The 72,089-nt window shown below is 33.1% G+C and overlaps 2 protein-coding genes across 5 annotated transcripts; both read right to left on the reverse strand.

Annotated features, from left to right (window-relative positions):
- Positions 1-24,172: 24,172 nt before the first annotated feature.
- LOC139898846 (uncharacterized oxidoreductase At4g09670-like) lies at positions 24,173-26,298 on the reverse strand. The gene is made up of 2 exons (XM_071881647.1): positions 25,758-26,298; positions 24,173-24,869 (listed from the first exon to the last, which is right to left on the reverse strand). Exons 1-2 carry the CDS (start codon positions 26,217-26,219, stop codon positions 24,252-24,254), a joined length of 1,080 nt encoding a protein of 359 aa, XP_071737748.1. The 5' UTR covers positions 26,220-26,298; the 3' UTR covers positions 24,173-24,251.
- Positions 26,299-27,399: 1,101 nt separating this feature from the next.
- Positions 27,400-35,471, reverse strand: LOC139898847 (cleavage stimulating factor 64-like). 4 transcript variants are annotated; one of them, XM_071881650.1, is made up of 10 exons: positions 35,200-35,471; positions 34,998-35,076; positions 34,012-34,186; positions 32,533-32,566; positions 32,207-32,439; positions 32,052-32,129; positions 31,842-31,877; positions 28,461-28,892; positions 28,021-28,335; positions 27,400-27,911 (listed from the first exon to the last, which is right to left on the reverse strand). In XM_071881650.1, the coding sequence occupies exons 1-10, from the start codon at positions 35,228-35,230 to the stop codon at positions 27,780-27,782; spliced, it is 1,545 nt and encodes a 514-aa protein (XP_071737751.1). In that variant the 5' UTR covers positions 35,231-35,471; the 3' UTR covers positions 27,400-27,779. The 4 variants fall into 4 exon arrangements, with proteins under 4 accessions (XP_071737751.1, XP_071737750.1, XP_071737752.1 ...); XM_071881649.1 differs by having other exon boundaries at positions 27,401-27,911; positions 28,449-28,886; XM_071881648.1 differs by having other exon boundaries at positions 27,402-27,911; positions 28,449-28,892.
- Positions 35,472-72,089: the final 36,618 nt, after the last annotated feature.

Genomic DNA, 72,089 nt, shown 5'->3' on the forward strand with positions numbered 1-72,089 from the left:
CTTATTTTAGTATGCAACAGCGGAAGCTCTTAATATTCACCTGAGATTAAACATGCTTTAAACGTCAACAAAAATGTTGGTGAGTTATAGGTTTAACCTATATATATCAAATCGTAACAATAGACCACAAGATTTCATATTTCAATACACATCCCATACATAGAGATAAAAATCATTCATATGGTGAACACCTGGTAACCGACATTAACAAGATGCATATATAAGAATATCCCCATCATTCCGGGACACCCTTCGGATATGATATAAATTTTGAAGTACTAAAGCATCCGGTACTTTGGATGGGGTTTGTTAGGTCCAATAGATCTATCTTTAGAATTCGCGTCAATTAGGGTGTCTGTTCCCTAATTCTTAGATTACCAGACTTAATAAAAAGGGGCATATTCGATTTCGATAATTCAACCATAGAATGTAGTTTCACATACTTGTGTCTATTTTGTAAATCATTTATAAAACCTGCATGTATTCTCATCCCAAAAATATTAGATTTTAAAAGTGGGACTATAACTCACTTTCACAGATATTTCCTTCCTCGGAAATAAGACTTGGCCACGGATCGATACACGAACCTATACAAATATGTACATATATATCAAAGTATGATCAAAATATAATTACAACCATTTTTATTATGTTTTAAAGATTTGAGTGTATTAAGTCAGCTGTCCTCGTTAGTAACCTACAACTAGTTGTCCATAATTAGATGTACAGAAATAAATCGATATATATTATCTTGAATCAATCCACGACCCAGTATATACAAGTCTCAGGCTAGATCACAACTCAAACTATATATATTTTTGGAATCAACCTCAACCCTGTATAGCTAACTCCAACATTACTGCATATAGAGTGTCTATGGTTGTTCCAAATAATATATATAGATGGGTAGATATGATATGTCAAAGCATTTGCATACGTGTCTATGGTATCCCAAGATTATATAATATATTAGAATACATGTATAATACAATATAAGTTAGCTAGGATATGATTTGTATAGATTTGTTAAACATTTCCCGTAGCTAAAAAATCAAAAATATCCAATCTTGTTTTACCCATAACTTCTTCATTTTAAATCCGTTTTGAGTGAATCAAATTGCTATGGTTTCATATTGAACTCTATTTTATGAATATAAATAGAAAAATTATAGGTTTATAGTCAGAAATATAAGTTACAAGTCATTTTTGTAAAGGTAGTCATTTCAGTCGAAAGAACGACGTCTAGATGACCATTTTAGAAAACATACTTCCACTTTGAGTTTAACCTTGATTTTTGGACATAGTTTCATGTTCATATGAAAAATCATTTTCCCAGAAGAACAACTTTTAAATCAAAGTTTATTATAGTTTTTAATTATCCAAACCAAAACAGCCCCCGGTTTCACTACGACGGCGTATATCCGATTTTATGGTGATCATCGTGTTTCCAGGTTTTAAATCATTAAGTTAGCATATCATATAGATATAGAACATGTGTTTAGTTGATTTTAAAAGTCAAGTTAGAAGGATTAACTTTTGTTTGCGAACAAGTTTAGAATTAACTAAACTATGTTCTAGTGATTACAAGTTTAAACCTTCGAATAAGATAGCTTTATATGTATGAATCGAATGATGTTATGAACATCATTACTACCTCAAGTTTTCTGGATAAAACCACTGGAAATGAGAAAAATGGATCTAGCTTCAAAGGATCCTTGGATGGCTTGAAAGTTCTTGAAACAAAATCATGACACGAAAACAGTTCAAGTAAGATTTTCACTCAAAATAAGATTGTTATAGTTGTAGAAATTGAATCAAAGTTTGAATATGAATATTACCTTGAATTATAAAGATAACCTACTGTAAATAACAAAGGTTCCTTGATCTTAGATGATTACTTGGAATGGATTTGAAAGCTTGGAAGTAGACTTGCAAACTTAGAAGTATTCTTGATTTTTATGAAACTATACTTATGAAATTTATGAAGAACACTTAGAACTTGAAGATAGAACTTGAGAGAGATCACTTAGATGAAGAAAATTGAAGAATGAAAGTGTTTGTAGGTGTTTTTGATCGTTGTTATATGGATTAGATATAAAGGATGTGTAATTTTGTTTTCATGTAAATAAGTCATGAATGATTACTCATATTTTTGTAATTTTATGAGATATTTCATGCTAGTTACCAAATGATGGTTCCCACATGTGTTAGGTGACTCATATGGGCTGCTAAGAGCTGATCATTGGAGTGTATATACCAATAGTACATACATCTAAAAGCTGTGTATTGTACGAGTACGAATACGGGTGCATACGAGTAGAATTGTTGATGAAACTGAACGAGGATGTAATTGTAAGTATTTTTGTTAAGTAGAAGTATTTTGATAAGTGTCTTAAAGTCTTTCAAAAGTGTATGAATACATATTAAAACACTACATGTATATACATTTTAACTGAGTCGTTAAGTCATCGTTAGTCGTTACATGTAAATGTTGTTTTGAAACCTTTAGGTTAACGATCTTGTTAAATGTTGTTAAACCATTGTTTATTATATCAAATGAGATGTTAAATTGTTACATTATCATGATATTATGATATATAATATATCTTAGTATGATATATATACAGTTAAATGTCGTTACAACGATAATCGTTACATATATGTCTCGTTTCGAAATCATTAAGTTAGTAGTCTTATTTTTACATATGTAGTTCATTGTTAATACACTTAATGATATATTTACTTATCATTTAACATAATTAACCAAGTGTATCAATATCTTAATATGATTCATATGTACTTAGTAAGACGTTGATATAACGATAATCGTTATATATAACGTTTTCGAGTTTCTTAAATTCAATAGTCTCATTTTTATGTATATAACTCATTATTAAAATACCTAATGAGATACTTACTTATCATAATATCATGTTAACTATATATATAATCATATATATGTCATCATATAGTTTTTACAAGTTTTAATGTTCGTGAATCACCGGTCAACTTGGGTGGTCAATTGTCTATATGAAACCAATTTCAATTAATCAAGTCTTAACAAGTTTGATTGCTTAACATGTTGAAAATACTTAATCATGTAAATATCAATTTCATTTAATATATATAAACATGAAAAAGTTCGGGTCACTACAGCGGTTGGGTAATGGTTCGAACAGGAAATAGAAATAGTAACGAGTAGCAGATGTTAGCTGCAAAACAGAAGCAGTGGGGGGTCTGGTTTGGGTACTGTTCGAGCGAGGATAAACAGCAACAGTAGTCCAATGTTAGTGGTCCAATAGTCCAATAGTCCAATAATTAAATATATAATCTGGTTGATCATGACGTATCGTGACCCATTGTACCGCTATTGTAGTTACACGTATTGTGTACATGTGTCCCAATTTATTCGACGATATTTAAAGTGCGTAAAATAAATAATAGTAATTAAATGACGATAAATAAAGTGCGTAAAATAAATGACGATAAATAAAATTGCCAGTATTAAAATTACGATAAATAAATTGCGATAATTAAAAATTGCGATAAATAAATTGTGATAATTAAAATTGCGATAAATAAATTGCGATAACAATAAATAAAATGTAATAATGAAATAGTCCTGACGGTTATAGGAACAGTTAGCTAGGATTTGGTTATTATAGATTTATAATTTTTACGTAGTTAATTAATCGCCACTTGTCAAATCTTGACTTGGATTTCGATCGGTCAAAATCCGAATATGAAATTGAATTTGAATGAAAATAGTTGTTCTTTGGTGAACGAATACGTATATTTGCGGATGCAAATAGGATAGTTAATGATTGTTGAATCAGAATTAAAGAATGTACAATATAACATGTTAATATGAAATCTAAATATTCCTCGGGTATTACCTACCCGCTAAAATATTTTCACCATCAACAATTTGTACAAAGAATTTTTAATTACAATCCTTATGAAAAATCTATATACATATATATTTTCTTCAGATGTAATCATGTATTTAATGAGTAGATATAATATTAAACTCATTTGATTTACCGTTAGAACTATAATACATAATCTCTAAAACATTAGAGATTACATAATCGCCATGAAAAACGAAGATAAATGATGTAGAACGATACGTAGAACGAAGATAACTGATGTAGAGAAAGATGTAGAACGAAGATTATGTTCAAGGTATAGATTGCGATGTTGAGGCGTGTGATGTTGAGGCTTGTGTTGTTGCTGGTACTGGTGCTGTCGGTGTTGATGTTGGTTGTATTGTTGGTGCCGGTGATGCTGCTGGTGCTTGTAAGTTTTGCACCATATTCTCCAAAGTCACTACTCGGGAACGAAGCTCGTTGACTTCTTCCATTACACCGGGATGATTGGTGGTTTGAACAAGTGGGTAAATAAGGTTTAGAATAGTAGATATTACGTAATCGTTGCGAGCTATTCTGGAGATGAGGGTGAAGATGGTGTTTCGGATAGGTTCGACGGTAAGTGCTTCAGGTTCTTCGCCAAGAGGTGAATTTGGTGGATGGAAAGGATCACCTTCTTCTTGTCTCTATTGATTAAGTCAACTACGAACCCATCCCCAATTCATCCAGAATTGATAATGGTTGATTGGTTGATCCATTCCGGTTACACTACCTTCGGAGCTCGAGTGGAAATCCATATTGGAATAGCTGTCGGAATTCGAGGAACTTGAACTGGTAGCGAGTTTCATCTTGCACGGCCAGATAAAGTATTTTCGATAGGAAATAGATTATAGGATTTAGTTTGGTATGCTTCAATACATAATTTACATATGTAAATACACTACCAAAATCCCATAAGTCACGGAGGAATCTTCGGAAGCTGTCAGACAAAGTTTATAGTAACAGATATGCTAAGAAATGAATTTGTCTATACATTATCTATGCACTAAATGCAGTAAGACGTGTCTAGACTTAGGAATGCTAAGCAGGTAGTATTCCACTAAGGATGATAAACAAAACTTATAATATGCAGCTAAGGTCGAAGTCCAGAATTGCTAATGCATCCTAACGACTATCTGTTAGACACACTAATGCAAGACCTGGTTTGCTAAGACCACTGCTCTGATACCAACTGTGATAGCCCGTCCTAATCCACCTGGACGAAGTCATCAACATTTGGTTCCATTGCAAGGTACTGTCCTAAGTATGCCATTAACGACTCCATGAAATATCTTTAAAATGAGCAAATGCACAGCGGAAGATTTCGTTCATACCTGAGAATAAACATGCTTTAAAGTGTCAACTAAAAGGTTGGTGAGTTCATAGGTTTATCATAAACAATCATTTTCATAATTTTAATAGACCACAAGATTTTCATTTCCATTTCTCATAAACACACATCTCATATCAGGCATTTCGCAAACTGCATAGAGATAAAAATCATTCATATGGATTGAACACCTGGTAACCTGTCATAACCCGTCCTTAACCATAAGAACGAGTTAGATAACGTATGATTTCATTGCGAGGTATTGACCTCTATATGCGACATTTTTAAAAGAACAACTGCATTTATTTTACATTACAAACCATAACTCTTATGTTAATACAAGCTTTAGACAATATAAAGATGATTATCGTTTAGCGATAATCTTAGACTTACAAACTTTACATGTGATGATAACAATACGATTTCTAGCATATTTTACATTACAATTCCTCGGATATGCAGTTTTATTTTTGACACAAATATGCATACTCAAGATCTTGCTTAAATTCAACATGTTGCAGCGGAAGCTTTTAGTTATCACCTGAGAATAGACATGTTTAAACGTCAACATAAAGTTGGTGAGATATAGGTTTAATGCCGGCAGCGATATAAATATAGACCACAAGATTTCATATGTAAATATTTTAATAAAAATATTCTAAGTGGTTGAGCACTTGGTAACCATACTTAACATTTAATCACGTCGCATATTCCCTTTATTATGAAATCTTACTACACCGTACCAAGTGTAGTCACGAAACGAAGTACTGTGCAACCGTTGAATACTGGTCGTCCAGTCCGGTTGGGGTTGTCAGGCCCGATAGATCTATCAACAGGATTCGCGTTTACAATACCGCTGTAAATATTAGTTACCAAGCTACAGGGAAGTATGCCAGTGGTACAACTCAACGTAGAATATATTTTTCAGTTACTTGTGTCCATATCGTAAAACATAAAATACATGTATTCTCATCCCGAAATATTTAGAGTTTAAAAGTGGGACTATATACTCACTTTCGTCTTGAAGATATGTAATTTTGACTTGGTCTCCGATTGATATCACGAACCTATCCATATATAATATATCAATACCTTTTCTTTTTAAACAATCGTCACATATATATACTTATAATACTTTTAATACTTTTAATAATTCCTTAGTCCGTAGTTAGCAGTCCGATGTTAGTAATTCAATTTTAAATGGTTCATTTTTAGGTGTTTAATAAACCCCCAACGAAATAAATAAAACCCCCATCGTATATGTATTGGTCGAGATTAATCTTGACCCACGGTACCGGTGTTGTCAAATGACGTGTTGCGTACATAAAGTACCGGTGTTGTCAAATGACGTGTTGCGTACAATCATGGGAATCTTATGATTAATCTTCTCGTATTGTTTACGGGTGATCCTGAACCATATAAAATTAAATTATGAGTACATATATATGAAATATCATGTTATTTTAAAAATATGTGATTTATTTAATTTTCTCCAATTATTTTCGTAGCTAAACTAGTCTTAGATATCCGATCTCGTTTTGGTCATAGTTTCTTCGTTACAACTCCGTTTTCGTTGGTTCAACTTGCCACTTCCTTGGATCGAGTCCCTCTTTAAGAATATGAACTGTAAATACCTTAGTTTGTATTCAAAATCACAGGTCATAGGTCAAACTTTAGTGAAACTTATGAAGTTAATCATTTTTGTTACAAAAATATCATTTAATGACCATTTTTCTAAAAATACTTATACTTTGAATTAAATCATGAAATTTTTATGTGTTAACATATTCATAAGAAATATCATTTTTCCAGAATATAAACCTCCAATTCAAAGTTCAAGATGGTTTTTAATTATCCAACCCAAAACAGCCCCCGGTTACACTCCGACGTCGTAAATTCAGTTTTTAAGGTGTTCTTTGAAAAACCAAGTTATACCTTGTTAAATTAGCATATATTTATGTTATATTACAGGTCTTGAAGTATTTTAAAAGTTAAGTTAGAAGGATCTATTTAGTTTGCAAACAAGTTTGAAATCATTCAAACTATGTTCTTGTTGTTAAAATTGTATACCATAAAATATGATAGCTATATATATATGAATCGAATAAGGTTATGAACAAAGTTACTACCTCAAGTTACTTGGACAAGATTGCTGTAAAATAGAAGTAAAAACCTAGAACCAAAAGAGTGATGGAGTTGGATGAAAGATTGGAAGCAACTTAAGACATAAACTTGAAATGAAAGTTGTATTTTTGTAGTGTTTTTGTTTGATCTTGTTATGGTGGTGTTTAAGGTGATTCTTGAGAGGATTTTTTCTGGAGTTCTTAGAGAGACATGAGGCTAGTAAGTGTGTGTGTTTAGCTAGAGAAATGATGATAGAAGTTGAACCAAAATGAGGTGAGAATACCCCCATTAAAAACGTGAATGGGGGGGGACATGGACAAATTTCCATGCTTGTAATCTTGTGTAATTTGTCATACTATCTTACAAAAGTAATTACCTCTACCTTAGGGCAGTAACAAGGGCTAGTTAGGTGGTGATTTTATGTGTATATACCAATAGTAAATACGTATAGAAGTTAGGTATGATACGAGTACATATACTCTAGATATACGTATAGAAATCTTGTGAAAACGGAACGAGGATTCAAATATAGTTATCTTTTGTGAATATACTTATATTGTTTTATGTATTTAAGTCCTTAAAAAGTGATTAAATACATTACATATACGATATATGTATAAACATTATAGGTTATAAGTATTTATATCAAAAAACGTTACTTAAAGTTATCGTTTTGAAAACTTAAGTTAGTAGTTTCAAAATATACTTATAACTTATTGTTATTAATACAAAATGAGATATTAAAACATCCTTAGATCATGTTAAATATGTATATATACATATATATACACAAACGTATAATTATCATATGTTATATAGTTCGTGATATCATCGGTCAAACTAGACGGTCAAACGTTGTGTAAATCTCTTTTCAAAAACATAAGTCTCAACAATTTGGGTTGCTTATCATGTTGGTAAGGTTTAATTTATGTAAATATTATTCCTATAAGTATAGAACGATCGAAAAAGTGCGGGTCATTACAGTACCTACCCGTTAAATAAATTTCGTCCCGAAATTTTAAAATTGTACCTATTTTGCGTCATCGAGAAACAAGTGTGGATACTTTTGTTTCATCTGATCCTCTCGTTCCCAAGTAAACTAGGGACCCCTTAGAGCATTCCAACGAACCTTAACGATCGGTATGTTGCTCTGCTTGAGCTGTTTAACTTCACGGTCCATGATTTCGATTGGTTCTTCGACGAATTGTAGTTTCTCGTCGACATGGATTTCTTCAAGAGGAATGGTGAAATCTTCCTTTGCAAGACACTTCTTAAGGTTTGAGACGTGAAAGGTATTATGTACTCCGGCGAGTTGTTGCGGTAACTCGAGTCGATAAGCTACCGGTCCAATGCGTTCGATGATCTTGAACGGGCCTACATATCTTGGGTTCAGTTTACCCCTTTTTCCAAAACGTATTACACCTTTCCATGGTGACACCTTTAACATAACCATGTCACCGATCTGAAACTCTAATGGTTTCCTTCGGACATCGGCGTAGCTCTTTTGGCGACTACGGGCTGTTTTCAATCTCTCCTTGATTTGTACTATCTTTTCAGTAGTTTCATGTATGATCTCGGGACCAGTTAATTGTCGATCTCCTACTTCATTCCAGCAGATAGGAGATCTACACTTCCTTCCGTACAATGCTTCGAATGGTGCAGCTTTAATGCTCGCATGATAACTATTATTATACGAGAATTCTGCTAATGGTAGATACTTATCCCATCCGTTTCCAAAATCGATCACACATGCCCTGAGCATGTCTTCAAGAGTCTGAATTGTTCTTTCACTCTGCCCGTCCGTTTGCGGATGATATGCGGTACTCATATCCAAACGAGTTCCTAGGGCCTCCTGTAGTGATTGCCAGAACTTTGATGTAAATCTACTATCACGATCGGATATAATGGAAATAGGTATTCCATGCCTTGAAACTATTTCCTTTATATATAATCGTAATAATTTCTCCATTCTATCTGTTTCCTTTATAGGCAAGAAATGTGCAGATTTGGTAAGACGATCAACAATTACCCAAATGGTGTCATATCCCCAGGCAGTCTTTGGTAACTTCGTGATGAAATCCATGGTAATACCATCCCATTTCCATTCTGGGATTTCTGGTTGTTGAAGTAACCCTGACGGCTTCTGGTGTTCCGCTTTGACCTTGGAACAAGTTAAACATTCCCCAACATATGTTGCAACGTCTGTCCTTAAATTAGGCCACCAATAATGTGTCTTAAGATCTTGATACATCTTTCCAACTCCAGGATGTATCGAGTATCTTGTCTTATGTGCCTCGTTCAATATCAACTTCCTTAATCCACCCAACTTCGGTACCCAAATACGGTTTGCAAAATATCGAATTCCGTCTTCCCGTATAACGAGTTGCTTCTCATACTTCTTCATTATTTCATTTCTTATGTTTTCTTTAGTAAGTGCTTCTCGTTGAACTTCTTTGATTTGTGAGTTGAGATTCATGCGAATTTTTATATTCATTGCTCGTACTCGAATTGGTTCTCGTTCCTTTCTGCTTAGAGCATCGGCCACCACGTTCGCCTTCCCGGGATGATAACGAATTTCACAATCATAGTCGTTTATCAGCTCGACCCACCTACGTTGCCTCATGTTCAGCTGTTTCTGATCAAAAATATGTTGAAGACTTTTATGATCAGTGAACACAGTGCATTTAACCCCATACAAGTAGTGTCTCCATATCTTCAATGCAAACACGACTGCTCCCAATTCTAGATCATGCGTCGTATAATTTCGCTCGTGAATCTTCAATTGTCGGGATGCGTATGCAATAACTTTCTTCCGTTGCATAAGAACGCAACCAAAACCTTGTCGCGAAGCGTCACAATATATTTCAAAATCATCGTTCCCTTCTGGTAACGATAAAATAGGCGCCGTAGTTAACTTCTTCTTCAGTAATTGAAATGCACTCTCCTGATCAGAGGTCCATTCATATTTCTTCCCTTTTTGCGTTAACGCTGTCAACGGCTTAGCTATTCGGGAAAAATCTTGAATAAACCTTCTATAATAACCGGCTAAACCCAAAAATTGGCGTATCTGCGTTGGTGTCTTAGGAGTCTCCCATTTTTCAATGGCTTCAATTTTTGCTGGATCAACCTTAATTCCTTTGCTACTAACAACGTGGCCAAGAAATTGCACTTCTTTCAACCAGAAAGCACATTTAGAAAATTTAGCATATAGCTGTTCTTTTCTTAACAACTCTAATATCAACCTTAAATGCTGCTCATGCTCTTGCTCACTCTTGGAATAGATAAGAATATCATCAATGAAAACGATAACAAACTTATCTAGATATGGACTACAAAATCGATTCATGAGGTCCATGAATACAGCTGGCGCATTCGTCAATCCAAACGGCATGACCAAAAATTCGTAATGACCGTAACGTGTCCGAAAAGCAGTTTTCGGTATATCTTCTTCTTTGACGCGTAATTGATGATAGCCCGATCTTAGGTCAATTTTCGAGTACACACATGATCCTTGGAGTTGATCAAATAAGTCATCAATTCTCGGTAGTGGATACCGATTTTTGATAGTTAACTTATTTAATTCACGATAATCTATACACATCCTAAAAGATCCATCTTTCTTCTTAACAAACAAAATTGGAGCTCCCCACGGTGAAGTGCTTGGTCGTATGAATCCACGGTCCAGTAATTCTTTTAACTGACTTTGAAGTTCTTTTAAATCGGACGGTGCAAGTCTATATGGAGCACAAGCCACTGGTGCAGCTCCTGGTACTAAATCTATTTGAAATTCTACAGATCTAAATGGAGGTAATCCCGGCAACTCTTCCGGAAAAACTTCAGGAAAATCTCTTGCCACAGGCACGTCGTTGATGCACTTCTCTTTTTCTTTCTTTTCGACTTTATTAACATGTGCTAGAATAGCATAACATCCCTTTTCTAAACACTTCTTGGCTTTCAAACAGCTAATGAGTTTTAGCTTTGAGTTACCCTTCTCTCCATAAATCATCACCGGCATTTTATCCTTACAAGGAATGCGAATTGCCTTCTTGGCACACACAACTTCAGCTCCTACTTTGGACATCCAGTCCATGCCGACTATTACATCAAAACTTCCTAATTCTACGGGTATCAAGTCAATTTTAAACGTTTCTCCGGCTAAATTTATTTTACAATCACGACAAATTTTATCGGCTTTAATTAGTTTACCATTAGCTAACTCAATCATGTACTTAGCATCTAGAGGTAATGATGAACAATTCAATTTAGCGTAAAAGCCTCTACTCACGTAACTTCTATCGGCACCAGTATCAAATATAATAGATGCGGATAAGTTATTAATGGTAAACGTACCCGTAACAAGCTCCGGGTCTTCACACACCTCTCTAGCATTAATAACAAATGCTCTTCCACGTGCAGATCCATTATTCTTCTCTGGATTCGGACACTGGCTCTTATAGTGACCTTGTTTTCCACACCCATAACAAGTAATGGTAGCCAAAGCAGTTCTATTTGCATTGGTGGCAGGAGTCTTGGTACCATTTGTATTTGTAACGAGGGCCCTACAATCTTCAGCAAGATGACCCTTTCGATTACATTTGTTGCATACCACATTACAGTAGCCAGAGTGATGTTTGTGGCATCGGTTACATAAAGGATTTTGTCCTTTGTAACCAAAGCTTAAACCACTACCCGCACCTTGCGTGATTTCTTGTTTCTTAAAAGATTGTTGTTGGTTACCTCGATCATAATTTCCATTCCACTTTCTTTTGTTACCTGATACCTTCACATCAGTATTGGATACTTTCTTATCCATGATGACCTGATCCATTAGCTCGTTTGCCATGGTTATAGCTTCATGAATTGTCTTAGGTTTCGATGCTGTAACATTTGCCTTGACCTTTTTGGGCAAACCATCTTTGTACATTTCAATCTTCCGTTCTTCGGTTGGAACCAATTCAGGACATAGTAAAACTAATTCCATGAATCGCTGATTGTAGTTGGTGATTTCAGTACCAACAACCTTCAGACTTCGTAATTCATCTTCCAACTTCCTAACCTCGTTCCTTGGACAATATTCGTTGATTAACATTGTTTTGAATTCTTCCCATGGAGTATCATAAGCTACATCTCCTCCTACAGCCTTCACAAAATTTTTCCACCACGTGAGTGCACTATCTTGTAAAGTGCACGATGCATACTTGGTCATGTCCTTTTCAACACAACCACTGATTTTAAACACAGTCTCCATCTTTTCTATCCACCGGGTTAAACCGATTGGTCCTTCCGTTCCACTGAATGATGAGGGCTTGCAAGCTTGAAAAGTCTTGTAGGTACATCCTACACGAGGATTTGGGTTAACTGCAGCAGCTCTTGCAGCTTCGAACCATAACATTCTGTCGTTCACTCGCTGGTTGATGAATTCCTCGACTTCTTGTTCCGTCATTCGATTCAATCGCGCCATTTCCTAATGAAAGAAAATAATTATTCACATGGAATATTATAGATGTAGTGTGTATTTATAGTACATTATAGCTTGTTAACAATATGAACCAGGTATTATTATAAAAGCCTTTTCTTCTTATTAGCATTTTATAATTATATCTAGGGTAGTACCTACCCGTTAATGTTCATACTTAATAGCTTAGTACAGAACCAATTACTACCATCTAAATAATACTTAACCATGGAAAATTATTGCATTTCATACTTCACTATTTTACATATGCTTATCTTACATCGAACATTAAGCAAACCACTCTAATAATATTATACAAAACATTATATGATCCCATGGTTTAATACGGCAGCGCATCGTTTGGTCTATTTTCTAGGACGTTTAGGTTCAAGGAATGGCCTAACGCTTATCCTAGCTGTCTGCCTATATTTTGGCGGTGGGGCTGAAGAACTGGATGCCGGGATAGAACGAATAGGTATAGCGGGAATAGGGTTGGTAGTGTCTAGTGGAGTTGGTGCCACATCATCCTTACTAAACTCGGGATTTGAATTTTCTAATTCATTAGCCTTTCGTTTCTTTCCTAGTTCGAACTTGTCTTTTGTAATTTCCTGTATTTCTTCCTCGGGTTCACTTTCCTCCTCGGGTTCACTTTCCTCCTCGGGTTCACTTTCCTCCTCGGGTTCACTTTCCGGGTTCCCTATAGTTGGTTCATCCGGAATTTGTGAGTCTTCCCCAAAGATATCATTTTCGTCATCGGATAGGTTAATGACTGAAACGCCATCTGAAGATTCTGATTCGGAGTCGCTGAATGTGATAATAAGTTTCGAGCCCGACATCTATCACATAACAACTAACCCATTAGTACTACATAATATTTACATATAAATTTTAACCAACAATGATAAGCAATGGTTTTTAAATCAGACCCGGTCAAAGTCCAGACTTACTAATGTATCCTAACGACTTCTCGGTTAGACACACTAATGCAAACCTGGTTCGCTAAGACCACCGCTCTGATACCACATGTCATAACCCGTCCTTAACCATAAGAACGAGTTAGATAACGTATGATTTCATTGCGAGGTATTGACCTCTATATGCGACATTTTTAAAAGAACAACTGCATTTATTTTACATTACAAACCATAACTCTTATGTTAATACAAGCTTTAGACAATATAAAGATGATTATCGTTTAGCGATAATCTTAGACTTACAAACTTTACATGTGATGATAACAATACGATTTCTAGCATATTTTACATTACAATTCCTCGGATATGCAGTTTTATTTTTGACACAAATATGCATACTCAAGATCTTGCTTAAATTCAACATGTTGCAGCGGAAGCTTTTAGTTATCACCTGAGAATAGACATGTTTAAAACGTCAACATAAAGTTGGTGAGATATAGGTTTAATGCCGGCAGCGATATAAATATAGACCACAAGATTTCATATGTAAATATTTTAATAAAAATATTCTAAGTGGTTGAGCACTTGGTAACCATACTTAACATTTAATCACGTCGCATATTCCCTTTATTATGAAATCTTACTACACCGTACCAAGTGTAGTCACGAAACGAAGTACTGTGCAACCGTTGAATACTGGTCGTCCAGTCCGGTTGGGGTTGTCAGGCCCGATAGATCTATCAACAGGATTCGCGTTTACAATACCGCTGTAAATATTAGTTACCAAGCTACAGGGAAGTATGCCAGTGGTACAACTCAACGTAGAATATATTTTTCAGTTACTTGTGTCCATATCGTAAAACATAAAATACATGTATTCTCATCCCGAAATATTTAGAGTTTAAAAGTGGGACTATATACTCACTTTCGTCTTGAAGATATGTAATTTTGACTTGGTCTCCGATTGATATCACGAACCTATCCATATATAATATATCAATACCTTTTCTTTTTAAACAATCGTCACATATATATACTTATAATACTTTTAATACTTTTAATAATTCCTTAGTCCGTAGTTAGCAGTCCGATGTTAGTAATTCAATTTTAAATGGTTCATTTTTAGGTGTTTAATAAACCCCCAACGAAATAAATAAAACCCCCATCGTATATGTATTGGTCGAGATTAATCTTGACACACGGTACCGGTGTTGTCAAATGACGTGTTGCGTACATAAAGTACCGGTGTTGTCAAATGACGTGTTGCGTACAATCATGAGAATCTTATGATTAATCTTCTCGTATTGTTTACGGGTGATCCTGAACCATATAAAATTAAATTATGAGTACATATATATGAAATATCATGTTATTTTAAAAATATGTGATTTATTTAATTTTCTCCAATTATTTTCATAGTTAAACTAGTCTTAGATATCCGATCTCGTTTTGGTCATAGTTTCTTCGTTACAACTCCGTTTTCGTTGGTTCAACTTGTCACTTCCTTGGATCGAGTCCCTCTTTAAGAATATGAACTGTAAATACCTAAGTTTGTATTCGAAATCACAGGTCATAGGTCAAACTTTAGTGAAACTTATGAAGTTAATCATTTTTGTTACAAAAATATCATTTAATGACCATTTTTCTAAAAATACTTATACTTTGAATTAAATCATGAAATTTTTATGTGTTAACATATTCATAAGAAATATCATTTTTCCAGAATATAAACCTCCAATTCAAAGTTCAAGATGGTTTTTAATTATCCAACCCAAAACAGCCCCCGGTTACACTCCGACGTCGTAAATTCAGTTTTTAAGGTGTTCTTTGAAAAACCAAGTTATACCTTGTTAAATTAGCATATATTTATGTTATATTACAGGTCTTGAAGTATTTTAAAAGTTAAGTTAGAAGGATCTATTTAGTTTGCAAACAAGTTTGAAATCATTCAAACTATGTTCTTGTTGTTAAAATTGTATACCATAAAATATGATAGCTATATATATATGAATCGAATAAGGTTATGAACAAAGTTACTACCTCAAGTTACTTGGACAAGATTGCTGTAAAATAGAAGTAAAAACCTAGAACCAAAAGAGTGATGGAGTTGGATGAAAGATTGGAAGCAACTTAAGACATAAACTTGAAATGAAAGTTGTATTTTTGTAGTGTTTTTGTTTGATCTTGTTATGGTGGTGTTTAAGGTGATTCTTGAGAGGATTTTTTCTGGAGTTCTTAGAGAGACATGAGGCTAGTAAGTGTGTGTGTTTAGCTAGAGAAATGATGATAGAAGTTGAACCAAAATGAGGTGAGAATACCCCCATTAAAAACGTGAATGGGGGGGGACATGGACAAATTTCCATGCTTGTAATCTTGTGTAATTAGTCATACTATCTTACAAAAGTAATTACCTCTACCTTAGGGCAGTAACAAGGGCTAGTTAGGTGGTGATTTTATGTGTATATACCAATAGTAAATACGTATAGAAGTTAGGTATGATACGAGTACATATACTCTAGATATACGTATAGAAATCTTGTGAAAACGGAACGAGGATTCAAATATAGTTATCTTTTGTGAATATACTTATATTGTTTTATGTATTTAAGTCCTTAAAAAGTGATTAAATACATTACATATACGATATATGTATAAACATTATAGGTTATAAGTATTTATATCAAAAAACGTTACTTAAAGTTATCGTTTTGAAAACTTAAGTTAGTAGTTTCAAAATATACTTATAACTTATTGTTATTAATACAAAATGAGATATTAAAACATCCTTAGATCATGTTAAATATGTATATATACATATATATACACAAACGTATAATTATCATATGTTATATAGTTCGTGATATCATCGGTCAAACTAGACGGTCAAACATTGTGTAAATCTCTTTTCAAAAACATAAGTCTCAACAATTTGGGTTGCTTATCATGTTGGTAAGGTTTAATTTATGTAAATATTATTCCTATAAGTATAGAACGATCGAAAAAGTGCGGGTCATTACATAACCGACCTTAACAAGATGCATATAGAATATCCCCATCATTCCGGGACTCCCTTCGTACATGATAAATTTGAAGTACTAAAGCATCCGGTACTTTGGATGGAGCTTGTTGGGCCCAATAGATCTATCTTTAGGATTCGCATCAATTAGGGGTCAGTTCCCTAATTCTTAGGCTACCAAGCTAAAAAGGGACACATTCGATTCGATAATCCAACCATAGAATGTAGTTTCGATTACTTATGTCTATTTCGTAAAATATTTATAAAAGCAGCGCATGTATTCTCAGTCCTAAAAATATATATTGCAAAAGCATTTAAAAAGGGAGCAAATAAAACTCACGATACGATATTTTGTAGTAAAAATATGCATACGACGGAACTGAACAATGCAAGGTTGGCCTCGGATTCACGAACCTATATCAATTGTATATTTATTAACACATATAATGGAAATTACATAATCTCATTTATTAATATATATTATTTATATATTTGTAGTTATATAGAATTTATATTAAATTCCATTTAAGAACGTATACTTATATTATATCTTACATTATATGTTATATATATTTATTTTGTATATATATTTAAAATGATTAATATCTATACATTTAGTTATATTAATATATATATATATATATATATATATATATATATATATATATATATATATATATATATATATATATATATAAAATATCATTAGTTTGCTATATGTAAGTATTTATATAAATAATGTTATTATTTTTTATATATAGTTATATGAAATATTAATATAATTCTAGTATATGTGATATGTATATTTAATGTACAAAATATTTATTTGTTAGAATGATAGTTTTGATAATATTGATTTATTAATATTAATAATAATAATAAATTTATTAATAATGATGATACTAATAACAAAATTGAAAATGATAATTTTTAATAATAATGATACTAGTAATATTATTAATAATAATAATGATAACAATCATAATAATATAATATTGATAATAATATTAATACTAATACTAATGTTAATAATAATAACAAAAATTTTATTAATCATTTTAATACAAATGATAATAATATTAATAGTAATAATAATAATTATTATTATTATTATTATTATAATAATAATAATAATAATAATAATAATAATAATAATAATAATAATAATAATAATAATAATAATAATAATGATGATGATGATGATATTACTAATACTAACAATAATGATAATAATATTAATTGTATGAATGATACTAATAATTATATTTTTAATATTTGTAATAACCTAATAATAATAATAATAATAATAATAATAATAATAATAATAATAATAATAATAATAATAATAATGAGTAATAAGTAAACTACCTCAAAGAAGTAGCCCTTAAAAAAAATGCCCAAGTCCAGGTTTGAACCCGCGGCCTCCCGCTAACCCTCAAACACACTTAACCATTAGACCATCTTTGTTTTTCTAGAATAATAACCAATCCGTATTTATTTAACCCATAAATATTCGTGTTCCATTCTCTTCTTCTTCTTTATCAATCACGATATCATCCATATTAAAATCAAATGATACTTTATCATCATCATTTAAAATGTGTTCGTGACACTATCATTATCCTCATCGTTTTAACCATCATCATAACCATCATCAATCATCTTAATCGTATGTCATTATATCATCATCGATATACTCGTATCATTATTCTAGTTTACGCGTTACAGTAACACTTTCAGCATCATAATTATAACAGATAGATTACTGGCGAATACATAAATGTATTCAAAATACCAATTGCTTATTTTATGTTTCTAGTCCAATAGTCATCCTAAGCTCAGCCCAATCTTAACTAATTAGAAGTCCACATATTTAGCCCAAGAACATTGTAGTCCAAATAAAATCTCGTGGCCTGATTGGTTTCCACAAACTGCTCGACCGAAGAAAAATAATACTACAGCAGCCCTAACAGAAGTTATATTCGGTGGCCAAAAACATTCTATAACAAGTCATCCCTATTTTCTTTTAATAATCAAGTGGGTTAGGGGTGTCGGCCATTCAATAAAAGAAAAGAAACGCACGATAAAAGTTCTAATCATTGATCTTACACATCTATCAGATGGGTTTAGAATGTATACGAAAGTAATGAGTGAGCATTAACAGTTCTGATGGAACAGAAGTACAGCTCGATGGTTTTAATGGAAGTGGTTACGGTGAGGTTCGATGGTTAAGCATAAAACTAAACAGCAATAATCATTAAGGTGATGTTTGGTTTGTAGTTGCAGCAGAAAACAAGTAAACCTGTAAGTGGTGATGTCTCTTGGTGATTTTCGAATATTAACAGGTTTGATGGAGGTGCAGCAATGGCGGTTTACAATGGTGAGTTTCGTTCGAAAGCAGAAAAATAAAAGCATTAATAGGCACGTATAGCAGCAGGTTTCATGGTGGTTGTTATGGTTTGATGTGGCGGGTTATAGTTTATTTTGGGTTGTTGATGGTCTCGGTCAGAAACAAAAGTACCCATTGATGGTCGTAGCAAGTCTTTCATGGTGGTAGATGGCGATTATTGGTGATGATCAGCTGACTAGTAACGGTAGGATGATCGGTTCAAAACAGAAACGTATGCACTGTAGCAACAGTTGTTCAAAGTTGTTTAGGTTTCGTATATCATCACAAACATGAAGGGTTTGGTCTGGTCGAATAAGAAGATGAAGTTAATGAGGTGATGGTTATGGTGGTTGAACCGGAACATTAGCTGCTGCAGTAAATAAAAGAAATTTATGTTTGGATTCGAAGTTATGATTGTGTGGTGATGATGGTTGTTTTAAGTTGGTTCTCTTGTGGTGGTTTGGGTTTCACGACAGTAGCCAAGAACAAGGGAGTGTTTTGGTTATTGGTTTTGCTCAAACAAGAACATAATCGAGCAGTAGTAGTTGGTGGGTTTGCAAGGGGGTTGATCGGGTGTTTTATTATCAATATATGTATTTATCATGTGTATATATAGATATAGTAATTAGATAGGAAGATGTAATAGAATTGATAGATAGTGATAGAAACAAACGAGTCAGTGAAGGAAATCGAAGGTGGTGAAAGATTGAGGTGATACTCATGGTTTAATGAAGAGAATGGTAGAGGTGAGGGTGATTCATTTGTTGTGTCTATTATACAGGAAAGAAAGAAATAGAAAAGGAGATGCAAGTGGTGGGGAAACGAGCAAGAATATGGTGCATGTATGTGTTTCAATTACTAACACAACTTGACAATATATAAGCGATAATATTAATTAACTAATTCGAAAGTTTAACAAACGTGGTTTTAATCAACAATATAATATAATATTATTCATAATATATTAATAAACACACAATATCAATTGATTTAGCAGCCTCAGTTTTGTAATCTATCTACCGACAGTTTTATCACTGATGGCTATATCGTGTCCATTGCTAAACAGTTAACGTATAAAAGTGTTCCTAAAAATCTCAAAATTTTAAATTAAGTCAATTTATTAATTCTGATCATTAACTGTTTGAAACCTGATTAAAAAGGTTCGTCCGTTATTTATTTTCTGTTCCAATTAATATGTACGGAGCACTAAAATTTAACTAAAAAGGTAAAAATATTTTTATCAAAACTAAAATCTTTGTAATAAATTTACAGTTCAACTTTTATTTTCAATTTTCATTTATTCATATTAGATTTATATGAATACTATCGAAATGCTAACCGAGTGTTACTGACGTTTACTAAATAGATTCGAAATCACAATATATATATTCTCTATACTTTATTTATGTATATAGATATGTTTTTAAATAATAATTATCATAATATCATATTTTTATTTTATTTTACATAATTAATATTAATATCAACAACATATAATATTTCAAATTATATTTTCAATTATATATATATATATATATATATATATATATATATATATATATATATATACACACACACACATACATACATGTATATATACACACATATCTATTTACAATCAATTGGTCGTGAATCGTTGGAAATGGTCGATGTCAAATGAATGTACGAAAATAGTTCAAAAATTTTAAGACTCAACCTAGCAAACTTTTCTTATCGTGTCAAAAATAGTAAATCGTATCGAGAGTTTGATTTAAAATTAGTCAAAATTTTCCGGGTCGTCACATAATGTTCATACTTCGAACACACGGAGCTAATCACATATCAGAACGCTTGCACTCTGATACAATGAACGAAAGTGCAAACATTATTTGATTTCAACCAAAGGAACAATTAATAACAAGATTAAGATCACACATTATGAACCAAACCCTAAGAATCAAACAGTTTGTTCTTAAAGAGATTAGAGCAAACGGAGAAGTATAAACCATAAACTCATTAATGAATAAAAGAAGAAAAAAAAGGCTTATATAGCCAAACCCTAAAAAAAATTCACAATACACCCTTAAAGAATAAAAGGGTCACTTCAAGCCCTTAAACTCCAGAGCTAACAGCTCACTACTTCAAGTTCCAAAACAGACAACATCAGTCCCTGCACAACCAAGTTTAGATAATTATAAACATGACATTTCAACAGTTTTTATATTCTTTTATACTGTACTCATTTTAGACTATATTTAAACTATTGGATATTGATGTGTTATATGTAAAGAATATAAGAAAACGCCAATGGGGCTTTGCCTCATTGGTCACCATGTTAACATGGTGTTCGAGGAGACCAGGGTTCGAGTCTCGGGGGGGGGGGATTTTCGTGAATTAACTCTAACCACTAACATTGCCTTTCAAAAAAAAAAAAAAAAAAAAAAAGAATATAAGAAAACCCACCAAGTAAATAGTACGGAGTATCAAATATTCGATAAGGAAAAATCACTTTATTAGTATCGCTTTAATCGGAAAACATTCTTACATAAATCTAAATAAGTTTTCTAACACCTTAGTCTCACGTTGAATTTTAGTTTCAAGCACTCACTCTCATAGTTGTGTGGGTGAAAAATGAGAGCATTTGATAGTATTCGATGTCGCTATTGTCGTTAAAAAAAAAATAGTTTAGTACCTATATGGTCGTTGCAAATTTGAGGTTATTGTCATTGTGTATAAGGATAATCCCTGGTTGAGTGTCCATTCTTTTAGCATTTTAAAACTATTAAACGTTTTGTTAAAAAGTATTGTATGCCATGTCATTCAAGCTTCTCTAGGCACCTCCATGTCTTTAAGGAAAATTGGCCAAGTCCCCCATCTTTCATCAGGTTGTTCTTACTTGTCGAATCCTCGTGCAAAAAGAGTAGTTTTAACACTTGTTGACCTATGAACCTACATTTCAAATACAAAGGTAAAGAATTACTCTTCCGATATTATCCTAATTACTTCCTCTTGTACTATGCTTTGTTCGCCCTCATCTCTGATAAATATAATGTTTTCCATGTTTTTTTTTTCTTTGCTCTCATACTTTAGCTATATATTCCAAAGATATCGGTTAGTTCATTCGAGTCAAGTTTCTTGTACAAACATTCTCCATCTCGAGATGAAATTAGCTTCTTGAACTGAGTCTGTCTCACGGCTACTTTAGTTTGAACCTCATCACTTAGCCACCATGACTCTCAACGTTCTATATGTGTCCGCATATCTCTCAAATGAAATTGGGTACAACATATATACGAATTCAAATAGCATATACCGTTGAATATTTCGTCTTAATTACTATACCAAACCACACAAACATGATTATATTACATACTTGACATGACTTGACCGCACTTGTCTTAGCGTGGATATTATTGCTACAAGGTTATTGCTATGGACATTATTGACGGTACATACCATAATTATTGATTATTGAGGCGCTTACACTCTTGACCTTAAGAAAAGGTCTGACTATCAATTAGCTCTCGACCTTTGGAATCAAACACGCGCCTACTCGTTGAGGACAACAGGCCGTCCCCACGAATACCACTCAGGCAATACCTCAGTGTTACGATAATTATACATTATACTTTAATTTTACACCGTTGTTTAAAAAGTGTTCTCACCACGCTTCGCTTGCGTTACTCTGATGTCATCTTCTAGAAGCCTAAGACTGGAATGTGAGCATGTTTCTCGACTTAGATCAGGAATCGGCCCAATTCATTGCATAGGTCTCAAGTAATACCTCCAATCAATTAAGACCACCGTAAATAAATTGATTTTGACACTTTGGATCCGGACCTGACCAGAAACTTTTAAGACAAACGGTTCCAACAGAAAACAAACCATTATGCTTCAGTTTGGTACGATTTAGGGTCTCTTCCGAGCCAGTTCTACTGTTACCCATTTGGTATACTACTAAAGTGAATGCAACTCATAGTTCATATACATTTGAATGGAATTCAGTGCTTACTGATGTATCTGTTTCCCTAATCTTGATGATTGAAGCTTTAATTTGTCGATGATATAGTGACAGTACACACAAAGCGTATAACTAACAAAACCGAAACAAACCAACTTAGGGCCTGTTTACTTATGACTTAATGGGCTGTATTGAGCCAACTGATTATTCGGTCAAAAATCCATGCTGTTTACTTTCAACTTTATCATTAATTTTTGCAGACCAAAATCCTTTCTGGGACAGTCCAAAAACCTCACTACTATCCATATAGCTACCTTTATTCTCTAAACTACCGCACCATCTCTTTTATACACCATATTTCTTTCATCTTCTTTCATAAAACAATGGAGTAATACGCATCTTGTGAATAAATCGGCAAACCTTACCTCCAACAATGACTCCGGCGACCACCATCACAGTTCCGACAAGCACCGCCACAGTTCTGGAGACCACCACCACAGATCTGACGACGACCACCGCTGCTGCTCGGAAAACAACCGTCTGATATATGTGACTTTATGCTAAAATTAAACTAGTAATTACCATTGTAAATATCATACAAACCTATTTTCATCTTTAATTTATTCATCACAGGTCTGTGAAATTTATTTATTCGATTTATATTGCATATTATTTTGTCATCGTATGACCTAGAACTATACCGAAGAATGTAACTGTTGACCAAAAGGAAGTTTAATAAAGAATTGATGAAGTACTGGTTTAATTTGATTTTTATTTTTATTTTTATTTTTATATAGAACGTGGATTTTATTTGTTACTTGGAAATGTATAGAACATAAATTTGTTTGTAAATTAAAAAGAAAATGATCTTTGAGCATAAGGGCAAAATAGTAATTTTTAATGATTCAGTCTTTTATCCATATGTGACTTAATGAAAAAAAAAGGGTAAACAAGCCCTTAGAGTAATTTGGTCATTTTCTTACATCTGGTTCAGTCTGGATCAAAATCTAATAAACATAAAGCATAAGACTCGATACAATTCGGGGCCAAGATACACGGATAGATAGTTTTATTCCATTATTCCGCACAACACAACTCAACACAACACAATTCACTTAATCATATTATCCATGAAATTATAAAGGTTAATTACACACTTACCATAATTAATTAACTCAATCCAAATTAACAGTCTCACCACCTTTGTCAACCGAGGTCTTGACCGCATCCAACACAAACTGAGTCATCCTACTCAGAGTCGGCCACTTTTTCTCAACCGCCAAACCTTCATTCTTGACACTTTTAACCAACCGTGAAAATTCAGTAACCATAAGCACTTCTTGTGGAACATCGGTCATGACCGTATGCTGACTTGGCAACGGGGCCCACCCGGTTACCAACTCAGTGAACCCAGACTCTGTTGAAGTCGTAAACGAACCTTTGTTCTCTTCAAAAGGGATAACAAAGTCATTTATATGCAAACTACCTTTAGTCCCAGAAGCTGTTACACTCATGGTTAAGTTTGCAAGGAACGAGCAATGAAAGGTTGCGGTTTTCCCATTTTCCCAAAGTAAGGCGGCCCCACAGGATATGATGACACCGGCTTTGTTGAAAATGGTTCCGGGTAAAGCGGTTACGGATTTGGGTAGTTGGAAATCATTAGCCCATAAGATTGCACGAACGCAGTACCATCCGGCATCTCCAAGTGCACCGAGCGCATCGAGGTCGGGCTTTACACGGATATCGTTCTCGAGGAAGTCGGGATCAGCAGCAAAGGTAAAGACAGCATGAATCTACAAAATATTTTAAATTTTCAGTGTCACAAGAGTTTATAAGATGATGTGGCAATTTATACCCATTTGTCAAAGGGTCCATCCGGAACATGCTTGATCTCAAAAAGGTTAAAAAAAAAAAAAAAAAAAAAAAAAGAAACCTTAACAGGAACAGGTCAAAAAAGTAGTGATGAGTAATTTATGGTGACAACCCAACCCAAACGCCCGGTTTGATCCGAACCATATATATTACCCTTTGACCAACTTAATTTGACCCGTTACCCAATTTGACACTTCTGCTAACTTCAAGTTCAGATGGAATGTAAAAGACATGAAACACCACATCTTATGTTTCTTACATTAACTAATCACGAGCAACAATACTAATGATCATCAACATGATCAATACTATCTGTATCTCTTAACATAGCCAAATATACACAATAAACTCAAATTAAACTCCCAAATAAGAGTCATTTAAGTGATGAGGTTTTCCTTTTACCTGGGAGAATGAGTATTTTTACTGTAATGTACGCGGCCTAATCGGATAATCGGATTAATTTTTGACCGTTTCGAACCCCAGAGGCACATACATGTATATACAAGAACGATCAATTAAAAACATGAGTCGAAAAAATCAAAAAAAAAAAAAAAAAAAAGTTTTTCTTTTATACGTTTATATGATATATGATATGATATGAATCTCAGCTGAAGTGTACTGTAAACTTTAGAATCATCATTCAATTATTAATCCAATTTAAACAGTGGGTCAAATACTCATTACTCAAACCCAATTGGTTTGACCCTATTTATAAATTAATTAATCCGTTTTAAAACCACCTAAAAACACAACATTATACCAAACAAATCCCCAATTTAGTAATAAACTCAAAATAATCAAAATATTACCGATCGCAATTCACCAAACTTGTGAGGATCCAAAATAAATTCCTTCATTTTACCAGTTCTTGGATTATGCATCCACATAGTAGAATCCATCATCTGCACACCATTCAATTCACAAGCTTCCACAATTTTATCAAATTCACCAACATTTAAAGCCACAGGTTTCTCAAGTAAGATATGTTTCTTCTTTTGAGCAGCAAGGACTGCCCATTTGATGTGAAGACTAGTAGGTAACGGAATGTAAACAGCATCAACATCAGGATCATCCAAAACGGCGTCGTAACTACCGTAGATTTTGGCAGTTTCAGGGAAGTTGTTGGAAGCTGCGTATTTGGTTGCTTTCTCAAGTGATCGGCTGCCGATGGCGTGAATGGTGGCGTTTGGTGCGAGTGTTATTGCTCGTGAGAGTTTTCTGGCGATGTCGGCGCAACCTAAGATTCCGAATTTGATTTGGGGTTCAGACATGTTTGGTTTGTGATTGAGGTTTGAGATTGAAGTGTGAGAAATGAATAATTTTTTTTTATAATGAGTGGTTGTGAAGTTTGTCTTTTTGTATATGGAATCATCAAAATTCATGTATTTTATTTGGTAATGGAAACGGTTACAAAGAGTACATGTGTCGTAAAATTCGCGTCATCTTCAAAAGAGGAAATGTTAAAATAGTATTCTATCTTTATCATGAGAGCTTATGTTATGATTATTGTTTTGATTTTACACGTTTCATCCTCCTCCTCATCGGATTATGTTCGGGCGTGTCCAACGTTATGGCCGCATTAGTTAGGTTACAGATATTGTTTTGGTTTATATGGTTTTTAGGGGTCGTCGCTACGTAAATTTTCAACCGTCTGTAGGTGGGTAATGACTGACTTACGTTTTTTGGCGGCTTAAGTGACGTCACCACCCCGTTGGTGGTGATCGCACACTATCTCCCCAGGCTATTTCTGCCGCCAGGCCCACCAAAGGAACAGGTGTTGCCACCACCTAGTTGGTGGTTGTTGCGCGTTTGTTTTGGCGGGGGCGACGGTAGTTGGTGGCGGTTTTGGTTGACGTAGTGTTTTGCTCGTTGTTGTAGTTTTGTTGCTTTGGGCTCCTAGTTTTCTGGTTGTGTCTTCTGAGTTGGTTTAGGCGATGATGTCATTGTTGTAGATCTGACATGGTTCGACGTGTTTCTTGCAGTTGGGATCCTTTCGTGAAGGCTCGGGAAGTTTTGTGTTGGTTGATTTTCTGATTTCAACGTTAATGGCCGTATTTCAGCCTTAATGGTTTTGGTCTGACCGAATTCGGATTTTAATTGTAGCTTTGGTTGTTTGTTTTGCTAGCATTGTTATACTTTGTCAACCCTCGTTAAGTTGCGTTTGGTGTAGTTTGTAATCTTGTTTTTTTGTTGACTATGCTAATTTCTATTTCTTGTATCGGTTTATAACTTGTATCCATTTATTTATGTTATTGTTTTTCCCGTAAAAAATAAAATAAATTAGTATTTATGTTATCAAGTGAAAAGGTAACAATTAAATACATTACTTAAATTACTTAAGTGAAATTATACAAGTTCATAAACTATTAATTGTTTAAAAAACTTGTACTACGATCACTTTTACTCGTATCATATAATCTAAACCAAACAAATGCATTTAAATGTAAAACGCTTGGTTAGTTTGGTACCAGTGCATTTCAAAGCTCACGGTTTGTAAACAAGACCAAACATATCAGCCATAAAGACTTCCAAAACAAAAATTCATCAAACACATAACATAACAACACCAAACGTCATTCACCCTACAAAAATACATTTAATTATGAACCAAGAATTTGAGTTCTAAAAATATCAATATAAAACTATATCATATAACTACTTTTCTTTAGAACAGCTCGATAACATAATTTGCGCCGTTACAAGTATAATTGGGTCTTCATCCCCTCAGGATTCTGAACTACTCTACATTCGTATGCCAAAAAATTTGCAGACTCCAAAAGAGAGATGAACTTTGCTGCGAAAGGACAGACTTTTTACCGTTTTGTGTTTGACTAAGTTGACTGTCGAAGCATCTGCTGAAGCTGGATAACTTGTTGCTGTTGTTCTGGAGGTAGGGAACTCAACTGCTCTGGAGTAAGAGTCAATACTTGTTGCAACAAAGCAGATTCGATACCAGCAGGAAGCTGCAGCCATAAAAAGTACAGAAATTCATTAGCAGTAGAAAAAGACAATGAAAAACAAAAACAGTTACAATTATAGAAGACAAACGTAAACGAAAGTATGGATAAATACCTCCGGGTTCGGGTTTTGAGAGTCGATGGCGCCTGCTTTTAAAATCTGATTTCCGGATAATGAAACGGCCTGAGATGACCCTGAAACAGAAGCTGAAAGATTTACACACGCTGGTGAGTAAGAGGAACCCCTTCCATCCTCCATTTTCAGTAATTTTGAAGGATGACCAATTTGATCTTTGTCATGTAACCTTGAACCTACGTTTGGATGATGATCGACTTTATAACCCCATGCAGGATTATGTATTAAATGTTGAGGGTTGTTGTGATCCTTGTTTCCATTATTTGCTATAGCAGACACAACTGAGGAGCTAGGCTGCAATTCATTGAGAACACAGTTATTTCATAAACATATCAACATCATCATAATATTAATTAACTAATTCAAGCATCAAAAGAAATTTATTTAACTATAATGAAAGTACTTACAAGTATTGGCACCTTATGATGATTGGGAATAGAAGGCTGAACTGGACCAGCTGCAACGTTCTGTCCAGGGTACTGCAACAAGGACGATGGGGTTGCTATATGGTTTTCGACTTGATTCAAAAGACCAGCATTACGTTGTGAGTGTAACAATTGAAGTCCTGATAATGTTGACTGCTGTAGAACGTGACGCTGAGCTGGCGGTGGAGTCTGAAACCGAGCTTCTGGAGGTAGTAATGGTGCAGCAGCATACTGGCTGGGACCCAACGAAGCTGGATGGCTAGAAGATGGTTGAATATGAGATTGTGGGATGGGCCCAAGTTGCACCTTGGTCTGGGCCAGAGGTGGCAGCCCAGATAACGGTTGTATTGAAGACGGTTGAGCCACGGGCCCACTTTGGACAAGTGGATTTGGACCAGTAAACTGCTGAGCATTTGGCATCTGAAACTAGAGAAAGAGTGAACAAAAGAAATTTAATGAATCTGCAACTAGAGAGAGTGAACAACAAAATGTGTTAAATGGGTAATTTTGGTATGGTCGAAACGGGTTGGCTTGATACTGAACACTTTTTGTCCAATACTTTTTACTCTTTTACAAAAACATATATAGTGTTTTCATATATGATACTCCCCAGGAGGCGACAAAGGTGATTTTTTTTTTCCAGCTTTTCTCACGCCAAATCTGATCAAGATTCTTATGTTTGATTGTTCATTTTCAATCGGCATGCTCAAGATCTAGATCTAAATAAGTGTTTCTCTTTGATTCTCATCTGAATCATGGGGAAAATTTCTGGGGGAAAGAAGAAAAAAGGAGTTGTTACTGTGACTAGGGTTCTTCGAAGTCGAACCGTAGGTGGAGAAGAGGATTCGAACTACAGTGATGATTCAAAAAATTCTGTCAACAAAGATGATGGGGCTGATCATACAATGGAGTCTCAAACTCTGGATCCAATAACAGGTTTGCAGTTTAACCTTGAAAGCAATAGGGTGAATGATCTTGATTGCTTAGGTGTCCCTACAAAAGGTGATACAGATGGTGATGTTCCAACACATCAAGTGATTAAAGAGGTAAATGATGACGAGTTCCCTACTTTAGTTTCTAAGCCAAATAAGGAAGGTACCGACTCTTCACCATTTGCAAATTCTATCAATATTGAAGAACATATGAATGCAACAACAGTGGAGGAAATGGGTTTCAATAATCATGCTGCTGATATGGGTTTAGGGACCAACTCTAGAGTTAACTCTCCTGTTAACAAAAAAAAGAGCGCGAAGAGAAAGTTGTTGATATCGGTTTACAAACTAAACAAGTTCCTAACCTTGATTCGCTTGATCAAGAAAAATCCCCAGTTCTTAATGGTTCGACGGAGGTTAAACATGATGGTGAAAAAGTTATTACACCCTCGGTTTCGTACCCTAAGGCTGTAGGGGGATCAAGTTCTCAAAACAAGAAAGTTAACTTCAGGTTCATTGAACCTTCTGCTCGTTTGGATAATGGTATAGATGTGGAGCTGCCGCTGGATTCTATTCTGGAAGTGAATGAACGTTATAATAACACTCTGTATGGGTATTTTCTAAGCAAACGAGTGGCATATCCGGTTGTTAAAAACTATGTTACAAACGTATGGAAGAAGTTCGGTTTGGAAAAAATAATGATGAATTCTAAGGGTTTCTTCTTCTTTAAGTTTGCTTCGGAAACGGGATTGAAAGGAGTGCTAGAATCTGGTCCGTGGATTATTCGTTCAATGCCTATAATTCTTAACTCCTGGTCTCCCGATGTTCCATTAACAAAGAAAGACTTAACAAGTGTCCCGGTTTGGGTGAAGATACATGATATCCCGATTGCAGGTTTTACTGAGACAGGGTTGAGCGTCATAGCATCAAACATTGGTTCTCCTATGAGGTTGGATTCATACACCAGTACAATGTGTTTAGAATCGTGGGGAGACCTAATTTTGCTCGAGCATTGATTGAGATTTCGTCTAATAGGGAGTTAAAAGAGAATATCATAATGGCGATTCCTAGTGTCGATGGAAAGACTAAATCCATATGTACTTTAAAGGTGGAATATGAATGGAAACCCCCTCGATGTTCGTGTTGTGGTATCTTTGGGCACACAGACTCGTGTTCAAAAGTTGTGACTATTACCGAAGAAAATCGATCTAAGCAACTGGCAAGAGAGTAACGAAAAAGGTGACCAAGGTTAATCACGATCAGAAGGCTGGATTTGATGTGGGAAAGCCAAAGAAAAAATTGGTCTATAGGCCAAAGAAGAATGTGGCACAAAGTGATACTAATAATCGATTGCAAAAGGTTGCTCATGATGTTAATAGAGATTCAGAAGTTGGGACAAGCAAGGGCTCTCAAGTGAAAATTCAAAATTCGTTTGGAGCACTAAATAAGGATGAATATAATCTAATTGATGAACCAAGCGATGTTGAATCTGATAACGATGAAACAGCTAAATTTATGACAGGAAAAAATGTTGCTAAGACACCAACTACGTTTGGCATGAAAAAGGGCTGGTTGTAGTTGTTTGTCCTTAGTTAGGTCGGTAGGTGTCCTTGGGTGTGCTATCCCTATTGTTTGTAGGGTTAGCATGTCTTTTTGTGGTTGTCTGAGAGACCGTGAGACTCATTTGCGGTTGTTGTTCTTATTTGTATTTTTATTATTTTTTTATAAAAATATTTACCGGGTGAAACCCTTCACCCAAAAAAATATATGATACTCCCTTCGTCCCAATTATATTGTCCACTATTCCTTTTTGGATGTCCCAAATAAATTGTCCACTTCCATAAATGGATAAGAATAATGTGATAAAGTTCTTTTATACTCCTACTTTATTAATGTAAGACAAAAAGATAGGTAAGAAGTAATGGATAAAAGTGGAAAGTTATACATGTGACAGTCACTTTTTCTTAAACTGTTTGTTTTTTGTCTTGGGACAATAGATTTGGAACGGATGGAGTATATGATTGCATATACTATGAAAGTGTGTGCGCGCGCGTGTGTGTGTTTACAAAGACACATACATGGTATATATGTAATCACATATCATATATGAAACACTATATATGTTTTTGTAAAAGAGTAAAAAATTTTACACTATATATGTAATCATATATGAAACACTATATGTATATGTGTGTGTATATATATATATATATATATATATATATATATATATATATATATATAGCAGGTTCAAACGAGACCAGAAGGTATAGAACTGCGAGAACTTTTTAATTAAGTGGTTTTTATACATTTAAATACAAGTACATATTAATGTTATTTAATGCTCATATTATTGACATACAAAAGATAGGAACCACATATTACATGTTAAATTGTAAATTATATGAAATTTTCACAAACGCATGAGGACATAATTACATACCATGTGGGGAGGAACCGTCTTCAGCATTATATGAGCCTGCAACAGATACATTAGAAACTAGTAAGACGTTGTATACTATTTCACTTCAAGCATTAAATTTTCTAATCTCACGAATACAGAAAATGCACCAATTATTTAAGAAATAGTTTAACTTGATCAACAGAAACTTTATTAGAAAGCATTGATTGAATATTACAACAACTAAACAACCTGCAAAACAGCCTTTGACAACTGTGGGTGCGCAAGTAACAGTTGTCGTGCTTGTTCCTTATTTTGAGTTGCCATCGCCTGTTATTAAGATAAGATTAATTAATGACTTATTTCAAGATAGTAAGAAGGGTAAAAAGTAAAATCATAATGGTTACCTTTACTTCAGTTAAAACCTCAATCAACTGGTTTTTGGGAATCTTAGCCAAATGAAGAGTCAAAGGATCGGTTCCCAATATCGGTTGACTTTGGAGACCATTTTGAGTTATGTTGCCACCTCCAGGTGTGCCAGCCATCACAACGGCTGCAGCCATAGCAACTTGGAGACCAATAGGCTGGTGAAGACTAGGATCGCCTTGTATTGCGGGTCCACCAATTTGCTTTTGAGGAGCTGTTCAACAGCATCAACATTGAAGCAATATTATATTAACATACAATTACATAAATAATGAGTAAAATTGAAAAGAGTGAAGCTTAGTTTTACCGGTAGTTGTAGACGGGCCAGGTCCACCACGACCCTGAATAAGGAACAAAAGAAAGGAAAAATCAGAATTTTGTGCAGAGAAGTAACATTTATATACGGGACCACCTAAGATAGGATGCATATAATCTACACTAAGTAACATAGTTTAATAGAATCCTATTATAATCTTCTCAATATTAAGTAATACACTATTTCACTAGACAGGTATGGATTGGAAACAGTCTTAAGTGCAGGGTTGTAAAAAACGCTAACCAGGAATTAATTGGCCGAAACCACGTAGGGATTAATCAGCCAAATCTTGGATTTATCAAGGATTAATCGTATTGAAATTTTTATACATTAAAATAATAATTACAAAAAGGAAACCATAAAGATGAACATCAACATAAACAAAATAAAAATTTGTCTAGAAACATAAACATAATTGTTCAAATACTCCAAAATTTCTAAATTAATTCATATCAGAATCAAGATAGTTAATCAACTTTGACCGAAAATCCGGCACTGACCAAATAAAACAGATTTTGACCCATTTGACCGATGAATTAGACAAATTTTCAAACTCTAATCGGTGCTTCTAATAGTGATTACTCGGGATTTTTACAACCATGAGTTTATGTAATTAAGAGAATAAATAGATAGCATGAATATAATAGACTATGTTGACAGTTGACTAGTCAACTGATGGAGCTGGAAAAAAGTCATGTATTGCCACTGTATACAAGAGACCTACCTATCATATATACAGAAACAATTAACAAAGTGATGTCTCGGCACTAAACTATGGTACTACATACCCAAGAGCAATAGTAGGGGTGCAATTTCGACCCATCAACTTATAAATTGGTCCATTCCGGTTACATTATACCACAAACAGTCAAAAGGGTCAACTTCAAAGATTAGCCAAAAACAGGAATATGTCAACTGGGCCATAATGGTTATAAAAAGTTGATTAGCTCCCAGTGTTCTTTTAATTTACACAAGTATGCAACTCCCAAAACTGCTTAATTTAGATATCTGGACTATTAGTGCAACAAACTAATAATATTGTGTCTAACCATATGTTTATATACTTTGCATTAATTCTTTACTGCAAAAAAAAAGTGGGCGTGTGTTTAAAGGTAAACATAACCAAACTAAAATAATAACCAATTTTGACCTGTTACACAGCCTACCAGACCAACAAGTTTATCAAAACCCCTATTCACAAATCGCAAAATCAAAGTTAAGATTCATGCATATACCTCCTTGCTAAAAAAATTAAAACATCCCGATTACCATTACACCATCAAAATTCTATCTTTATGACATTATCAGAATAACCTGGCAATACCTAACAGAATATTCAACTTCTAAGAACCAAATTTGATAGGACGAAATTTAAAAACCGTGCTGCAAATCATACTCAACAAGTATAAATACACTAGGATCATCTTCTTGTAACATAAATATGTTTAGCAAAATATGCAAATCAGTTACCTGTTCTCGGCTTTTATCGTTATTTTTATCATTTTCAGCAAAATCAACTCTTAACTGTCTTCCGTTAATATCGTAACCATGAAGATTACGCCGGGCACTTAGAGCAGTTTCTTCATCCTTGTACTCACAAAACCCATAACCCTTGGGTTTACCAGTCTCTCTATCGATAACTAATCTGGAAATAAGGAAAAGGACAATTATTAAACCTATTTCACCTACACTTAAACAGTTATCTAAACCAATTGCTAAAATAAATGTTACAACGGTTGATATCTACAAAAGTGAACTAAAAAGCTTGCAGTAGCAAAAAAAAAATGGTAATGAAGCTACCAAAATATCAATCAACTAAAAGAATTCGCATAACATAGCTCCTTCTGTTTTACAACATACATAAAAGCAAAAAAGCATGAAGGAGACTATAAAAATGAGACAAAAATACATAAAAATACAAATTTTTCTTTAAACTAATCTCAGTTTTCATACTGTCATATCGTTCATTTCACAATATGTCATTAAAGTCCCATAATTTTTTACCACCGAGGCATTGTCTAAGTGGTATAAGCTCTGGGTTGGATCTGAGTCCTATTTGGCGCAGGTTCGAATCCAGGGGGAGGTTTTCTCAAGGATTCTGTTGTGGTAAATAAAGGTGTATGCCCTAAGCCACTCGGTTTAATCCAAAGCACACCAGATATCCAATGCGGCGATGGTGTGTGAAGAGTTTCCTCCTAACGCGTGTGTGGGTGACAAATGAGAACATTCGATGTCAAAATGCCGTTCAAAAAAAAAGTCCCATACTTTTTGCTAACATTCCAAGATTTATCAGTTAACCGATATTTCGTATACACCAATCACATTTATATAAACAAACTAAACAAATCAATTGCACTTACTAACTTTTAAGTGCAAATAAAAATGTCATTCTTTCAGTGCATGTCAAGCAAAAAATTTACAGATTCAAGCAAAAATATTTTAAAAAAGTAACAAACCTGAATGATACAACAGGGCCAACCTCCTCACAAATTTGTACAAGCTGCTCTTCAGTTGCATCATATGGTATGTTTCCAACTACACACAAACAAACAAATAATAGAAGTATTTAGTGTATTATAAACATTCACTGCACTGTACACAAATAAATACGGAGTATAAATTAAACTGGTAATAAAGGAATTGAAATTGAAAACGAACCAAAAACGCAGCGATGTTGAGAATTGGCCATTAAAATTGACAAATTAAATTGACGCTAAGATTTAGCTCAATCTTCTTCTTCCTCAGCATCATGGATTAGTCAATTATTGGGATTGGTGCTAAACTGAAGCATAAGATCAATAAACTGGATTTGAAGTTAGGGTTTATGATTATTGTCGATTATAAAAAGTGGGGATTTTAAGGTGTTAGTGGAATTGGTACTCAATTGAACCCTAGAATTGGTACTCAATTGAACCCTAAAATCCCTCTAGAAAATAATACGGAGTAATAATTAATATCAATAATTTAATAATTTTTTACTCTAATTAGATTAGAAGACTAAATAAAAAAAACAAAATGTTACTTCAGGCTTATAACTGTGATGCTCCGTACAAAATTAACGTGTACGGATCATCAACAATAGGTTCATTACAAGTTTACAACACTATATGCTGTTTTAAAACAAGTTTGGATTCCAAGAACGATAACGTTTTTCAAAAGATAGCGTGCTTCTACGAGTAGAAAGCATTAACATAAGTACGTGACACGAAGGTCATTACAAAGCCACTGTTCAAATATAACATAAGTTATGAATGCAAAGTAGAAGTTTCGTAATTGATACATCTCTAAGCAATGCAGCGGAAGTCTAACACCGAGAATCTAGTACAGCGGAGGCAACAAACGTCTAAGCACCTGAGAAATAACATGCTTAAAAAGTCAACACGAATGTTGGTGAGCTATAGTTTGATTGTAACAATAATGTAATGTAGGCCACGAGATTTCGTATTCAAAACAGTATGAAAAGTATATGCTTAACCTTGGGCACTTGGTAATTAACTTAACGTATATATCACCCCCTAAAAGTACACTTGGCGAGTGCGTAAGTTTACGAAGTATTAAACACCCGTTAAATGCTAGCGCGACTAGCCCGAGTGGGGATGTCAAACCCTATGGATCAATATCTAAGATTCGCGTTCACCGGTTCAAAAACCAATGACTAAACGTTACCGAGCTAAGGGGAAATTTTATGCCGTTATATCACCCACACATATATAAAGTTTAAGTACTCGTGCCTAGTAAGTAAAACATAAAAATCGCATGTATTCTCAGTCCCAAAAATAGTTAGATAAAAAGGGAGCTATAACTCACATTGAAAGTGCGGTAAAAGTCGATACGAGATAAGTAAGCAAGTAAGTCGGTCCGAAAGGTCCTCAACCTAAGTCAAAAGTTACTAAGTCAGTAAATCGTCCCAAAGGGTTTAAAAGTACGTAATTTAAGTCTTAAGTGTCATCATCATCAACATCATACATAACAAGTAAAGTAAGTTTTCAATCAAGAATAGAGATCAAAACAAAGGCTGACTTCGCTCAGATGCTATGACCTCTATACAAACTGAAATGACGTGAGACCAGTGGGAAAGGCTCCGTATGTGAGTCCTCTAACCGCTGACCAATTTTCAGAACCTAACTCGTCTTCGTTTGACCGTGGCGACGGTTTAAGCGCGAGTAGGTCAGAAATTTCAGCACAACGTTACAAAGGCGTAGTGACTTTCGGAAGGCTATAAATCCTAAACCGTAAATCAGATTAAGAAGAGTCTTAAAAGAAAAGTCATCTACTCGAACCGAACTATCTGGAAATTAACTTTTCTAGAAGCCCAGGAGCCTGATCAGACCCTGAAAAACATAAAGCAAGTGCTCCGGTGGGTTTCTTGGTGTTTGATGTTCATCACGGTTCTCATCCTTGATGCGTATGAGCCTCAAGTGTACAACTCTTGATGTTTTAGCATCACTTTAACCAAGGTTTAACCATCAACACACAAAGTTAAGACTAAGAAATAAAACACAACTCGAGTGAGAGTTTGAGCAAGGTGATGAACCAAAGTTACATCAATTTCTTAGTTTCAACACAAGTACAATTTCTATTAAGATATAAACTTTAAATCAAACTAAATAAGCAAGACCTTAAGTTATGGAACTTAAATCTTAGCTAAGTATTAAAGACCTTAGACTAAAAAGTCTAGATCTTATGTTCTTGGTGAAACCCTAAGTCATATCATTTAGACTTTCAACTTTTACACAACCATAAGTTATGAAACTTAGATCTTGTAAAGTAAAGTGAACACAAGTTAATGAAATCTTGTTTCAACAAGTTAGATGACCATAAGTTACTTAACTTAGATCAACTTTAAATGAGTGAAAGTTATAAGCTAGGAAGCTTAAACTTTCTTGTTCTTGAACATTCAAAGTTAGACTTTGGTTACAAGATTCATGAGATCAAAGTTAACAAGTAAATATTTGACCAAGGAACTTATATAAATAGAATTTCATAAACATAAATGATAAATTTAAAGTTAAAAATAAACAAGTTCAAGTTTGGATCCTTTATATAATGAGATATCAAGTTACAAGCTTGAATCTTCATAAAATGAACTTTAAAGTGTAGTGACCCGAACTTTTCCATGATTATATATTATATGAGATTAATATTTACATGAATAAATGTTTCCAACATGTTAAGCAATCAAACTTGTTAAGACTTGATTAATTGAAACGGATTTTGTGTTAACATTTGACCACCCAATTTGTCAGATGATTCACGAACGTTATAACTTGTATATGACATGATATTATATAGATGAACATATATATATGTTTAACATGATGAAATGATAAGTAAGTATCTTATTATGTATATTAACAATGAACCTTATACATAAAACAAGACTACTAACCTAAGAAATTCAAAACGATATCTATATGTAACGATTATCGTTGTAATAACGTCTTAATATTTATATATCATATTAAGATATATTAGTACATCATGTTATCATAATAATATAATAATATAACATCTCATTAGATATAATAACAATGGGATTAATTATATTTAACGAAATCGTTAACTTATAGGTTCCGAAACAACATGTACATGTAACGACTAACGATGACTTAACGACTCAGTTAAAATGTATATACATGTAATGTATTAAGATGTATTGTTACACTTTTGAAAGACTTCATGACACATATCAAAGTACTTCTAATTAACAAAAATGCTTACAATTACATTCTCATTCATTTTCATCAACAATTCTACTCGTATGCACCCGTATTCGTACTCGTACAATACACAGCTCCTAGATGTACATACTATTGATATATACACTTCAATGATCAGCTCTTAGCAGCCCTTAATGAGTCATCAAACATGTGGGAACCATTCTTTGTAATCTAGTATGAATTATTTAGCAAGATTACAAAAATATTATTAATCATTCATGACTTATTTACAAGAAAACAAACTTACATATCCTTTATATCTAATCCATATATCACGACGTAAAACACATACAAACACCTTCATTTTTCAATTTTATTCATCTAATTGAACTCTCTCAAGTTCTATCTTCAAGTTCTAAGTGTTCTTCATAAATTCTATAAGTTCTAGTTTCATAAAATCAATAATACTTTCAAGTTTGCAAGTATACTTCCAAGCTTTCTAATCCATTCCAAGTAATCATCTAAGATCAAGAAACCTTTGTTACTTACAGTAGGTTATCATTCTAATTCAAGGTAATACTCATATTCAAACTTTGATTCAATTTCTATAACTAAAACTATCTTAATTCGAGTAAAAAATCTTACTTGAACTTGTTTTTGTGTCATGATTATACTTCAAGAACTTCCAAGCCATCCAAGATCCTTTGAAGCTCTAGATCATTTCTTGTTATTTACAGTAGGTTTACCTACTATACTTGAGGTAGTAATGATGTTCATAACATCATTCGATTCATATATATATATAACTATCTTATTCGAAGATTTAAACTTGTAATCAACATAGTTTAGTTAATTCTAAACTTGTTCGTAAATAAAGTTAATCCTTCTAACTTAACTTTAAAATCAACTAAACACATGTTCTATATCTATATGATATGTTAACTTAATGATTTAAAACCTGGAAACACGAAGAACACCGTAAAACCGGACATACGCCGTCGTAGTAAAACCGGGGGCTGTTTTGGGTTGGATAATTAAAAACTATGATAAACTTTGATTTAAAAGTTATTATTCTGGGAAAATGATTTTTCTTATGAACATGAAACTATATCCAAAAATCATGGTTAAACTCAAAGTGGAAGTATGTTTTTCAAAATCGTCATCAAGATGTCGTTTTTTCGACGGAAATGACTACCTCTTAAAAAAATAACTTGTAACCTGTATTTCTGACTATAAACTTATACTTTTTCTATTTAGTTTCATAAATTTCAGTTCATTATGAAACCATAGCAACTTGATTCACTCAAAACGGATTTAAAACGAAGAAGTTATGCGTAAAACAAAATTGGATAATTTTGCTTGTTTTAGCTACGTGAAACTTTGTAATAAATCTATACTAACCATAACTTAACTAACTTATATTGTATTATACATGTATTCTAACATATATTATGTAATCTTGATAGACTATAGACACGTATACTATGTTTTGACATATCATATCGACGTCATCTATATATATTATTTGGAACAACCGTAGACACTCTATATGCGGTAATGTTAGTGTTAGCTATACAGGGTTGAGGTTGATTCCAAAATAATATATATACTTCGAGTCTGAGACTTGTATACACTGGGTCGTGGATTGATTCGAGATAATATATATTGATTTATTTTTGTACTACTAACTGTGGACAACTAATTGTGGGCTACGAAAGTTAGACTGTTAACTTAACAAACTTAAATCGTTAAAACATAATAAAACATATTGTGAATATATTTCGATCATACTTTGATATATATGTATATATTTGTTATAGGTTCGTGAATCGACTAGTGGCCAAGTGTTATTTTTCGACGAAGTGATAATCTGTGAAAGTGAGTTATAGTCCCATTTTTACTATCGAATATTTTTGGGATGAGAATACATGCAGTTTTATAAATGATTTACAAAATAGACACAAGTACTTGAAAATTACATTCTATGATTGAATTATCTTATTGAATATCACCCTTTTGCTTGGTAACCTAAGAATTAGTGAACGCCACTAATTGACGCGAATCCTGAAGATAGATTTATGGGCCTAACGAACCCCATCCAGGTTATGGATGCTTTAGTACTTCGATTTTTATATACAGATGAGTGTACCTGTATATTTGGGGATATTCTATATGCATTTGTTAATGTCGGTTACCAGGTGTTCTTCATATGAATGATTTTTATACAGATGAGTGTTCCTGTATTATATTTTTTTGCAGATAAGTGTTCCTGCAGTTAATTATGAAAAATGAAATCTTGTGGTCTATTAATATAATTTGATATATAGGTTAAACCTATAACTCGCCAAAATTTTTGTTGACGTTTAAAGCATGTTTATTCTCAGGTGATTATTAAGAACTTCCGCTGTTGCATGCTAAATAAAGACAGGATTAGAGTCTGCATGCTTGTACAATATTGTTTAAAAACTGCATTCGAAGACATAGTTGTTGTTTAATATTATTGTAAACTATTATGTAATGGTCGTGTGAAAATACTACATTTTAGATTATCATTATTTGATAATCTTCGTAATATTTTAAACCTTTATCGCAAATATAAAGGTTATGGTTTGTTTCAAAAATCGAATGCAGTCTTTAAAAAAACGTCTCATATAGAGGTCAAAACCTCACAACGAAATCAATTAATATGAAATGTTTATAATTATTATGAACGGGACTGATAATGCTAAAAATGAACATATATTTCATAGCATTATCCCTCAAGAAAGACAAGCTTTTAGTTGCAATTGTTCTATTTACAAGTGATATTCGTTTAAATAATAAAAAGGTGAAGACAAAAGACAGATTCGACGAATTGAAGACGCAAACGACCAAAAAGCTAAAAAGTACAAAGTACAATCCAAGTGGTTCAAATTATTGATGAGAAACGTCTCAAAATTACAAAAGTACAAGTCGTAAAACGCAAAGTACAAGATATTAAACTATACGAAAGGACGTTCGAAACACCGGAACCGGGACCTGAGCCAACTATCAACGCGCGACGCAACGGAGCTAAAATTACAAATCAACTATGCACATAAATATAATATAATATATATATAATTATATAAAATTATATATATATTATATATATTAAATAAATATGTCGACAAGCTAGGAGCCAAAAAGTATGTGACCAGGAAATGACGGCCATGCGATCGCATGGCCAGAAGGCACAAAACTCATGCGACCGCATGAGTTACTGTAGCAGGCCACATTCTTTAAATACAACGAATTCTGGCCGAATTTACACTTCTTTTTCTATCCTCTCTATCTCTCACAATATATATATATATATATATATATATATATATATATTATAATTTTAATTTTAATTTTAATTTAAGATTAATAATAATAAGGGTATGTTAGCGAATGTTGTAAGTGTGTAAGTCGAAATTCTGTCCGTATAACACTACGCTATTATTAATCATTGTAAGTTATGTTCAACCTTTTTAAATTAATGTCTCGTAGCTAAATTATTATTATGCTTATTTAAATCGAAGTAATCGTGATGTTGGGCTAAATATTAAAGACGGGGTAATTGGGCTTTGGACCATAATTGGGGTTTGGATAAAAGAACGACACTTGTGGAAATTAGACTATGGGCTATTAATGGGCTTTATATTAACTAAATGATACCTCGTTAATTTAATATATAGACTTATAATTTGACGTATTTATATATAACCACATACGCTTGACTGGGTACGGTGGGCGGGATATCTATAAATACCAATAATTGTTCATTTGACCGGATACGGGGATGGATTAATAATCAATAGACTTGTTGAAACAGGAGTGAATTACATACAAGGGTAATTGGTGTAATTGTTACTAGTAACAAAGTAATAAAACCTTGGATTACACGCAGTCGATGACCTGGTGTATTCATTAAACAAAGTATTAAGACCTTGTTACAATTCGAATCCCCAATTAGTTGGAATATTTGACTTCGGGTATAAGGATAATTTGACGAAGACTCTCGCACTTTATATTTATGACTGATGGACTATTATGGACAAAACCCTATGGACATATCGAATAATCCAGGATAAAGGACAATTAACCCATGGTAATAAATTAAAATCAACACGTCAACATCATGATTACGGAAGTTTAAATAAGCATAATTCCTTTATTTCACATTTCATCGCACTTTTATTTACTGTCATTTTACTTATTGCACTTTTAATTATCGTACTTTTTAATTATCGCAATTTTATTTATCGCATTTTACTTTATCGCACTTTAATTATTGTCATTTACTTTACGCTTTAAATTAAGTTATTTTTATTTTTAATATTTTACATTAGGTTTTAACTGCGACTTAAGACATAAAATCGACAAACCGGTCATTAAACGGTAAAAACCCCCTTTTATAATAATAATAATACTACTTATATTTATATATATATTTATACAAATATAGTTTTTAAAAATATAGCGTTAAACTTGGCTAGATCCCTGTGGAACGAACCGGACTTACTAAAAACTACACTACTGTACGATTAGGTACACTGCCTATAAGTGTTGTAGCAAGGTTTAGGTATATCCACTCTTTAAATAAATAAATAACTTGTGTAAAATTGTATCGTATTTAATAGTATTTCGCAATAAAAATATAACTATTTTGTATACACCTCTGCTCACATCAAGTATTTTTGGCGCCGCTGCAGGGGAAAAACAACGCCGAAAGCGAAAAACTATAAAAAAAAGATTTTATTAAGTTTTAATTTCTTTTTGTAAAAATACGTTTTAGATATTAAAAATACAAAAATATAAAAAGAAAAACAAAAAATATATATTTTTAAGAGTTGTTCAAAATATATAAAATTATAAAGTATTTTTATTTCTATTTTAGTTTTTAAATATAAGTTTTATTTAATTTATATAAATATTTTAAATAAATTAAAAACAAAACAAAAAAATAATCGGGCCACTACACTGTAACAGCCCAATATTTGAACTGGATCCGCAGGTCATGCGACCGCATGACTTTATAACTAATACTCCATGCGATCGCATGGAGTGACTTGACAGGCCTGAAACATTGGATCCGTCGAATTAGGGTTGTAATTAATAATTATTATTATTATTAATTAAGATTAGGGTTTAATTATTTAATATTTAGTTTTAGTTTTTTAATTAATTTGTAATATTAAGTTTTATTTAGTCTTATTAATATTTAAAAATTAATACTTTTATAAAATAGTAATATAAAAATAATATTTTTATAAAATTGTAATTTTATCACTTTTTATATCTTTTTATAAAATTGTATATTTTAATCGTTTAATTCGTAAAATTGTATATTCATCGTTCGTAATTAGTTTTAAGACTTAGTATTTTGCCGTAGTTACTTTATTTCTAGATTTTTAAGCTTTGCTGTAAAATCCCTTAAGTACTTTTTCTTTAGACTAAGATTTAGGTGCTTTAGAATTTTGCGACGCTGTTTTAAGATTTTAGTGCCTTTTTAAGTTATTGCCGTTTTGGATATAGAATTCTATTTAAGCTTTAATATCTTTAGACGTAAGTTTTAATATTTAGTTTTTAGACTTTTAAGTTTCGACGCTGTATTTTATTATTTTTCGACGCTTATTTTTCGATCTTTTATTATTCGATGTTTTTCGACGCACTCTTTTTCTTTCTTATTTCTCGACGCTCTAGTTTTTAGGATATAGAATTTTCAATTTCTTCTCTAAAATTTCTTTAAATTTCAACGAAAAATTGTTTTAAGTGGTTAAATTGATAGACATCCAAAATTTTCTGGTTCGTAGTAATAGTTGGATTTGTTAGTGGCGAGTTGTGGGCTTCCGATTTAAAGGGTCCTGGCTACCTGCTGCATCTATTGGCTATTCGAAACGTGGGCAAAATCAGAAAAGTCTATTAATTTGATAGTTTATATAATTTTTATCTTTTATAACTAATAGGATATTCAGTGAATGCAACGAGCAAAACGTTCACCACCTTTCATACGTTCACCACCTGTAACTCGATCAAGACATCTAGCCAATATTGTCGCCGTTAATTTTTCTTTAGAATCGTCATCCAGTCTACCAAGTACTCCAATTCAACTTTCCGATAATCCATTTTTTGAACCCGACCTCACAATTGAGAATCCGGAGGATATTCAGGGACAATTCAGAGATCCTGAACCACTAATCATTCCTCCTGAACCACAAATCACTCATCCAGAGATTGTCGAGGAAGAAACCATTAAGTCAGATGCCTCTAGTGATTCAGATTCAACAAATTCAATCATGGAAAATCTGGAACCTCTAAGTATGGAAGACCGAATGAGAGCTAAACGCACTGGCCAAGGTCATGCAATTACTCAACCAGACATTAATGCGCCAGTTAATGTTTTCAAAGGACAAATCCTACACATGGTAACTAATCAATGTCAATTTAGTGGTGCACCGAAGGAAGATCCAAACGAACATCTTCGTACCTTTAATAGGATCTGTACTCTATTCAAAATAAGAGAAGTGGAGGATGAACAGATCTATCTCATGTTATTTCCCTGGACTTTAAAGGGAGAAGCCAAAGATTGGTTAGAATCGTTACCTGAAGGGGCGATTGATACATGGGATGTCTTAGTTGAAAAATTTCTTACACAGTTTTTTCCGGCATCTAAAGCCGTAAGACTTCAAGGAGAAATTGTTACGTTCACGCAAAAGCCAAATGAAACTCTGTATGAGGCAAGGACAAGATTTGGAAAGTTATAAGAGGATGTCCGCAACATGGTTTAGACACTTATCAAATAGTACAAATATTCTACCAAGGATGCGACATCACTACACGAAAAGATATTGATATAGCAGCTGGTGGTTCCATTATGAAGAAAACCGCAACTGAAGCTTACAAAATTATTGATAACACTGCTTCCCACTCATATGAGTGGCACCAAGAAAAAGATATCGTTAGATCATCTAACGCAGCTAGAGCCGATTCTAGCCATGACTTTGATTCCATTTTCGCAAAGATAGATGTTGTCGACAGACGAATGGAAAAAATGACTAAGGATATTCACTCAATAATAATTAGTTGTGAGCAGTGTGGAGGACCACATTTGACAAAAGATTGTCTCAGTATTGAACAAACAATGGAACAAAGAGAGAATATTTCATATATAAACCAAAGGCCTGGAAATAATTATCAAAATAATTATCAACCGCCAAGACCAATCTACAATCAAAATCAGAATTATAACCGAAATGTTCCATACAACAATCAACAAGGTCCTAGCAATCAACAAGTATCTAACAATACTTACAATCAGCAAAGACCTATTTTTCAAAACAAACCACCACAAACCTATGATAAAAAGCCAAATTTAGAAGATATGATGTCGAAGCTAGTTGAATCTCAAACTCAATTTTTCACATCTCAGAAACAAACCAATGAACAAAATACTCAAGCATTTAGAAATCAACAAGCTTCTATTCAAAATCTGGAACAAGAAGTAAGCAACCTAGCAAGGTTGATAGGTGAAAGAAAATCGGGAAGTCTACCTAGCGATACAAATGCTGACCCCCGGAATGAAACAACTAAAGCCATTACCACAAGAAGTGGTATTACACTTAAACCACCTGAAATACCTGTAATTTCTGATGACTCTATTCCTATTCCACAAGAACCACAACCTGAGCAAGATAAGGAAATAGAACCGGTAGTTGAAAAGGTTAATGAAGATAACACAGTTAAGGCTAAACCTTATGTTAAACCATACCAACCACCACTTCCTTACCCGAGTAAAATGAGAAAAGAAAGACTTGAAGCCGAGCAATCCAAATTCTTGGATATGTTTAAACAAATAAATGTAAATCTTCCTTACATTGATGTAATTTCAGGAATGCCAAGATATGCTAAATTTCAGAAAGATCTAATCACAAATAGAAAGAAAATGGAAGAACTTTCGGCTGTTACAATGAATGCTAATTGTTCTGCAGTGCTGTTGAATAAGATACCAGAAAAATTATCAGATCCAGGAAGTTTCACAATTCCATATTTTCTGGGTAGTCTTAGTTCAATAGAAGCATTGGCAGACTTAGGTGCTAGTATAAATTTAATGCCGTATTCACTATACGCTAAACTAGACCTCTGAGAATTGAAACCAACACGAATAAGTATACAACTAGCCGATCGATCAATAAAATATCCTAGAGGGATAATGGAAAACATGCTAGTTAAAGTTGGTACTTTAGTATTTCCAGTAGATTTTGTTATTCTGGACATGGAAGAAGATTCTCAAGTTCCTCTCATATTATGAAGACCATTCTTAAACACGGCTAAAGCAATAATAGACGTGTTCGGTAAGAAACTGACCCTAAGTATAGAGGACGAGAGTGTTACCTTTTCTGTTGATAGAGCCATGCAACAACCGCAATCTGCAGATGATACATGTTATTATATTCAAACTATAGATTCACATGCAGAATTGTTAGAAGAATTTCCAGAATTACAAGGAACAGGAGAATGTTCTTTAGGAGAAGGAACTGAACCAATTAATGAAGCTGAAATGTTAGCCGCACTCATGGCTAATGGATATGAACCAACAACAGAAGAAATTCAAATGCTAAAAGAAGAAGACAGATATCGATATAAATCATCGATAGAAGAACCACCACATTAGAGTTAAAGCCACTTCCAAACCATTTGGAATATGCTTATTTACAAGTTGAATCTGAATTACCTGTAATAATATCGTCTTCTCTTACTAAAAATGAAAAATCTCAACTCATTTCTGTGCTAAAAGCTCATAAACCAGCTATTGCATGGAAGATTCATGATATTAAAGGCATAAGTCATTCGTATTGCACACATAAAATCCTTATAGAAGAAGGCCATAAAACGTATGTACAACGCCAACGAAGACTAAATCCTAATATGCAAGATGTTGTTAAAAAAGAAATTATTAAACTGCTAGATGCAGGTTTAATTTATCCAATCTCTGATAGTCCATGGGTAAGCCCAGTTCAATGTGTACCTAAGAAGGGTGGCATGACTGTCATCACAAATGAAAAAAATGAGCTTATTCCTACTAGGACTGTAACAGGATGGCGTGTTTGTATTGATTATAGAAAATTAAATGACGCCACCAGAAAAGATCACTTTCCCTTACCTTTCATTGATCAAATGTTGGAAAGGTTAGCCGAAAATAGTTACTATTGTTTTCTTGATGGTTTTTTCGGATACTTTCAAATTCCAATCGCACCCGAGGACCAAGAGAAAACCACATTCACATGCCCTTATGGTACTTTTGCTTATAAACGCATGCTATTTGGACTTTGCAACGCCCCTGCAACCTTTCAAAGGTGCATGATGGCGATTTTTCACAACATGATAGAAGAATGCATGGAAGTTTTCATGGATGACTTTTCAGTCTTCGGTGATACTTTTGAATCATGTCTAGTTAATCTTGAACGAATGCTTATTAGATGGAACAATTAAATCTAGTTCTTAATTGGGAGAAATGCCATTTCATGGTTAGAGAAGGCATCGTTCTTGGTCATAAAATTTCAAAGGAAGGAATTGAAGTGGATAGAGCTAAAGTATATGTAATTGCTAAACTTCCACATCCCACCAATGTTAGAGGAGTTAGGAGTTTTCTAGGACATGCCGGTTTTTACCGACGTTTCATAAAAGATTTTTCTAAAATTGCCACTCCTATGAATAAACTCCTAGAAAAGGATGCTCCATTCATCTTTTCAGATGAATGCATCAAATCTTTTAATATTCTTAAAGAAAAACTCACTAATGCGCCGATCATGATAACTCCAAATTGGAATCTACCATTTGAACTCATGTGCGATGCAAGTGATTTTGCAATGGGAGCCGTTTTAGGACAAAGGATTGAAAAACGATTTCAACCTATTTATTATGCTAGTAAGACGTTACAAGGAGCACAAACGAATTACACAACTACTGAAAAAGAACTCCTTGCTATTGTCTTTGTTTTTGACAAATTTTGTTCATATCTCGTTCTAGCTAAAACGGTGGTCTACACCGACCATTCTGCTCTTAGATACCTATTTTCGAAACAAGATGCTAAACCACGATTAATCCGTTGGATCTTACTCTTACAAGAATTCGATATTGAAATCCGAGATAAAAAGGGAGCAAAAAATCTCGCAGCTGATCATCTTTCTCGTCTTGAAAATCCCGAATTAGAAGTTCTAAATGAATCGGCCATACAAGATAACTTTCCTGATGAATATCTATTGAAGATAGATTATAATGAAATTCCATGATTTGCAGACTATGTAAACTACTTAGTATGTGGATTCCTTGAAAAAGGGTTGTCGTACCAAAAACGAAAGAAATTCTTTAGTGATATAAAACACTATTTCTGGGAAGATCCACATTTGTTTAAAAGTTGTCCCGATGGAATAATACGCCGATGTGTATTCGGAGATGAAGCTAGTCAAATCTTAAACCATTGTCACACAGGACCAACAGGAGGACATTATGGGCCTCAACTCACAGCAAGAAAAGTTTACGATGCTGGATTCTATTGGCCTACAATTTTCAAAGACGCACACCTTCTTTGTAAATGTGAGGACCCGTCCTAATCCATCCGGACGAAGTCATCAACATTTGGTTCCTTTGCGATGATCGACTCCAAGTATTGTCCTTAACATGAGCAAATGCACAGCGGAAGACTTAATTCGTACCTGAGAATAACATGTTTTAAAACGTCAACATAAAGTTGGTGAGATATAGATTTGATGCTAGCAGCGTTATAACTATGGACCCCAAGATTTCATATACATACATAATACACTCGCAAGTGTATGGAAAAGTCGTTGAGCACTTGGTAACCATACTTAACATTTAAATCACAGCAGCATATTCTTAAATAAACCCTACACCGTACCAAGTGTAGTAACGAAACGAAGTACTGTGCAACCGTTTAAAACTGGTCGTCCAGCCCGGTTGGGGTTGTCAGGCCCGATAGATCTATCAACAGGATTCGCGTTTACGCTCCTCACGTAAATATTAGCTACCAAGTATAAAGAAATATGCCATGGTACAACTCAACGTAGATTTATTTTTGATCACTTGTGTCCATAACGTAAATCATTTATAAAACAGCGCATGTATTCTCAGCCCAAAAATATTTAGAGTTTAAAAGGGACTATATACTCACCTAATGTATTTTGTAGTAAAATACATATAACTTCATTTAACATGTGCAAGGTTGGCCTTCGATTCACGAACCTATAACATTTGAATATTTATTATAACATGTAATTTGTAACCGAACAACAAATGTGTATTAAGTATATACTATATTACTTATTTTATTTTAGTAATATAATTGTTAATTCAAATTCAAATGTTATATATATAGATTTTGAGTTATATTATTATAAATAATAACAGTTAAGAGTGTAATAGTAATAATATATTTTTATACAAATATCCTTTGTTCGCGAAAATTAATAATTGTAACAATACTAAGTTAAGGATAGTAATAATAATGATAATAATGATAAAACAAATGTTACTTTTTAATAATACTAATTTTAATAAAGAAAAAAAATAATTTTAGTAAGAATGACACTTTTAATGATATTAGTAGTTTTTATTATTAAAAGATAATTTTAACAATATCGATAATAATAATGAAAATTTTGATAATAATAATTAGTACTTAATAATAATAGTAATAATAATTTTAGCTATAATCTTAATAATAATAATAATAATAATAATAATAATAATAATAATAATAATAATAATAATAATAATAATTACTAATAACAATAATGTTAAGAATAATAGTAAATATAATTCTACCTTAAAAAGATAGCAAGTATGTCATAGTCCAGGCTCGATCCTAGGACCTCTCGATTTCTAATCCTTCCCCTAACCACCTGATCCAATATGTTTTTCTGTTTTATTCTATCCTTATATTTTTATAACCCGATTTTTAATAACTCGCTCATGTAACTATATACGGCCCAATTTGTTAAGTAAAATAACAAAACTTTTTTTTCTCTTGGATTCCTTAGTTTGAACGGCAATTAGCATGAGTTGTAAGTGGGGTTCGGTAATCAAAATAAAAAAAATATGGCACGTCCACTTTTTTTTGTTGAATATCCCACTTTTGTCTCCCATAAGTTCACATCTTGACCCACTTGTATATCTATTAGTATTTTATAGTCATGTTGTCAATATTTTTACTGGAGCATATTCGATTCATTTCATGACTTTAAATGCACGATATGATAATCATTTCCTTGCTGCATAGGACCAGAAAAAGAGCACGCAGATGCAGATGGTTTGCAGGTTGCTTGGTGGTGTTTGTTAGTTAATGGTGATCATTGGTTCCATGGTGTTTGGGCGGTGATGATGATAGTCAGGATTACGATAGTAGTGATGTACATAGTGATATAGTCTTTGCGAAAGTGATGGGATCGTGGTGGTGATAAGTGGTCATCGGTGGTTTTGCTGATGAAGAATTTAGAAAATAGAAGGATAATGGGTTTTAGGATGTAAGGTGAAGGTTGTTGGAAGTGATGGTTGTTTACGAGTAATAACAGCAAGCAGCAACAGTAACTGGCATCATTAGGTAGTCGATCAAATGAATTACTCGTGAGTGTGGAAGTCAATTAGTAGTAAAAGAAAAATGGGTTCTTGAGTGGGTTTAATCGGACAGAAACACCAAAACGATAGCAAGTGGGTGTTGTTTTTGTCGTGAGATGTGTTTGAAAGGTGGTAAAGGTGACGGTTCATAGTGGGTTGATGGTTCTCGGTTAACAACAACCATGTAGTAGCAATAAACGATTGGGTTGATAAGGGTTCTGTCGAACTGCAACTAGAACCAAAAGGAGTTCGGTTATATTGCAAGTAAAATAGTTTGAGTATAGTTAAACAGTAGTCACACGTTTGAGGGGTGATGGTTTGCGATGATGTTTGAAGATGGTGATCGGCTCAAAACCACCAGAGGTGATGAGTGATAGTCGAGCAGGAAATAAGCAATAGGGTGTTGGGTGATAATGAACGATAGTCGTGATGGTTGGTGAACTCAAGGTGTCGGTGATTCGTGAGAGATGAAGACAGTTCACAATTTGAAGAAGAGAGGGAGAGGTGTTGATTGTTCTGGTCCTTGTAGTATTATAGAAGTTGTTACAGATAAGTTCACGGGTATAACAGAAACAATGATAATAGATAATATCTGATTTTGGTTTTTAGTGGTGAGCTGTACTCGACATTTAATATACCCAAAGACAAGAGATAAAAAAAAAATCACAGCAAGTTAATAACTACATTAAACAAAATCGATCCTTTTTACCATTTTTTTAATTTAAGTAATGTATCTTTAATAATTAATAAATATATGATAATAATATTAATAATTAATAATTATAATTATATTTATAATAATCTAACTTACTAATAATAATAATAATAATATTAACAATAATTTGCAATAAAGATAATAATAATAATAATATCAATAATATTTTGTAATGATATTACAAATAATTACTTTAATAACAACTATATATATACATATATATATATATATATATATTTCTAATTATATTTTAAATTATTATTATATATTCATATATTCAAATATATATGTATTTAATTCCAATTAGTGATTCGTGAATCGTCGGAAATGGTAAAAGAATAATTGGTTACATGAATATGGATTTCAAAACTTTTGAGACTCAACATTACAAATTTTGCTTATCATGTCGGAAACATATAGAGTGTAAGGTTTAAATTTGGTCGGAAATTTCCGGGTCGTGACAGTACCTACCCGTTAAATAAATTTCGTCCCCGAAATTTGGTAGAGATTGTCATGGTTGAAAATAAGTATGTTTTCATGACGAATATGAGGAATAATGGAGTTTTATTATTATTGAAAGATATAGATAAAACGATTCGATCATGTGAAGCGTACGAGTGAAGCTATCACAAAAGATTGAAATGAGTAAATATGGAATCGTTTTTAACCGATGACGTAGTTATGATTAATTTCCGGGATTTAATGGATTTTAAGAAAATCTTACGTAATAAGATTTGGTTCTTCGGCGATCAGGATCTTCTTTGATTTAATGCGGCAATCTGTTTCGATTTCTTTGTCGGATATTTCACTATAAATCCACTCCCTTTTCTTCCTTACTTCCATACCTCACATCTTTTATTCTTCCTCCCTCAATTCATACCTTAGAGTATTCTTTAAAATGCCCATTCCGTTCTGATTCTTGTTATACTTCTAACTTTCATATCTTTTATTCTTCTCTTTCATTTACCACCAGAGGATCTTATTTACTTTAACTATTATCTTGGGGTTATAGTATTATTGATTTTCCCGTGCCTTTACGTGGCAATACGTATTGATATGCACGGTTTGTAGTTTTGGGGTTATTGTTGGGTTTTATATCTTCCCTTATATTTCGATGTCCCTACTTCTGTTTTCCACAATCATTGTCATCCACAGTTAATATTTTCTTCTATTTGCTGAGATTTATATTCCAATTTTCTATTTCGGAGCTTCATTCTTTCGGTTCCTCTTCCCGTCCTTGAATCAAATGAGCAATGGTCCGGAATTCATAGGTATAAAATTCGAAATGAATATAGTTAATGTCCTAAGAGAGAATTGGTAATGGCACGATTTTTGGTTTGTCAAATTACCAGAATATCCTGGAAAAGACCGAATCATCAAGAGATTATTTTCTTGATATGTTTAGAGATTGGATAAAATGTAAGAGCCGTATAACATGGCACATGATGATGGTACTGTGAATCATCACATTCCATTAGAAACGCAACATGACTTACTGTAATATAATGAAGTTGATCAAGTTTCATTATATTATACTAATTCACGCATCAGTTCCCAACACTGCTTCAAAACATTCATATTTTAAACTTGAAGATTTCAGAATTTAGAAACTAACACAGTTTCTTTTATGTTGTAACGCAGATATTACGGGGAGATAGATGATTGCAGATAGGAATAGTTGTGAAAATATCTTTCGAAATATGGAGAATATGTATAGCGGAAAATATGAAGATATCTTATAATATCTAAGATAAGATGATGATGAATAATATCATCTGAAAAAGTTTAGAATAAGGAGTAGGGTTCATACTGACGGTTTCAACAGACACTGAATCATTTGCATTATTTGAAGGTAGGTTCATTCCTTGTATTTGTTCTTTGTTTCCTTCACGGTTAGCTCAATCCATTTTTCAGCACTAAATTTTCTATCGAGCGTTCCTAACAGTCCCTTCTTTATCATCAAACTTTTGGCCATTTAGGCCATCTAAAATTTTACTGTTTCCTCTGCATTTAATGCAGTCATATCTGAATCGTCCATTATCAATCCGAGGTGTTTTTGGGCGAATTGTGTTTTTAGATGATTAAATGCTGATGATAACATGGCGGAGTATGAAAGGTTCCCCGGTAACGATGAGGAAAACCAATCGTATATATCAAAGTTATAATAAGACTTATTCGAATGAAAGGTCGAAGTTGTTCTGCTGAAGCTGTGACAAAATTGGCTACTTTGAAAAGGAATCGTAAGGTTGTTTTTGCTAATAAATGCTAAAGAATTCGTCGCGGTATGTGTTAACCTATGACTTTGGGTTCAAGAGTTTTTCATGTGTATAGATCTTTTCTTCTGTAAATGAAGTGCGGTCGGTTCAACTTCTCGATTGAGGTATTTTCAAGAATCCTGATAGGTTTGTACGCGAATTGTAAACATCGAGATACAAATGAGGTTTAGGATGAAATCAAGTGGCAAACTTGAAGAATTGTTTAGTTTCATATGTTATAATCAATATTTTAATTCATTTTAATTGTCCAAAGTTAGCAGTCCAATAGTCCAGTTGTCCACTAGTCCAATATATTCATATATAATTTAATATATAATATTCGAATTAATTAATACGTATCGTGACCCGTGTACCGGTCTCAGTATTGATCACAACTCAAACCATATATATATTCTGAAATCAACCTCAACCCTGTATAGCCAACTCTAACATTCACATATAGAGTGTCTATGGTTGTTCCGAAATATATATATAGATGGGTCGATATGATAGGTCGAAACCTTGTATACGTGTCCCGTTATTTAAAGTGCGTAAAATAAATAACAGAACTTAAATGACAATAAATTAATTTGCGATAAAATGTAATACGGAATTAACAGTTAGCTGGGAACAGTTAACTAGGAACAGTTAGCGTGGATTCCTAACAGAATTTCTCATAATTAATTTGTTTGTTTCTAACACTTTTTATTTTGTCCAATGTTTTCTTCATTATGCCACTTGTTGGATTCTGATAGATAAAAATCCAAATATGAAATTTGAATAAAAATGGTTATTCGGTGGTGAACAGATATGAATATCGGTGGTTGTAAGTAGAATAGCAAATGACCGTTGAATCAGATTCGAAGAATATACACTGTAACTTATTAATGTGAGATCTAAATATTCCTCGGGTACTACCTACCCGTTAAAATATTTTTATCATTAACAGTTTGTACGAAAGAATTTTTTAATTACAATCTTTATGAAAATATACTTGTATATATATTTTCTTCAGATGTAATCATAGATCTAATGAGTCAATAAGATATTAAATTTTTTTTTTTTTTTGATTTATCGTTAATACTTGATTACATGATCTCTAAAACATTAAAGATTACATAATTACCATGTCGAACGAAGATAAATGAGATAGAACGATAAGTAAAGCGAAGATAATCGATATAGAATGATATGTAAAACGAAGATCATACTCGAAGTACAGATAGTGATATTGAGGTGTGTGATGTTGATATCCGAGGTACAAATTGTGATGTTGAGGTTTACGACGCGGTTGTGGTTGAGGGTGATATGGGTACTGTCGGTGTTGATGATGGTGGTACGGATTATGCTGCTGGTGCTGCTGCTGGTGTTTGTAACCTTCGCACCATATTCTCCAAAGCCGTCACGCGAGCGCGAAGTTCGTTAACTTCTGCTAGTACACCGGGATGATTGGTGGTTGGAGTGAGCGAATGAACAAGATCTAAAATATGGGATAGTATATAATCGTGACGAGATACTCTAGAAATGAGAGTGAAAATGGTTTCTCGAACAGGTTCGCCGGTAAGTGCTTCAGGTTCATCGCCAAGAGGGCAATTTGGTGGATGGAAGGGATCACCCTCTTCATGTCTCCAGTGACTTAGTATATTACGAACCCACCCCCAATTCATCCAGAATAGATGATGGGAGATTGATTGATCCATTCCGGTGACGCTGCCTTCGGAGTTTGAATGAAAATCCATATCGGCATAGCTGTCATAATCTGAGGAATTCGAACTAGATGCGGAATCCATCTTGTATAATCGGAAAAATGAATTTTTGGTATGAAATAGATTATAGAAGTTAGATTTAGTACTCTTCAATACATACTTTACATATGTATATATAATACCAAAATCCCGTAAATTACGGAGAATCTTTGAAAAAGATGTCAACTAAAGTCCAAAGTAACAGATATGCTAAGATATGAATTTTGTCTATACACTATCGATGCACTAAATGCAGTAAGACGTGTCTAGACTTATGAATGATAAGCAGGCAATTCCCTAAGGATGATAAGCAAATAATTTACGACTAGAAATGATAAGCAAAACTTTTGACATGCAGGCACGGTCGAAGTCCAGACTCATTAATGTATCCTAACAGCTACTAGTTAGACACACTAATGCAAGACCTGGTTCACTAAGACCACCGCTCTGATACCAACTGTGAGGACCCGTCCTAATCCATCCGGACGAAGTCATCAACATTTGGTTCCTTTGCGATGATCGACTCCAAGTATTGTCCTTAACATGAGAAAATGCACAGCGGAAGACTTAATTCGTACCTGAGAATAACATGTTTTAAAACGTCAACATAAAGTTGGTGAGATATAGATTTGATGCTAGCAGCGTTATAACTATGGACCCCAAGATTTCATATACATACATAATACACTCGCAAGTGTATGGAAAAGTCATTGAGCACTTGGTAACCATACTTAACATTTAAATCACAGCAGCATATTCTTAAATAAACCCTACACCGTACCAAGTGTAGTAACGAAACGAAGTACTGTGCAACCGTTTAAAACTGGTCGTCCAGCCCGGTTGGGGTTGTCAGGCCCGATAGATCTATCAACAGGATTCGCGTTTACGCTCCTCACGTAAATATTAGCTACCAAGTATAAAGAAATATGCCATGGTACAACTCAACGTAGATTTATTTTTGATCACTTGTGTCCATAACGTAAATCATTTATAAAACAGCGCATGTATTCTCAGCCCAAAAATATTTAGAGTTTAAAAGGGACTATATACTCACCTAATGTATTTTGTAGTAAAATACATATAACTTCATTTAACATGTGCAAGGTTGGCCTTCGATTCACGAACCTATAACATTTGAATATTTATTATAACATGTAATTTGTAACCGAACAACAAATGTGTATTAAGTATATAATATATTACTTATTTTATTTTAGTAATATAATTGTTAATTCAAATTCAAATGTTATATATATAGATTTTGAGTTATATTATTATAAATAATAACAGTTAAGAGTGTAATAGTAATAATATATTTTTATACAAATATCCTTTGTTCGCGAAAATTAATAATTGTAACAATACTAAGTTAAGGATAGTAATAATAATGATAATAATGATAAAACAAATGTTACTTTTTAATAATACTAATTTTAATAAAGAAAAAAAATAATTTTAGTAAGAATGACACTTTTAATGATATTAGTAGTTTTTATTATTAAAAGATAATTTTAACAATATCGATAATAATAATGAAAATTTTGATAATAATAATTAGTACTTAATAATAATAGTAATAATAATTTTAGCTATAATCTTAATAATAATAATAATAATAATAATAATAATAATAATAATAATAATAATAATAATAATTACTAATAACAATAATGTTAAGAATAATAGTAAATATAATTCTACCTTAAAAAGATAGCAAGTATGTCACAGTCCAGGCTCGATCCTAGGACCTCTCGATTTCTAATCCTTCCCCTAACCACCTGATCCAATATGTTTTTCTGTTTTATTCTATCCTTATATTTTTATAACCCAATTTTTAATAACTCGCTCATGTAACTATATACGGCCCAATTTGTTAAGTAAAATAACAAAACTTTTTTTTTCTTCTTGGATTCCTTAGTTTGAACGGCAATTAGCATGAGTTGTAAGTGGGGTTCGGTACTCAAAATAAAAAAAATATGGCACGTCCACTTTTTTTGTTGAATATCCCACTTTTGTCTCCCATAAGTTCACATCTTGACCCACTTGTATATCTATTAGTATTTTATAGTCATGTTGTCAATATTTTTACTGGAGCATATTTGATTCATTTCATGACTTTAAATGCACGATATGATAATCATTTCCTTGCTGCATAGGACCAGAAAAAGAGCACGCAGATGCAGATGGTTTGCAGGTTGCTTGGTGGTGTTTGTTAGTTAATGGTGATCATTGGTTCCATGGTGTTTGGGCGGTGATGATGATAGTCAGGATTACGATAGTAGTGATGTACATAGTGATATAGTCTTTGCGAAAGTGATGGGATCGTGGTGGTGATAAGTGGTCACCGGTGGTTTTGCTGATCAAGAATTTAGAAAATAGAAGGATAATGGGTTTTAGGATGTAAGGTGAAGGTTGTTGGAAGTGATGGTTGTTTACGAGTAATAACAGCAAGCAGCAACAGTAACTGGCATCATTAGGTGGTCGATCAAATGAATTACTCGTGAGTGTGGAAGTCAACTAGTAGTAAAAGAAAAATGGGTTCTTGAGTGGGTTTAATCGGACAGAAACACCAAAACGATAGCAAGTGGGTGTTGTTTTTGTCGTGAGATGTGTTTGAAAGGTGGTAAAGGTGACGGTTCATAGTGGGTTGATGGTTCTCGGTTAACAACAACCATGTAGTAGCAATAAACGATTGGGTTGATAAGGGTTCTGTCGAACTGCAACTAGAACCAAAAGGAGTTCGGTTATATTGCAAGTAAAATAGTTTGAGTATAGTTAAACAGTAGTCACACGTTTGAGGGGTGATGGTTTGCGATGATGTTTGAAGATGGTGATCGGCTCAAAACCACCAGAGGTGATGAGTGATAGTCGAGCAGGAAATAAGCAATAGGGTGTTGGGTGATAATGAACGATAGTCGTGATGGTTGGTGAACTCAAGGTGTCGGTGATTCGTGAGAGATGAAGACAGTTCACAATTTGAAGAAGAGAGGGAGAGGTGTTGATTGTTCTGGTCCTTGTAGTATTATAGAAGTTGTTACAGATAAGTTCACGGGTATAACAGAAACAATGATAATAGATAATATCTGATTTTGGTTTTTAGTGGTGAGCTGTACTCGACATTTAATATACCCAAAGGCAAGAGATAAAAAAAAAATCACAGCAAGTTAATAACTACATTAAACAAAATCGATCCTTTTTACCATTTTTTTAATTTAAGTAATGTATCTTTAATAATTAATAAATATATGATAATAATATTAATAATTAATAATTATAATTATATTTATAATAATCTAACTTACTAATAATAATAATAATAATAATATTAACAATAATTTGCAATAAAGATAATAATAATAATAATATCAATAATATTTTGTAATGATATTACAAATAATTACTTTAATAACAACTATATATATACATATATATATATATATATATTTCTAATTATATTTTAAATTATTGTTATATATTCATATATTCAAATATATATGTATTTAATTCCAATTAGTGATTCGTGAATCGTCGGAAATGGTAAAAGAATAATTGGTTACATGAATATGGATTTCAAAACTTTCGAGACTCAACATTACAAATTTTGCTTATCATGTCGGAAACATATAGAGTGTAAGGTTTAAATTTGGTCGGAAATTTCCGGGTCGTGACAGTAAATCCTGTGATGCTTGTCAAAGGGCCGGAAAAATAAGTCAACGTGATGAAATGCCACAAAATGTCATTCAAGTATGTGAAGTATTTGACATTTGGGGTATTGACTTTATGGGTCCATTTCCAAAATCTCATAATAATCTCTATATTCTTGTTGCCATTGGTTATGTATCTAAATGGGCGGAAGCACAAGCTCTCCTGATTAACGATGCACGAGTTGTAGTCAACTTTTTAAAACATCTTTTTGCAAGGTTCGGGACACCGAAGCTTTAATAAGCGAGCAGGGTACTCATTTTTGTAATAATCAACTTGAGAAAGTTCTCAAAAGATATGGAGTAACTCATAAAATCTCAACCGCTTATCATCCACAAACAAGTGGACAAGTTGAAAAATACCAATCGAGCATTAAAACGTATTCTAGAGAAAACCGTAGGATCAAATCCAAAGGAATGGTCCATGAAATTGGATGATGCACTCTAGGCTTTTAGAACAGCCTACAAAACTCCAATTGGAACCACACCTTTTAGACTCATTTATGGAAAAGCATGTCACCTTCCAGTAGAAATTGAGCACAAAGCATTTTGGGCTTTGAAGACATGTAATCTTGATTTACATGAAGTCGGACGTCTACGGTTAAGTCAATTAAACGAATTAGAAGAATTAAGACATGAAGCATAAATAAATTCGTTAATCTATAAGGAAAGAACGAAGAAATGGCATGATAAAAGAATCAGAAGTTCAAAAGAATTCAAAGAAGGAGACAGAGTTCTTCTTTTCAATTCACGATTCAAGCTATTTCCTGGAAAATTGAAATCAAGATGGTCTGGACCATTCATAGTCAAAAGAGTTTTCCCATACGGAACAATAGAGTTAATAAATTCAAATGGGATTGAATTTAAAGTTAATGGTCACAGAGTTAAACACTACATACATGGTCCAATGGAAGTTGAAGATGAAGTTAATCACAATTTCGACACCACAGCTAACTAAGTGTGGGAATGTTCGAATCTTTTTAGGGTAATATATATTTCTATTAGAGTTAGATATTCTATTTTCATGTAGTTTCCGAGAATGGAATCCGAATGGTCTTTCCCTAGCAGACCCTAAAGAACTAGTCTTCTCCCTCCATTCTGAATTTTTATTTTTTTAGGTTTTACGAGATGAAGAATTCCTTTGATCTGAACCATGGTCTACTACTACACGCTATGATTACTAAACGTAATAATGACACACTTCCAAGTGAAGTGGTATCCTTCATAAGAGCCAAAATGGACGGAGTAAGAAAAGAACTCAGGAACAATCATCATAAGATACATTTTGGTAAATGAAAATCAAAATCCGCAACAAAAAGAAGAGCACGACACCTTGAAAGATGTCATAAATGCAGAAAATGGTCACACGAAGGTAAATGTTCGAACAATCAAACATATTCAAATACCGAATTTGTTACTCTATGCAGATAAGGACCGTTCATATGTTTAGAAGAAAAGATATTGAAGAATCGAGGTTACGCTTATGTAGCTATGGAAAACCAAATCACACGACTCTCCTATGAGTCGGCTAAAGCAGGTCTCTGAGAATTCTATCTCATAGGTAACTATGTACAGTTTTTATTTTTATTTTATTGCTTTTAACCTTTTGATAAGAAACGCTAAATCGTTCGCTATAAAGTATTAAATTAGTATTCAATAAAATTAGGTATGCGAAACCAAAATTATTGATATCATACAAAATTTTATTACATTACTGCGAAATTTACCGTTTATTCCTAAGGTATAAATATCTTTAATCAATCAATCCAAAATATTTCAGAAATTCGTCAGGAGTAAAACTAGGTAATGGAACCGAAATTACTTTACCGAAAAGATGGGCGTATATTTTTGATAATATTTGATTAATTAAAGTGAGATAAAAGATCAAAAAGATTTTTAATTTTAATTTTTACCTTGTTTTTAAAATTAATATATAAATATTAAATTATTAATGTAAATTTTTAAAATCAATATATTTAAGTTTTTAAATATTTTAAAAATTAATATTTTTAATATAAGTTTGTAAAATTAATGTATAAAAATATTAATTATATTTATATGAATTTTTAATTTTATGCATTTTAAATTTAAGTTTGGTGTGAATTTAAAAACAAAAATTTACTTTATTTCATTAAGTTAAAAATTTGATATTTAAAATTCGTCGTGAGTTGAAGACTATGTCGTTGAACCGAAATTGCTTTACCCGAGGGCGGGACGAGAAATTTTATTATCATTATTTTTAATCTTATTTGATTTAAAGTATGCCAAAAACATTTAAAAAAAAACTCAAAAATCTTTGCTTTTAAAACAATCGCTTTAAAAACGACAAAATTTAAATTTTGTCGAGGGACGGACTAGGTAAATATACCGAAACTACCTAAAGTAAAAGGAAACAAAATTTTAAAAAATTATTCATTTAAATTGTTTTAATAAATAAAGATTTTATAAGAAAAATAATAATAAAAATATTATTTATGTTTGTAGTTTATCTTATGTACACAACAGGGTAAACCAGCACACTTTCAAAGACTGGCATTAAGTTCAGCAAAAGCTACTAATTTTGACGATAAAACGAAAAACAAATGTGATGTAACAACAAGACGGAATGAACAAATGATGTGCACCATTTATCATTCAACAAACAAACGTCAATATGTTTGGAAACTTTGGTAAAATTTAATCATTTTTCTACGCTAATCACCCTCAATAATTTAAATTGTACTGATTTCTTGGAAATGAGGGCATTGCAAGATCTTAAGTGTGGGAAGGGGTTAAATTCTTTCGGATTTTTAAAATTTTAAATTTAAACACTTGGTTACCATTAAAAATACTAGTAACGCAGTAGTTGTATTAGAATCTAGTGCTCTCTAATAATAAAGAACAGCCCTAGTCTTATATACGGACTACCCAATTCTAGTAAAAATTTTCAAATAAATGAATTCAAAATCATGTTTATACATATTTATGAACGATAAAACTAGGTGTTAGAATTCATTTAAAATTGAATAGAGGAAAATAAAAAGGCAAAGAAAGGAAAATAAAAGCCAAGTGTGGGAAAAATTTACCAAATTATTTAGAACATATATCACATATTTTTGTACAAATAATTGAAGATACTTTTGTTTTGAACAATTTTATCAGTTTTACCTAATTTCTTATAATATATTTGAAAGAAAAGATGAATCTACACGATGAATCAATTCCATCATTAAAAGGAAGTAAAGTCTTCTGAAAAAGACACGCGCTTCTTGATTTAGGTCAGGAAGTTGTCGTCCAGACCAGTTGTAGAGTCTACGAAAAACCTTGAAAAGTTTTCTCGAAAATCAGCTGGAAATCCACGGACCTCAGCATCAAACAGGGTTGCCAAGCGGTCGGACTTATCTTAACCATGAGAGGATATGTCTCGTACAATGGGGGCACCGTGCAAATTAGCTTATAAAACTAATGAATCAGATCCCCAGAAAGGATAATCTCCTTAAAGATCAAAAATCAGCTTTTAAGCCTAATATTACTCAATCTTTGAGATTGACTTTAAAGATTGAGAATTACAAACTCATGGAATTCGATGATATCTAAACTCGAGCTTGAACGAGAAAATATTTTGATCAAAATTACAAACCGATTTGTTTTCTGAAAACCCCATTTTTAATGCGTTCATTACCATTGAACGTAAAATCCTAAGAATTCACCTGGAATTCATTAGGTCACCTGAACCAAATCGGGTGTCAACCGTAAGAACGGTGGTTGCATAGCATGGTCAAAGATAGGACCTTGTGCCAGACCGAAAAACTATAGGGTGATCTTTACTATTACTCCTACAAAGGATAGTAATTGCATCCGACACGTTATAGACCATAATCAAAAGCATGTCACGGGACATTGCCTCAATAGTTGCTTATTCAACGCTTTTCTTTACAACCGGACGGTAGTTTACCGAAAGGTAATATACGGAGCAAGTATACTGGACGTGTTGCTTTCCTAATACAAGGTTAGCAAGTGGGTGACACAAAACCGCAAGTTTTGAGCTAAAATTTTCAAATCTGAAACCCACAAAACCCACAAAAACATTTTTCAAACACCGGTGAAGGGTTATTTCAGAAAACTTATCTAGGGTAAAAGCTAGATTGAATTTTCAAAAAGATCAAATGTTTTCTTAAAGATCCAATTTCGTAATGGGTCTAAATTTTCATAGTCATGTGTGACTGTAAACTGTAGTGACCCGAACTTTTCCATGTTTATATATATTAATTGAGATTGATATTTACATGATTAAATGTTTCCAACATGTTAAGCAATCAAACTTGTTAAGACTTGATTAATTGAAATATGTTTCATATAGACAATTGACCACCCAAGTTGACCGGTGATTCACGAACGTTAAAACTTGTAAAAACTATATGATGACATATATATGGATATATATATATATAGTTAACATGATACTATGATAAGTAAACATATCATTAAGTATATTAACAATGAACTACATATGTAAAAACAAGACTACTAACTTAATGATTTTTAAACGAGACATATATGTAACGATTATCGTTGTAAAGACATTTAATGTATATATATCATATTAAGAGATATTCATACATGATAATATCATGATAATATAATAATTTAAAATCTCATTTGATATTATAAACATTGGGTTAACAATATTTAACAAGATCGTTAACCTAAAGGTTTCAAAACAACACTTACATGTAACGACTAACGATGACTTAACGACTCAGTTAAAATGTATATACATGTAGTGTTTTAATATGTATTTATACACTTTTTAAAGACTTCAATACACTTATCAAAATACTTCTACTTAACAAAAATGCTTACAATTACATCCTCGTTCAGTTTCATCAACAATTCTACTCGTATGCACCCGTATTCGTACTCGTACAATACACGGCTTTTAGATGTATGTACTATTGGTATATACACTCCAATGATCAGCTCTTAGCAGCCCATGTGAGTCACCTAACACATGTAGGAACCATCATTTGGCAACTAGCATGAAATATCTCATAAAATTACAAAAATATGAGTAATCATTCATGACTTATTTACATGAAAACAAAATTACATATCCTTTATATCTAATCCATACACCAACGACGAAAAACACCTATAAACACTTTCATTCTTCAATTTTCTTCATCTAATTGATCTCTCTCAAGTTCTATCTTCAAGTTCTAAGTGTTCTTCATATATTCTACAAGTTCTAGTTACATAAAATCAAGAATACTTTCAAGTTTGCTAGCTCACTTCCAATCTTGTAAGGTGATCATCCAACCTCAAGAAATCTTTGTTTCTTACAGTAGGTTATCATTCTAATACAAGGTAATAATCATATTCAAACTTTGGTTCAATTTCTATAACTATAACAATCTTATTTCAAGTGATGATCTTACTTGAACTTGTTTTAGTGTCATGATTCTGCTTCAAGAACTTCGAGCCATCCAAGGATCCGTTAAAGCTAGATCTATTTTTCTCTTTTGCAGTAGGTTTATCCAAGGAACTTAAGGTAGTAATGATGTTCATAACATCATTCGATTCATATATATAAAGCTATCTTATTCGAAGGTTTAAACTTGTAATCACTAGAACATAGTTTAGTTAATTCTAAACTTGTTCGCAAACAAAAGTTAATCCTTATAACTTGACTTTTAAAATCAACTAAACACATGTTCTATATCTATATGATATGCTAACTTAATTATTTAAAATCTGGAAACACGAAAAACACCGTAAAACCGGATTTACGCCGTCGTAGTAACACCGCGGGCTGTTTTGGGTTAGTTAATTAAAAACTATGATAAACTTTGATTTAAAAGTTGTTATTCTGAGAAAATGATTTTTATTATGAACATGAAACTATATCCAAAAATTATGGTTAAACTCAAAGTGGAAGTATGTTTTCTAAAATGGTCATCTAGACGTCGTTCTTTCGACTGAAATGACTACCTTTACAAAAACAACTTATAACTTATTTTTCCGACTATAAACCTATAATTTTTCTGTTTAGATTCATAAAATAGAGTTAAATATGAAACCATAGCAATTTGATTCACTCAAAACGGATTTAAAATGAAGAAGTTATGGGTAAAACAAGATTAGATAATTTTTCTCATTTTAGGTACGTGAAAATTGGTAACAAATCTATTCCAACCATAACTTAATCAACTTGTATTGTATATTATGTAATCTTGAGATACCATAGACACGTATACAATGTTTCGACCTATCATGTCGACACATCTATATATATTTCGGAACAACCATAGACACTCTATATGTGAATGTTGGAGTTAGCTATACAGGGTTGAGGTTGATTCCAAAATATATATAGTTTGAGTTGTGATCAATACTGAGATACATATACACTGGGTCGTGGATTGATTCAAGATAATATTTATCGATTTATTTCTGTACATCTAACTGTGGACAACTAGTTGTAGGTTACTAACGAGGACAGCTGACTTAATAAACTTAAAACATCAAAATATATTAAAAGTGTTGTAAATATATTTTGAACATACTTTGATATATATGTATATATTGTTATAGGTTCATGAATCAACCAGTGGCCAAGTCTTACTTCCCGACGAAGTAAAAATCTGTGAAAGTGAGTTATAGTCCCACTTTTAAAATCTAATATTTTTGGGATGAGAATACATGCAGGTTTTATAAATGATTTACAAAATAGACACAAGTACGTGAAACTACATTCTATGGTTGAATTATCGAAATCGAATATGCCCCTTTTTATTAAGTCTGGTAATCTAAGAATTAGGGAACAGACACCCTAATTGACACGAATCCTAAAGATAGATCTATTGGGCCTAACAAGCCCCATCCAAAGTACCGGATGCTTTAGTACTTCGAAATTTATATCATATCCGAAGGGTGTCCCGGAATGATGGGGATATTCTTATATATGCATCTTGTTAATGTCGGTTACCAGGTGTTCACCATATGAATGATTTTTATCTCTATGTATGGGATGTGTATTGAAATATGAAATCTTGTGGTCTATTATTATGATTTGATATATATAGGTTAAACCTATAACTCACCAACATTTTTGTTGACGTTTTAAGCATGTTTATTCTCAGGTGATTATTAAGAGCTTCCGCTGTCGCATACTTAAATAAGGACGAGATTTGGAGTCCATGCTTGTATGATATTGTGTAAAAACTGCATTCAAGAAACTTATTTTGTTGTAACATATTTGTATTGTAAACCATTATGTAATGGTCGTGTGTAAACAGGATATTTTAGATTATCATTATTTGATAATCTACGTAAAGATTTTTAAACCTTTATTGATGAAATAAAGGTTATGGTTTGTTTTAAAATGAATGCAGTCTTTGAAAAACGTCTCATATAGAGGTCAAAACCACGCAACGAAATCAATTAATATGGAACGTTTTTAATCAATAAGAACGGGACATTTCATAAACCGACCGCAACGTTACTATCATTGTTCATACCGCCGTATTAAAATCACTGATGTACAAAGTGTGAAGAATAAAGAAGTGATTCTAGTATTTTTATTTCAAGACTATATTGCTTGAGGACAAGCAACACTCAAGTGTGGGAATATTTGATAATGCTAAAAACGAACATATATTTCATAGCATTATCCCTCAAGAAAGACAAGCTTTTAGTTGCAATTGTTCTATTTACAAGTGATATTCGTTTAAATAATAAAAAGGTGAATACAAAAGACAGATTCAACGAATTGAAGATGTAAACGACCAAAAAGCTAAAAAGTACAAAGTACAATCCAAGTGGTTCAAATTATTGATGAGAAACATCTCAAAATTACAAAAGTACAAGTCGCAAAACGCAAAGTACAAGATATTAAATTATACGAAAGGACGTTCGAAAAACCGGAACTGGGACCTGAGCCAACTATCAACGCACGACACAACGGAGCTAAAATTACAAATCAACTATGCACATGAATATAATATTATAATATAATATATATATAATTATATAAAATTATATATATATTATATATATTAAATAAATATGTCGACAAGCTAGGAGCCAAAAAGTATGTGACCAGGAAATGACGGCCATGCGATCGCATGGCCAGAAGGCACAAAACTCATGTGACCGCATGAGTTACTGTAGCAGGCCACATTCTTTAAATACAACGAATTCTGGCCGAATTTACACATCTTTTTCTATCCTCTCTATCTCTCACGATATACATACATATATATATATATATATATATATATATATATATATATATATATATATATATATATATATATATATATATATATATATATATATATATGTATGTATGTATATATATATATATATATATATTATAATTTTAATTTTAATTTTAATTTAAGATTAATAATAATTAGGGTATGTTAGCGAATGTTGTAAGTGTGTAAGTCGAAATTCTGTCCGTGTAACGCTACGCTATTATTAATCATTGTAAGTTATGTTCAATCTTTTTAAATTAATGTCTCGTAGCTAAATTATTATTATGCTTATTTAAATCGAAGTAATCGTGATGTTGGGCTAAATATTAAAGACGGGGTAATTGGGCTTTGGACCATAATTGGGGTTTGGATAAAAGAACGACACTTGTGGAAATTAGACTATGGGCTATTAATGGGCTTTATATTAACTAAATGATACCTCGTTAATTTAATATATAGACTTATAATTTGACGTATTTATATATAACCACATACGCTTGACTGGGTACGGTGGGCGGGATATCTACAAATACTAATAATTGTTCATTTGACCTAATACGGGGATGGATTAATAATCAATAGACTTGTTGAAACGGGGGTGAATTACATACAAGGGTAATTGGTGTAATTGTTAACAAAGTAATAAAACCTTGGATTACACGCAGTCGATAACCTGGTGTATTCATTAAATAGAGTATTAAGACCTTGTTACAATTCGAATCCCCAATTAGTTGGAATATTTGACTTCGGGTATAAGGATAATTTGACGAAGACTCTCGCACTTTATATATATGACTGATGGACTATTATGGACAAAACCGTATAGACATATCGAATAATCCAGGACAAAGGACAATTAACCCATAGTAATAAATTAAAATCAACACGTCGAACATCATGATTACGGAAGTTTAAATAAGCATAATTCCTTTATTTCATATTTCATCGCACTTTTATTTACTGTCATTTTATTTATTGCACTTTTAATTATCGTACTTTTTAATTATCGCAATTTTATTTATCGCATTTTACTTTATCGCACTTTAATTATTGTCATTTACTTTACGATTTAAATTAAGTTATTTTTATTTTTAATATTTTACATTAGGTTTTAACTGCGACTTAAGACATAAAATCGACAAACCGGTCATTAAACGGTAAAAACCCCCTTCTATAATAATAATAATACTACTTATATTTATATATATATTTATACAAATATAGTTTTTAAAAATATAGCGTTAAACTTGGCTAGATCCCTGTGGAACGAACTGGACTTACTAAAAACTACACTAATGTACGATTAGGTACACTGCCTATAAGTGTTGTAGCAAGGTTTAGGTATATCCACTCTTTAAATAAATAAATAACTTGTGTAAAATTGTATCGTATTTAATAGTATTTCGCAATAAAAATATAACTATTTCGTATACACCTCTGAACACATCACGGACATTTCAGTTGGTATCCGAGCGTTGGTCTTCGAGAACCAGAAATTTGTATTAGTGTGTCTAACCGAGTTTGTTAGGATGCATTAGTGAGTCTGGACTTCGACCGTGTTTACTTTAAAAACGATTGCTTAACACTTTTTGTTGGAAACTATATATTGATAACATGTAAATATTATGTGATATGTTAATCTCTTAACGTGTTTGATATTGTGTGATAGATGTCTACCTCTAGTACAAATCCCACCGACTCACTTAATAATAATGAAGAGTCGAATATATTTTGGGAAGATTCACAAATTCTCGAAGAGGAACCGGAAGAAGAGGAACCGGAAGAAGAGGAACTGGAAGAAGCGGAACCGGAAGAAGAGGTTCTGGAGGAGGAAATATTAGGAACCACAGAAAAACAGATAAATAAAAGAAAATCCTCAACCAATGGACCAAAGTTAAAAATGGTCAATGGTGTTTCCGCCGAGGAAGCAAAATATTGGGAAAATTACCAATTTTCTGATGAATCGGATCCCGACGAGGATTCTGATGATGTTATAGAAATTATCCCGACCCAATTTGAAAAAGCAAAAGAAAATAATAAGGGAAAAGGTATCAAAATAGAGAAACCTAATTCCAACCCCGATGAACTCTATGTTAACATGAAATACCTTGATGGGGTGTACCGTAAACACCCGTATTTTTTTAAACTTTCACTATAACGCGGGAACATCTAAGCCACCAGGTTTTTCTAAACCATTTATGAAAACGACGGCTCGTATTAGAGAAGCACCATATATCTCTAGGAAATTAGTGAAACGAACCAAGTCCGAAGAGGAAGAAGCGAGTGAGTCAGAATAAAGAGTTGTAATCATGTTGTGTAATATATGTATTGTAGTGCACTTGTACTTCGATGTTATATGTAAAAATTGCTTGTATTGTTTGTTAATTATCTTTTACAAATCTAATCCTTGTCTATTTTACAGTATAAAACACACAACGTTAAGGATAGACAACCAAAAATTTTAGAAGACCTACCAGGGGATATGATTGATGAAATCTTGTCTAGAGTCGGTCAGAATTCATCGGCACAATTATTTACGGTGAAATTAGTTTGTCGAACATTTGAAAGACGTTTCAAGCATGCCTTAGTTTATAAAGGCTTTCCTTTGAAAGATGGGGTATATCACATTGGGGAAACCTTAAGTTACGCCGTGTTTTCTTTAAAGCATTAAATGCGGGGAACCGAAATGCAATTTTACGCTACGGGTTAAGAACCTATTTTGAATCCACATATCCCAACATAGGACTTTGTTCTTTAGAAAGAGCTTCTAACATGCAACATAAAGAAGCATGTTATGTTTACGGGTTAGTGATGTTCGCTTCTCACCAAAGTGAGAAAAAGAACATCGGATTACAACTGTTAAATAAAACTTTCCCACAAGTGACGGATTCGTTGGTTGGGGTGAGAAACAAGGTTTTTAGATTGTTACGGGGCTGTTGGGCATTACGTAACCCTCGTCCTTTTGACAACGTTACAACATGCTGCCTAGCCAACGGTCACAACGGTTATTTTCCACAAGTCCAAGGATGGGAAATAATACTAGTAAAACCCGAATGCATGACTTGTTTCTGGACTTATGAATTACGTGTCTTTATTGCCTTTACTGAACGACTTGCGTATTAACTAGAATTGTCTTCGCAACTGCCTTGTATCAAAGTTATTGTGTAATATATTTCATGTTATATGTAAAATAGCGGTATTGTAAGTTGTAATATTTTTTTTATAATAATTTGAACGCGAAATATTATTGTAATCAGTTTTTCATATAGAATTGTAGTAGTTGAATTGTATATTAGCTACTAAGTATGAACTTAACGGGTAGGTACTACCCGAATGGAAAATTATAAAACGCTAATATGAAGAAAAAGCTTTTATAAATAAGTTCATATTATGCTACGAAATACTATTGACTACTCTTAATATTCTATATGATTAACTTAATTCTTTTGGCTATTTTTGAAGGAAATGGCACCGACTACTCGTCAGAACTTGAACATGAGCGAGGAAGACTTCCGTGTTTTTCTTGCAGCAAACATAGCCGCAGTGCAGGCCGCAATGCAAAATAACAACAATAACTCTGGATCTAGCAGTGGAACTAATTCCACAAGAAATCGTGTGGGATGTTCCTACAAAGAATTCACTGCTTGTAAACCTCTGGAATTCGATGGAACCGAGGGTCTAATCGGATTAAAACGGTGGACCGAGAAGGTCGAATCGGTGTTTGCCATAAGTAAGTGCACTGAAGAAGACAAAGTAAAGTACGCTACGTATACCTTCACAGGTACTGTGTTAACATGGTGGAACACCTATCTCGAGCAGGTGGGACAAGATGCTGCTTACACACTACCGTGGTCAGCATTCAAGCACTTGATGAACGAACAGTACCGTCCCAGAAACGAGGTCAATAAGCTCAAAGTAGAGCTTAGAGGATTACGAACGCAAGGTTTCGACATTACCACGTACGAACGACGATTCACAAAGTTGTGCCTATTATATCCAAGAGCGTTCGAAGATGAAGAAAAGAAGATCGACGCATTTGTAAAAGGGTTACCAGAAAGGATTCAAGAAGATGTGAGTTCACACGAGCCCGCCTTCATACAAAAGGCAAGTCGAATGGCTCACAAACTCATAAATCAGATTGAGGGAAGGATTAAAGAACAGGAGGTCGAAGAAGCCAACACGAAACGAGTCAAGAGAAAGTGGGAAGAAAACAGTGACAAAAGTCACCAACACAACAACAGTAACAATCACCTCAACAATCATCACAACAATAATCACAAATTCAATCGCACTATTTATCGCAACAACAAACGCCACAACAACAACAATAACCACTACAACAACCATCCTAATAACAATTTCAACCGCAACAACAACCCCAACAATAACAACAACAACAACAAGAGGCAGAAAAATCGATGCCTAAGGTGTGAGAAATATCATTCAGATGACTTTTGTAGGGAGTTATGCACCAAATGCAACATAACGGGTCACAGTGCCACAAAGTGTGAAGTTTACGGACCAACGGATAACAAAAATAAAGGAACGTATAATGCCGGAACAAGTATTGCCAACGTTACATGTTTCGAATGCGGG

This window comes from Rutidosis leptorrhynchoides, chromosome 3 (assembly GCF_046630445.1).
Source record: "Rutidosis leptorrhynchoides isolate AG116_Rl617_1_P2 chromosome 3, CSIRO_AGI_Rlap_v1, whole genome shotgun sequence".
Taxonomy (NCBI): domain Eukaryota; kingdom Viridiplantae; phylum Streptophyta; class Magnoliopsida; order Asterales; family Asteraceae; genus Rutidosis; species Rutidosis leptorrhynchoides.

What these genes read in the sequence shown, in the direction of transcription:
- LOC139898847 (XM_071881648.1), bottom strand. Translation starts at nt 35,230, where the DNA reads ATGGCCAATTCTCAACATCGCTGCGTTTTTG. An exon ending in TGTCAAAGGCTGTTTTGCAG is followed by an intron (nt 31,878 to 32,051) that starts GTTGTTTAGTTG and finishes TATCTGTTGCAG; the next exon opens with GCTCATATAATGCTGAAGAC. An exon ending in AGACGGTTCCTCCCCACATG is followed by an intron (nt 28,893 to 31,841) that starts GTATGTAATTAT and finishes CTCTTTCTCTAG; the next exon opens with TTTCAGATGCCAAATGCTCA.
- LOC139898846 (XM_071881647.1), bottom strand. Translation starts at nt 26,219, where the DNA reads ATGTCTGAACCCCAAATCAAATTCGGAATCTTAGGTTGCGCCGACATC. An exon ending in AGTTTGGTGAATTGCGATCG is followed by an intron (nt 24,870 to 25,757) that starts GTAATATTTTGA and finishes AATATTTTGTAG; the next exon opens with ATTCATGCTGTCTTTACCTT.